The sequence below is a fragment of the Eurosta solidaginis genome, chromosome 4 (assembly GCF_040869045.1).
Source record: "Eurosta solidaginis isolate ZX-2024a chromosome 4, ASM4086904v1, whole genome shotgun sequence".
Lineage (NCBI taxonomy): Eukaryota > Metazoa > Arthropoda > Insecta > Diptera > Tephritidae > Eurosta > Eurosta solidaginis.
Window position 1 is genome coordinate 200,163,385 of NC_090322.1, and position 72,089 is coordinate 200,235,473.

General features: G+C 36.5%; 1 protein-coding gene across 1 annotated transcript; it reads left to right on the plus strand.

Annotated features, from left to right (window-relative positions):
* The first annotated feature begins 246 nt into the window (after positions 1-246).
* LOC137247768 (chondroadherin) lies at positions 247-24,230 on the plus strand. The gene is made up of 2 exons (XM_067778721.1): positions 247-585; positions 23,067-24,230. The coding sequence occupies exons 1-2, from the start codon at positions 376-378 to the stop codon at positions 24,228-24,230; spliced, it is 1,374 nt and encodes a 457-aa protein (XP_067634822.1). The 5' UTR covers positions 247-375.
* Positions 24,231-72,089: the final 47,859 nt, after the last annotated feature.

The following is a 72,089-nucleotide window of genomic DNA, read 5'->3' on the forward strand; positions in this document are numbered from 1 at the left end:
AAATTGGGGACCATTCGTATAACAGAAGCAAACAAAAAAAAAACAAAAATTAGAGAAGAAAGATTTTTCTTGCGAATTCGTTTATTATTTAATCTAGTATTTTCCTCGAATGTACTGATTTTATATTTCTTATAGGATTTTGCCGCAACGTTTCTTAAAAATTTGTTTCTTTTCTTCTTTAAATTACATTGCAGGATTTCAACGTTCCATTAGAGCAACGCATAAACGCATACAAAAAAGAGAAGAAAGTGAAATTGAAATTGAAGCTGGTCGTCTGGTAACAAACACTTAAATTTTAGCTGCACCTCACTTGAAGCTATAAGTAGCTCTTTGGAGAAGTTGGCGTGCTTGATATCTGCGCTTGTGTGTGTGCGTATGTACAAGAATAAATTTTCATCGTTGGTACTAGTTCTTATATGTTGTTGTGCAGCACGTGCCGGCGCAATTCCGTGCTCAATACAACGTGAAATGTGCAGTTCTTGGCTTCTCCTAATTGCGATTGCACTGGAATGCTTATGGAATTCGCAGCTGTCCGAAACATCGAAATCATGTCCAACCGAATGCATTTGCTTATCACAAACACAAGTAAGTAAAAATATCTAGCAGAAAATTTTCTTAACCTATTATAAGAAGCACAAAATATAGCGTATAAAGTATGGATGCCTGCTCCAATGCTCGACAAATCACATAAAAAAGAAATTACCATCCATCTATCTTGTAATAACAACACAGTATAATAGAAACTCTGCTAGAAAATCACTATGGTATTTTTCTGAAATTTGGCATTGTACAGATACACTTATTTTACCCATAAAGGTTGGATTGGTCACAAAGTGTTCTTCTTCAATGTGTACAGAAACCTGAAAACTTTAGGTTGCGGTGCCTAAGAAATAAACCGATCCCTTTAAAATGTATAACATTTCGTACCTCTCTTTTTCCTTCCACCAATTTCTTAAAAGTTTTTCGAATGCAGAAATGGGTTGCTGCGTGCGAGCGCAACACACAGAAAAAAACATTTCCGCAAAATTAGGAAAACATTTCACAAAAAAAAAAAATTTTACATTGAGAAAAATTTCAAGGTAGTTAACAATAATTTCGAATTTTTATGTAAGACTTTTAATTGATTTTAGGGAAAATTTTTCCTAACATTTTTCGATCGAGAATACTTGTTTGAATATATCTCTCAATGTTTACATGTATAGCTCAGTGGTTAGAGAAGTGAGCTGTGAAGATGAGGAACTCGAATCGAAATTCACTATCAAAATGTATCAATTTTTGTGAAATTTTTTCTTTATTCAAAAAAAAAAAACAAAACAAAAGAAAAAAGAAAATTTTAAATTCAGAAACAATTGAAGTTCAGAATTTTCAATTTAAGTTCAGAAAATTACGATTCAGTTTAAGTTCAGAAAATTTAAACTGAATTTCAAAATTTCTATTTGTAATTCAGAAAATGATTGAATATTTCTCTCAATGTTTACATGTAAGTATAAGTTAGATCAGAGGTTAGAGCAACCGACTGTGAAGTTGAGAAACTCAAATCGAAATTAATTGCCATGACTACTGCACATTTAAGTCTATTTATGCTCAGTTGAGCAGAGCTCACAGATTATATTAACTATGATTGGATAACGGTTGGTTGTACAGGTATAAAGTAATCGAGATAGATATAGACTTCCATATATCAAAATCATCAGTATCGAAAAAAAATTCGATTGAGCCATGTCCGTCCGTCCGTCCGTCCGACCGTCTGTCCTTTAACACGATAACTTGAGTAAATTTTGAGGTATCTTGATGAAATTTGGTATGTAGGTTCCTGGGCACTCATCTCAGATCGCTATTTAAAATGAACGATATCGGACAATAACCACGCCCACTTTTTCGATATCGAAAATTTCGAAAAATCGAAAAAGTGCGATAATTCATTACCAAATACGGATTAAGCAATGAAACTAGGTACATAAGTTGAACTTATGACGCAGAATAGAAAGCTAGTAAAATTTTGGACAATGGGCGTGGCACCGCCCACTTTTAAAAGAAGGTAATTTAGAAGTTTTGCAATCTGTAATTTGGCAGTCGTTGAAGATATCATGATGGAGTTTGGCAGGGAAGTTACTCTTATTACTATATGTCTGCCTAATAAAAATTAGCAAAATCGGAGAACGACCACGCCGACTTTTTAAAAAAAAATGTTTTCTAAAATTCAAATTTTAAAAGAAAAGTTAATATCTTTACAGTATATAAGTAAATTATGTCAACATTCAACCCCAGTAATTATATGTTGCAACAAAATACAAAAGTAAAAGAAAATTTTAAAATGGGCGTGGCTCCGGATACTTTTAATGCCATAAGTTGAACAAAAATTTACCAATCCTTGTGAAATTTGGTAGAGGCTTAGATTCTGGGACGATAACTATTTTCTGTGAAAAAGGGCGAAATCGGTTGAAGCCACGCCCAGTTTTTATACACAGTTGGCCGTCTGTCCTTCCGCTCGGCCGTTAACACGATAACTTAAGCAAAAATCGATATATCTTTACTAAACTCAGTTCACGTACTTATCTGAGCTCACTTTGTATTGGTGTAAAAAATGGCCGAAATCTTATGATAACCACGCCCACTTTTCCGATATCGAAAATTACGAAAAATGAAAAAAATGCCATAATTATATACCAAATACGAAAAAAGGGATGAAACATGATAATTGTATTGGTCTATTGACGCAGAATATAACTTTAGAAAAAAACTTGGTAAAATGGGTGTGACACCTACCATATTAAGTAGAAGAAAATGAAAAAGTGTTGCAGGGCGAAATCAAAAGCCCTTAGAATCTTGGAAGGAATACTGTTCGTGGTATTACATATATAAATAAATTAGCGGTACCCGACAGATGACGTTCTGGGTCACCTTAGTTCACATTTTGGTCGATATCTCGAAAACGCCTTCACATATACAACTACCACCACTCCCTTTTAAAACCCTCATTAGTACCTTTAATTTGATACTCATATCGTACAAACATATTCTAGAGTCACTCCTGGTCCACCTTTATAGCGATATCCCGATTACTCTCATTAACACCTTTCATTTGATACCCATATGATCAAACACATTCCAGGGTTGTTGTGGTAGTTGGTGGTAGTTGTATATGTGAAGGCGTTTTCCATTATCGACCAAAATATGGGCCAGGGTGACCCAGAACGTCATCTGTCGGGTACCGCTAATTTACTTATATATGTAATACCACGAACAGTAATCCTGCCAAGATCCCAAGGGCTTTTTATTTCGCCCTGCAGAACTTTTTCATTTTCTTCTACTTAATATGGTAGGTATCACACCCATTTTACAAAGTTTTTTTCTAAAGTAATATTTTGCGTCAATAAACCAATCCAATTACCATGTTTCATTGCTTTTTTCGTATTTGGTATAGAATTATGGCATTTTTTTTTTTTCATTTTTTGTAATTTTCGATATCGAAAAAGTGGGCGTGGTTATCGTCGGATTTCGGCCATTTTTTATACCAATACAAAGTGATTTCATATAAGTACGTGAACTGAGTTTAGTAAAGATATATCGATTTTTGCTCAAGTTATCTTGTTAACGGCCGAGCGGAAGGACATACGGTCGACTGTGTATAAAAACTGGGCGTGGCTTCAACCGATTTCGCCCTTTTTCACAGAAATAAGTTATCGTCCTAGAATCTAAGCCTCTACCAAATTTCACAAGGATTGGTAAATTTTTATTCGACTTATGGCATTAAAAGTATCCTAGACAAATTAAATCAAAAAGGGCGCAGCCACGCCCATTTTGAAATTTTCTTTTATTTTTGTATTTTGTTGCACCATGTCATTACTGGAGTTGAATGTTGACATAATTTACTTATATACTGTAAAGATATTAACTTTTTTCTTAAAATTTGACTTTAAACAATTTTTTTAAAAGTGGGCGTGGTCGTTCACCGATTTTGCAAATTTTTATTAAACATACATATAGTAATAGGAGTAAGGTTCCTGCCAAATTTAATCATCATTTCTTCAACGCCTGCCAAATTACAGCTTGCAAAACTTTTAAATTACCTTCTTCTAAAAGTGGGCGGTGCCACGCCCATTGTCCAAAATTTTACTAATTTTCTATTCTGCATCATAAGTTAAACTCACCTACCAAGTTTTATTGCTTTATCCATCTTTGGTAAAGAATTATCCCACTTTTTTGGTTTTTCGAAATTTTCGATATCGAAAAAGTGGGCGTGGTTATGATCCGATTTCGTTTATTTTAAACAGCGGTCTGAGATGAGTGCCCGGAAACCTACGTACCAAATTTCATCAAGATACCTCAAAATTTACTCAAGTTATCGTGTTAACGGACAGACGGACGGACGGATGGACGGACATGGCTCAATCAAATTTTTTTTCGATACTGATGATTTTGATATATGGAAGTCTATATCTATCTCGATTCCTTTATACCTGTACAACCAACCGTTATCCAATCAAAGTTAATATACTCTGTGAGCTCTGCTCAACTGAGTATAAAAACAGTTTAAATGTATACTTTAAGTGCGAACTAGTAACACTCCTACATGGAGCCTCCAAGCCAACGTAATGAAGACTTCATTGCATTTTTAAAATTCGTCATTGGAAATTTCGATAGATATATTCAAGTGGAAGGTAAATGCATTAAAATGTCAATTTTTTCAAAATATGTAAATGTTATGTTTTGATGTGAACCTCCACAATTGTAATCTTTTGATCTTCAATTGCATCTTTCTGAAATAAAACTGAAAAAGGTGTAGATTTAGTGACGGACTTCTAAAACGCGAAAGCAATCTAATTGCTAATCTAATGATAAGTAAATTCAGCGAAAATTATTTGTATGAAGTTCGATTTCTGTCACCATGCCTACTCTCCTGCAAGGAAGGGCGGAACGAAACCTACAAGCTTATGCCAACTTAGAGCGGCTTTCATTCACTTTCATGGCAGGTATGTACTCGGAGTGTTTGCCAAACCCCGCTTTGAAAAACTTGTTTCCAATTGAAAAAACTTGTTTCAAAATTTTTGATGTTGCTTTGCCCGGAGTTTGAGCGGAACACGCTACCACCACACCACGGCGGCCGTCACTTATACATATCAGCATTAAATTTGAGAAAGTTATAATATATGATTTTTGTTCGTCGAGAGAGAACTTTAGTTTTGATCTGCCTTTTCCGGTTGATATGGCTTTCGCTGTAACTTCTGGTTCTACATAGATGAAATCCTTCATTTTTATGGCTTTATATATTGATTCTTATTATTATGGCAGAATGTAAGTCATCGTGCTTTCGCAAAAATTTCTTTTCCGCCTCCCTTACCAGAGAAAGTGAAACACATTGTGCGTGTGGATAGGGTTAACTGGATTTGAAACCGCTCTACTAACTTCCGTTCACTCGTCGAAGTTGATCTCCATTTTTCAGCTTCACCTTGGTTGTATATTGTGCAGATCCTCCTACGATCATACTGCATACGATTTGCTATCTGCTCTTTGTCCACTATTTATCGCAATTTCTTAGTTGGCTTTATTTTTTTAGCCATGCTATTGTAATTCTCACTTTGACTTAGTATTAACTTACCTACCATCATTAGCCTATACCATGTCACGTTCATAAAAGACATAAAATGGAGACGACAGAATAAGCGACTACAAGTATTGGTTCTAGCTATTGCCTACTTTTAATACATTTACAACTCCAACAAAATGTATCCTCATACATATGCAGATATTTAGCGCAACTCAGCATCACACTTTGGCTATTCTGGGGGGAGTTTACAATAGAAAAAAGCAACACAAAGGACTTAATACAAAATGGAAGGGACTTCTTAAATGAACAATCATCCACAGACTGAGTGCGTTGGATGATCCGAATTCTGTGATATAAAAAATCTGCAATAATGATTTTGCTTCAATTTTCCAATTTTCAAGCAATTCGCAAGTGCGCATATTGAGATCCCTTAAGAGGGAATTGTAATAGACAATAAGTGGTAATGTAAAATGCATTATATACAACTACTTAGAAGTTCTGTATCTAATATATATATATATTTCAGTATATACTTATGCATACTTTTTGTAAAACTCGTGCTGTTTGTGTGTATGTTGGTCTGATTACAGACAACAATGAATAGCCAAGGAGTTGCCAACGGGGACGCGTAATAATTGTATTTCTCTACGGGAGAGATTAATGCAAGGAAAGAGTCATAATAGATAATAAAATATAAACCCACAAGGAAGGTAAATAGAAATCAAGGGTGTATTGAAATCACAGTCATAAGTATTTTTCTGCTGCGTTGTGTTTGAGACTTAGATGTGCAGCGTTGAAAGGAGATAATTTTTTTGGTTTTCTCAAGATAATGCAAGTAGTCAAAGAAGATGATATAATTTTCAATTCGATTCAGTTGAATGTACTTATAACAGTTATTGAGTAGTTTGCGAGCAACCTCAAAAGGCAAACTGTATAAAAACATTCAGCATAGGAATAATTTTTGTTTATTTAACTTACTAATGGATCCTTATTGCAGAAATTTGTAGATTGAAGAATTGAAAATCCCTAAGAGAACGCCACCGTAGAGGATCCGGAGGAATCTAAAAAATATTTCGTTAAAGGCGCTGGCAGCAGCTCACAGGAGACCTTGTTCTCTTAGAAGATTCAAGGGAAAAGTAAAGTCACCATGGCAGAATGAGGAGCTGAGTCTTCTTAAATGGCAGATGCAAGAAATTTTTAAGCTAGAAAAAGTTGCGGAAGGGGAACGGTGCCAAGTTGGGTAACGATAACTTTAGAGAAGCTATTAACTTGAAATTAATAGGGTGGAGAGGGTTTCCGTGCGGATATATAATATTCCAGCTCTGAGATGAGGCTGAGAAATGTGCCATCGAAGTTAGATACTGTCCATGAAATGATAAAAACGATAGCGGAAACTTAACACACACTTCCCGTCGGGATATGATGTAGAAGTGTTATGTAATAACGTCAACACTCCAATTACGGAGCGAATAATGCTAGAATTTGGGGCGAATACAGACGTTGAAAGAGTGCTCATAATATTTAGTTACTTACCAACTAATTTAATGCTTTGCAGTTAGAACGGTTATGACAAAATGCACCAGTCGTTTTTTTCATTGGGTTAACTGGCACCTATGGGATCCATACGCGGGTCCCAATAAGAATGTTTGCAATGTTAAAATCGCCGGAAATAGAAGGGAGTATAGTATGGTTTGAACATTGTTTAAGGGTTGAATATAACTGAACAACGTCCAGCACTTTTGGTAAACGGCTGGAGTGGTCTTCATACCGAAAGCGAGAAGAAACAAATATATGCATCCGAAAGACTATACGCCTATTAGTTTGTTGTATTTTGTACTCTAAGATCTAGAGGATTAAGGATGTCTACATAAAGTTGAAATTGAGACTGCAAAGGAGTTCATTTACCTGGAAAACAGCATTAACAATGGAAAAATGTTTAGCTTAACAATGTAACGGAGAATAACCCTTTCCAAGAGCTGCTTCTTTAGACTGAGTAGGCAAGACTGAGTAGCATAGTCGAAATTAATAAAGGTATTGAAATAATTCCTTATGCTGCCGAAATAAGCGTAAATAACCAAACCGAAGCGTTTGAATTCACAGACATAGTGCTAGATGATATAATAAATATCACTAAGAAATCTAGAAACAAAAATGGCGGAAAAAATCTTTTGTTGGAAAGTGTATTTATAGATGCCATGGTATATACTGCTCACTTTTACAAAGTCATAAACGATTCATTAAATAACAGAATTGTTCCTAATTTCTGGAAAATATCTACAATAGTACCTCTGGAAAATGTTAAAAATACAGTGAAGCCGGAGGAGCTACATCCAATTAATACGTTACCTGCAGATGAAAAAATAATGGAAACAGTGGTAAAATGTAAACTAGTAGCATATTTAGAAAAAACTCGATGTAAGTATACCTGAGCAATCTGGGTTTAGGAAAAGTCATTCTTGTGAAACAACGCTGAATATGGTAATTGCAGAATGGAAAGAGGATATAAATGACAAAAAAGTTTTGTTATCGGTCTTCCTAGACTTAAAACGAGCTTTCGAAACTATTGATAGCGATATTCTGTTGGATGTTATGTTTAAAATCGGTATAAGGGGAAAAGAGTTGGAATGGTTCCGAAGTTACTTGAACAACAGGAAGCAAAGAACGATAATTGGAAATTCAATATCATCAGTTGTTCATGTAAACACTGGCCTACTGCAAGGCTCAGTATTGGCAACAATATCATTTACAATATACAGTAACGATATTAAATTATGCTTAAAACATTGCAAAGTTCGTCTATTTGCGGATGATGCATTGATTACCATCAGTGAAAGAAATACGGACTGTGCTATGTCAAAGACGCAAGAGGATTCGGAAACCTTATATATAAATGTGGATAAAACCTAGTTTATGGTATTTTCGAAAAACCTAAGTACGACTATTATCAATTATCCAAGCAATGTTAACTTGAAAATAAGGAACAGTGAAATTCATAGAGTCGACAAAATGAAGTATTTAGGAGTATTGATTGACATGAACTTGAATTTGAAAGAAAATAGGTTTCGTATACCGAACATGTAAATATATTATTCAACGTCATAAAATATTAGTATACAGATCCATCATTGAACCACGCTTTACATACTGTCCTACAATTCTACTATTAGCAAATGATACACAGATAAAAAAACTTCAAATACAGCAAAACAAGGCAATGCGCTTAATTTTAGAATGTTCGAATAGAACACCTAGAAGTACAATGTTAAATATGTTAAATTGGCTTAGTATAAAACAGTCCATAAGTTATTTTACATTGAAATTTATTCATCATGTGAAATTAGGAATACTTCCGAAGTATCTGGGCAACAAAATATATTTTAATCATGAAACTCACAGACTGCCTAGGGTAAGAACTGAGTATGCTAAAAAGACTTTAGAATATATAGGTTATAAAATGTATAATGAATTACCAAATGAGATAAAAGGCTGTGAAAATATTAATAAGTTTAAAGAAAAACAAGTAAGGACGGGACTGTCTTCGGCACAGCTGAACAGGGTCTCGAGATGTAGGCTAAAACATGGACCCGGATACCCCTAGAATGTGTGTGTATTATGGATATGAAATGAAAACTGTTGCTGAGAGCTTTAAAGTAATTTTCATTGTGATATTCGATTTAGGCGCATCAACCTGGCAAAACTGATAAATATGCATGCGAAGCCGAAATAAAGACATGAATTAATAATACCCACATACTTATTTACATACGTCCTATTCGATTTGCCTGAAGTTTGGTATATAAATTTGCCTATATTAGTATTTACGATACTTTTTCCGCGAAGTAGACCAGAGGCGGATTGGGACTGTGATTAGGACTAGGACTGGGACTGAGACTGAGACTGAGACTCGGAGTATAAAATGTATAAAATGACTGACTGACCGGACTGAGACTCGGAATGAGACACTGGGACTGGCAATAAGATATGTATAAGAATGAGAAAAACTTGAGAGAAGAGAAAAGAGATAAGGAGAAGGAGACTGAGGAAGAGATAGAATGAGGCGAAGATGGAGATAGATGAAGCGAAAAATACGGAGGGAGGAGTGAATACAAATATTAAGAAAAAGTGTGGAGGGGCGAGGGCAGCGTTAGACCGAAAAAGCTTATTAAATGTATGCAGATAGACCAATTTAGACCAACGTCTGCCGGGTCTGCTAGTATAAAATAAAAAATTACAAAAAACCCCCTTATCTGAACGATCGGTTGTATGGGATATATATTATATATAGCTCCGAACGAATTGATTTTTACAGGAGATCTTCTATGATATATTAAAATAAATATCACCAAGTTTAACGTTTTTATATTGGAAATTAAAGGCGAAATGGCTAAAAATCCTTCCATCTTAACGATCGGTTGTATGGGATATAACTATATATAGCTCCGATCAAAGTGATTTTTTTAAGATATCTGCTATGATATATTAGAATATATATCACCGAGTTTCACGTTTATACTTTCTAAATTGCAGCAGGAATGACCAAAATCGTCTTGTCTGAACGATCGGTTGTATGGGAGATATATGTTATAGTGGTCCGATCCTACCGTATCCGACAAGTGTCTAACATACTACAAAAATACACCATTGTGCCAAATTTCATTGAGATACCTCAAAATTTGAGGGACTAGTTTGCTTTCAAACAGACAGACGGACGGACGGACAGGCGGACATGGCTATATCAACTCAGTTCGTCGCCCTGATCAATTCGGTATACTTAATGGTGAGTCTATCTTCTATATTTCTCAACGTTACAAACATCGGACCAAAGTTAATATACCATTTAAAGTTCATGAAAGGTATAATTATTTGTATACTGTAAATCATTAAATTTGTAATGAGCTTTTTCTTTTCTAATTTAAACTAGGTCTTAAAGACCGTGAATAAATACAAAAAAAAATAAAAAAAATTGGAAAAGCAAAGTCCCTTTTCGACGAACAATAATAACGCTTTACAATTCACGCACCGTATATGTTCTGATGGATGGCTCGGAGTCATGGACGGTATCGGGAGAAGATGAGATGGCGCCTGGAGTCTACGAGAGAAATTTTCTCCGGAAAATGAAAGGTCCTGTACGTGATGCCCATGGGCTTCGTTTGCTAGGTAATTTTGTGCCAAGAGAGGTAGGCGCTACGACCCGGAAATTATTTCAATCGACAACGTAGTATGAAAGCAGAGGAAAGGGGGGACCTCCACTGAGTTGGAAGATAATGGTGAAGGAAGGCTTGAAATTCCTTGGTGCTCCTAATTGGCGTCAGTACATCGCGACAGTATCACAACCGAAAAATGGGCGATAATACGTCGATACCACACCAATTAAGTACTAATAGCAAGCCGATTACAATTCAAGGATAGTTGCTATCGATAGCAAAATCGATTACCCTTCGGCAAAAAGTCGACAACTTAAAGCTCGCCAATACTGCTTGTTACCGATATTAAGCCTACCACGCTCTTCTCGAATAGCCTCGAAATTATGTGGAAGCAGCCCAAAGATAGTGTCGTAAGACTTCCAAAAAAGGTCATTATATCGTTCTGAAATTTTACCGAATAATTACGAACTGTTCCCGAGGTAGAGCCCAGTTGACCATGTACATATTTGATAACTGATCCCCAAGTAGTACCAACATCATAAGGAAGAGGTCCCAAATTTTTCACAGAATGGTACCAAAAATATTTTCAAAAAGACCACAATAAAGTTCCAAAACAGTACAAAATTATACCAAAGAAGTCTTCAACTTGTCTTTAAACGATGCAACCATCATTTTGAAAAGATACTCAACGAATCTCGAAAGAAATCCACAAAAAGTTCCGACATATCTTTTTAAAAATTACGATGAAATGTTGAAAAAGTCGATCGAATACGTTCTGTGCTCGTTGCCACGCTAAGACAACAACTATAAGGTGCGATACAGCTGTCAGATCTAGAAGCAGCCAATGGCATAGGTCCTTGAAAGCTGTTGGTATCTGCCAGAAGTACAGAGTTATTTTATAACATAGGTCCTAGTTTTTGATAGGGCTTTTCAATAAGATCGATAAACAAACATCTGGTAATACTACGCACTTATTCAGTCTATGTGAGGTCCGTACGGAGCGACCTAACATAAACTTGACAAATTCGTAAAGTTTTGCGTAGGTCTGGTCAAACGCACTGACCACTTTTTTGCTTTGCATGCCAATGTTACTATTTTGCTACAAACCAACCAATTACACATAAACATATTCGTAACATATGAAAAGACAGCTACCAGTTCTTTACATTTATTGGGTATAAAAATTGAGAGTTACATATATACAAAAATACAAGTGAAGCTTATATAACAGTAACTGCTCGGATGCATGTAAATACGTATAAAAGCATGTAACTTCAATAAAACGCACTTAGGCAAAAAATTACATAATTTTCAAAATAGTTATAAAAAAAGTCATCAAAAAGTTGAAAGAATAACATTTTTTAAAGAATTTGGTAATTTACCTCACACTTTTAAAATACAAATTTATCTCAATCACAAATAAGTGCAAATGAAATTACGCAATAAAAGTCAGCTTAATATTCATTCAAAGCCAGTAATGCGAAAAGTTGACTACATCAATTGTCGCCCTCTTCTATGTTGGCCAGACGCTAGCGCAGACATGCGTGTCTAATTTAATTCAATTTATTTGAATAAGTTAAAAAGGAAATCAGTCAAAAATCACGCGCATTTAATGGCGCTCATGATTTTGCACTTCTTACAGCAATAAAAATTGCAGCTCCCCTTCACGCCAATGTTGTAAGCTACAATACAGTTGAACATCTTCTATTGCAAAGCGTCCCCATGCGAAATATATATTATACATACAAACAAGTTCGCATATATCCATGTATATAAGTTAACGTGTCAGAGCTGGGAGATATGCATACATTTTCCTTATTCACTACAATGGAGAATGTTAAAACACTGCCTTACTTAATTGGCGCTTAACCGTTTAAATGGTTATGGCCGTCCAACAAGGCGGGCCAGTCGCTCTTTCTTTTCTCTGCCAATCGGCGCCAATTGCTCACACCAAGGGATTTTAAATCGCTTTCCACCTGGTACTTCCAGCGACCCCCCCCCCCCCCCCCCCACCCCTCCCTCTACCTCTGCTTCCATAGGCGGCTTCCGATAGAAACACTTTTTGGGCCGGAGCGTCATCTTTCATTCACATAACATATCCTAGCCAGCGCAGCCGCTGCGTTTTGATTCACTGGACTATGTTTATGTTTGCGTAGAACTCGTACAGCTCATCGTTAAATCTTTTTCTGTACTCAACATCGCCAAGGCGTAGAGGTCCATAAATCTTCCGAAGGACTGTTAAAACAAGTGCTCCATTAAACATGTCTACCAAAGAATTTATTATGATGCTAGAGTACCCCACAGACTTTAGCCTCAGCGGGTTAGGGGGCTTAGAATATACCCGCGGTAGATATGCCTATCATAAGAGGTGCCTAAAATACCAAATTGATTTAAGGGGTTATGTAGTGCAACCCTCTCAAGGGATAGCCAGCGTAATATATAGCTTCTCCAACTCAATTTTCAACCTCACCTATCCGTGGTGAATCCTGTTTCATCAACAGCCGAGGCTCTGGCGACCCCGAACTCCTTGTGGATGTAGGGGGTGGGAGAGCGTGACGACCTAGAAGGTGGTCATACCAAATCGTTCCCGAGATGGTCGGGTTACTACCATTATGCTGCCTGTTACCGGCAAGGGACCATTAACATCGATAACATTCCCCAAGGCCTTCGGGGAGTGTCCTTGTCGCTCCAACAACAACAACAGACTTTCTTCTGCCAGAAAATTGGGTTGCCTACATTTAAAAATTGAGCGTCGCTTTTCCTTTTCACTAGTTATCCCATTCTCTTCTACTCCATCTTCCATTTTTATACTCAGCTGAGCAGAGCTCACAGAGTATATTAATTTTGTTCGCATAATGGTACCCCGTAATGGCATAAACTAATCGAGATAGATATAGGATAGGATAGGATAGGTTAGGTGGTAGCTTCCCTGATAAGGATAGCTCACTTGGACAACACGAAGGTCCGTTGTGATACCACATACACCAAAAATAACGGTGACCTAGATCCAGCTACTTAGAGAATCGTTGGGTAGCAACGATAAAGCTCCGAATGATACCGATCTCAACTTTGGATATATCCTCGGGAGATCCAAGTGAGTCGCGACCGAAGTACTTTCGCCTAATTCTGGCAAAAGCTGGACAATCAAGCATAAAGTGATTTGGTGATTCCACCTCATCATCCTCCATACAGCTGCAGCAGGATGGAGTTTCCAGTATATTGAGACGTACCGCATGGATACCCATGGGACAGTGCCCTGTCAAAACCCCAATGACCATTGATAGGTGAGCCTTAGTGAACCCAATTATTTCAGCAGACCTCCTGCCATCCACTTTCGGCCAGAAAGATCTTGCTACCCTGCAAGACGTGGTATCCGCCCAACGTTTGCTGAGCTGATTCGAGGCCCAGCTATGGAGGAGCAATCCACAGGTGGCCAGCGGGATCCCGAAGTCCCTACAGCCATCTTCATCCGGTTCAGTTGTACCGATGCGGGCTAAGAGATCCGCTTGACAGTTACCCGGGATATCACTATGGCCCGGGACCCAGATAATCTTAATTGTAAAATAATTCGATGCAATCGCAAGCGAGGTCAGGCACTCCCAGACCACCCTCGATCGCACTGTAGTTGAGCTCAAGGCCTTGATAGCCGATTGGCTATCAGAGTAGATGTTAAATTCCCTAACCGTGGTAGCACTGGATAGCATTCCATCCACCGCATCCTTAATCGCAGCAATTTCCGCTTGGAATACACTGCAGTGATCAGCCAACTTAAACTTGCGGCTTAAATTTAGCTCTTGACAAAAGACCCCCCCCACCAACCTTTCCATCCAGCTTTGACCCATCCGTGAACAAGTTAACCGGTCCCATGCCCCAGATAATTCCTCTTCCCCAATCCTCTCTCTCTGGAATAACTGGGGTGAAGGTTGTATAGGGAGCTGTTATCGGCATACAGTAGTCCGTTCTGTCCGGGATGAAGTCGAAACTGGTAAGAAGGCTAGAGTGTCCGCGGTCAGAAAGTCTATATCCCATATCACGAAGCCTGACCAACGACCTTGCCGCGGCCGCCTTTCCCGCAATATCTACTGGGTATATGTTCAGCATGACGTTCAGTGCCAAGGTAGGCGTTGTTCTGAGAGCGCCACTGATACCGATCAGCGCCGTCCGTTGCACTGACACTAACATTTTGGAGGTGCTCGCCGTGTCCAGTGCTTTCCACCAGACCAGCACCCCATATAGCAGAATCGGTTTGACCACCATCTCATAAAGCCAGTGTACTATTCTTGGCGAGAGTCCCCATCTCTTTCCGATAGCTCCTCTGCAGCAGTACAAGGCAATGGCGGCCTTCCTGGCCCGATCTTCCGCATTGGGTCTCCAGGACAGTTTCTTGTCCAAAACAATCCCCAAAAATACATAGATATAGACTTCTATATATCAAATTGATCTGACGTAAAAAGAAATTCATTTAGCCATGTACGTCCATCCGTCCTTCCGTCTGTCCATAAACACGATAACTCGGTAATTTTTGAGGTATCTTGATGAAATTTGGTATTTAAGTTCCTGGGCCCTCATACCAAATCGCTATTTAAAATGAACGAAATCACATTTTAACTACGCCCACTTTTTCGATATCGACAATTTCGAAAAATCGAAAAAAGTGCAATAATTCATTACCAAAGAGGGATAAAGCGATTAAGCTTGGTAGGTGGGTTCACCTTATGACGCAGAATAGAAAATTAATAACATTTTGGACAATGGGCTTGGCACCACCCACTTTTAAAAGAAGGTAATTTAAAAGTTTTGCAAGCTGTAATTTGGCAGCTGAATATGTATTCTTCGGTTATACACGAACTTAGCCTTCCTTACTTTTCTTATAATTCTTGTTCATCTTTTATTCCAATTGTATGCCTCCACTTCTTCTACCACTCTCCAATCACAGCTCCACACCCAATCCCACTCCCATTCCCACATCTACTTCTACTTTCGCTAAACTTCACATTCCCATTCCCATTCCCAAATCCTATCCTTGTCCTACTCTCACTACAACTCGCATTCCCATTCCCTCTACCTCTCTCACCCCAACATATTCATATTTGGAATTTCTATACCAAATATCAAATACCTGCTTCGCCTAGCCAACCGATTTCAAAATATTTGTTTGTATAAAAATTTGCATATTTGAAGCTAAAAGATTTCATTTTATAAAAAAATATATAGAAAGAAAATTGAACCCTACTCCTGCCCGCTAATATTAAAAAATAAATAAATGTAAGGCGCGATAACCTCCGAAGAGATTTTGGGCCGAGCTTCTCTTCCAATTTGCGTCGTACTTCTTTTTAAATTTTCCTACAAATTGGCGGGACGGGACCTACTTGTTTTATGCCGACTCCGAACGGCATCTGCGAATAGGATGGGTATTCACTGAGAGCTTTTCATGGCAGAAATACACTCGGAGTGCTTGCCAAACACTGCCGAGGGGCGACCCGGCTTAGAAAAATTTTCTTCTAATTGAAAAACCTTATTTCTAAAATGTTGATGTTGCTTTGCCCGGGGTGTGAACCCAGGGCATTCGGTGTGGTAGGCAGAGCACACTACCATCACATCACTGCGGGCGACAGGTAATATTCCTCCCTGCAATATTATTACTCCAGAAGTAAACAGAGGCATTTTTCATATTGTAGCTTCTGCAAAGAAAAATTGAACCTCTCGCCTCTCCCTCCTTCTCTTCATAGTTGATCCCTGTCTCCCTTCTCCATTATTTATTCTCGACATTTAACTTTTCTACTTCCACTTTCCTTTCTCTCTATGAACCTTCCCCTATTCTTCTTCGTCTCATTTCCATCTTCGCCTCGCATAGGTCGGCAATTGCTAGGTCTACTTCCCGGAATGAATAGTTTCTCAGATATTAAAAGAGGTAACCATGTAAAGAATTCCAAGCAAATTGCGCAATAAATACAAGTATTTGGAATAGGTCGGCCCCTGGTCCACTTCTCGACCCAATATTGTAAATGAAAAGTATCGTCAAACGCTCTTGAATACACACACAAAATTTCGTCAAAATTGGTCCGGTCATTTAGGAGGAGTTCAGAACTTCACACTTGCTGATGTCCGCGGCGGTGTGTTGGTAGAATGCTCCGCCTACCACACCGAAGATCCTGAGTTTATGGCACGGGCAAAGCAACATCAAAATTTTAGAAACAATTTTTTTCAATTGGAAGAAAATTTTTCAAAACGGGGTCGCCCCTGTGTGCAGTATTTGGCAAGCACTCTGAGTGTACTTCTGCCATGAAAAGCTTCTCAGTGAAAACTCATCTCCCTGCAGATGCCGTTTGGAGTCGAAATTAAACAAGTAGGTAGGTTCGTCCCGCCAATTTGTAGGAAAAAACTATAAGGAGCACGACGCAAATTAGAAGAGAAGCTCCACCTAAAATCTCTTCGGAGGTTGTCGCGCCTTACATTTATTTATCTATTTATTCGCTACAAGTATTGTCTGGTATATGTATTTTTTTTTTTCAATATTTTCGAAATTTTTCTTAAATTGTTAACTTTATTTTAATCTGGCCTTTGGCACAATGCAATCAGATCAAGATACAATTCCACAATCAAAGAGAGCTATTAAAGGATATGCACAATCTTTTCTGGAAACAGACAAAATAATCTAAACTTTTATTAGCCGTTATCACAATTAAAGAATTTGATCACACGCAGCTCTAACTGTCGGAACTGCATTCTCCGTTCGCTTCCAGTCCATAAAATTTCCCCACTACTACCCACATCACATGCTTCCAATTTTATCTTCAGTTTAGCATAGCCCAAAGTAGTTTTATACATCTCAAAAGGAAGAGTGAGCATCCATGGCAACTCTTAAATCAAACTCTTACATCTATTACACTGGTCAACAACATTTTTGTACATGGGTCGTGCGTATATTTTTTTTATTGCTTTTGCACCCAGAAATAAGAATACGAACATAAAAAAGTTTTTGATTTGGTTTTGTTCGAAAAAAATTAGAAAATCGAAAAACATGAAAATTCATCAAAATTTGACATAGATTTGATTTATTCTAATATAGTAAAAATCAATTTAAGATTTATTCTTATAAATTTAGTTTTAGAATACAGTTTAAATGTTTAAAAATGCTTTTATGCAAATATAGTCGGCCATCATGCTTTCCGTATACTGGCCTTGGTAGCGTTTCTCAAACTCCATTATATCTTGACGAAATCACTCCCCGTGTTCTTCTGAATAAGCTCCCACATTACCTTTGAATTTATCCAGATGTGAATGTAACATGTGCGTCTTTAGCGACATTCTACATCCGATGGCGGAAAAATTCGAAAGCATGCCAGTTATTAGCTCATCATAATTTTCATCCCTATGATTTCCAAGAAAGCCATGAACTACTGCCTTAAAACTGGTCCACGCTAGTTTCCCCTCATTGCTAAGTAGGTCCGGAAAAATATCGCAGTTCACAATTTTTTTTTATTTGAGGGCCAACAAAGACTCCAGCCTTAATTTTCGCCTCTGACAGCTTTGGAAAAAAAGTCTGCAAATATTTGAAAGCTTTAAACTCAATATTAAGAGCCTTCGCAAATTGTTTAATAATACCAATTGCTTCAAATAAACCTTTCACCTCATAGCAAAAACAGAGAAACAAGAAAATTCTTCATGACGCTTTCTTTGCCGAGATATTCGAACATCAGAAGTAAGGAAACTTCATTGTTTAAGCCGCGATGCTAATAACTCTGCTTTGTCTCTTGATAGATTTAAGTCTCTTATTAAGTCACTGATATCTTCAGAGTTGATGAGATGTGGTATTCCTGGTTCACATTGAGAAACAAATTCGGAATGTACGGATGCAGATGAACTCGGTGTTTGAAAGCTGCCTTGAGGGAATAGTTGCTTTTCCAACACAGGTGGATCAGGTACAGGATTTTGTTCCGAATGTGGTACTGGATCGGATGGCGATGGTAGTTCGGATATATTGTTTTCCTTAAACGTTTCCCTTTCAATGGTTTCACTACACAAAAATAGCAATCAGTGTCATGATTACTCGGTTCCTTCCAAATCCTCGGCACTGCGAACTTCATGGCTCTTTTCTCACCCTGGTACCAAACTAAAATAAAACGTAAATCATTTCATAACAATTTCAGTTATTATGCAATTATATATATGTAGATATATGTATATATATGAAACAGTTAGTACAATAAAAAAGAAAAATAAACTTACGCTCCAGAATGCTTCTGCAAGAGTTACGTGAAACATGTGGAGCCCATTTTTTGGCCTGGTTTTTAACAGGTAGACCGAAGTAGGCTAGGTAGGTCTCGCAAATCCTTGTGTTTTTAGTTAAATCAAACTTTTTTTTTGTCTTCTTTTAATACATTCGACACATATATAGCAAAATGAATTAGCCGCTCGCTTACAACTTCTCGAAGACATCATTCCTCTGTGATATGCAAAAACATAGTTTCGCCCAAAACAAGTGACCCAAGAAACTACAGCTTCTTAAAAACAATATTACTTACAAAATCGCTATCAGGTAGCTGGCATGTTCTATTGCTAGGCCTGCCAATCCGTCAGTAAAAGTTTCGAAGAGTTTCTTAATATGTATTTAACGAATTGCCAAATCTACCTAAAATCATGTGTATCTGGGCCCTTTTATCTCCTTTTTACTATTTCTCAGCCACATTTTTTTTTTTTGTTTTTTTTTTTAAGATGAGTATGTTGTGCTTTAAGCAGATCTTTTTTCGATTCATCGCTGCATCAGGTAGCTACCCACCGCCCTCTATCGACCGAAATACCGTGAAAGGACTTACATTAGCCTGGTGCAAAAATTCAAAATATTCAAATCGCTATAACTTCTACAAAACCAAATATGTTTGATTCGTAATTGCATTTTTTTTAATAGAATTGAACATAGAATCCGAATGTATAGGGCAAAACCCATGTACAAAAAAAATTTTTTTTTTTTGTTGACCTGTGTTATCAACTAACAAAGACGTTCGCTCGTTTTGTGCTCATGCCCTGTACTTGCCAGGCTAAGACTCCGGCTGTTAGGAGTGATAAAGCTGTTAGGAGTGATAAAGCTGTCAGATCTAGAAGACTAAGTGGCATAGGTATTAGAAAGCTTCTAGTATTTATCAAGAGTACGGAGTTATTTTATAACATTGGTTCTGGGTTTTGATAAGGTTTTTCAGTTTGATAATTAAACACACTTCTGGTAACACAACGGATTCATTCAATCCATGTGACGTCCTCATGGACCGACCAGTTCAACCTAACCTAATATAGACATCCAATTCATTATTTTTCCATCGTTTCTTGTTACTTGTTTAACATGTTTAAGGGATGTGCACAAAATTTTATTGACCTTCAAAGAAAACTAAGTTTATTTTATAGAATAGCTTAGAAGTAAGCATCGAGACTACATCTCCTGAGTATGAAAACTTCAGAGGATATCTTTTTTGATCGAAATAGAAAGCGAATTTTCTTCGCATATGACGCAATCAAAGCCACCGCGAAACTCCCTAAAAGGGCCTTGTATACACATGTATGCAGATTACTCTCATCGGCCATAGTGGGTAGTGCAAGAGGTATATGCGTCAGAGCTTATTATCTGTGAGTATTGCACCTTACTCCGCATTGGATCTTACTCCAGCAACCCCGCAGCGGGTATGTTATGAAATCCTAGCCTGCAGGTTACGTATTTTTTGGATGTGGTCGTCAAGCCAGGTTTTGTTAAATCTACTTTTTCAAGTAGCAAATTTATAATAATGGCGTCCAGTTTACGGCTTTCTAAACATTTCAATTTTCTTCCATTAAATGTCCACGCCCAATTTCCATAATAAATAGGCAATCGTCACCATAGAAAATACTCTGTTTTATTTATTACCAAATTCTCCAGAATTAAAAAAAAATTTAAAACTACCTATTCAATGCGGTTTTCTCCAATTCAAGCTCCTTTTTTCCCAGCTCTGGTACATACATAAATATGTATATACATATATATACGCATTCACAACAACAGTTAAGCTTAGCAAATACAGGGTGGGCGTAGAAAGTGGGATGGGTGAATTACTTTGTGTTTTGATTGCAAAGTAAAATAGTGTGGAGAAAATGACTCTGAGTAGATTTAATTTAATTTGTAGCAATAATGACGCATATTCAATTCACCCACGAAGTCATTTGATGCCATAAAGCGGCACTAAAATATGCAATGAAATACAATACAAAGTGAAAACAAAAGCACGAAAGTGCTGAATAAAAACAAAAACATAACCATAAGCACAAACAATGAAATATATGTAAGCAAATATATACAAATACAGGGTACCAAATAAAGTTAAAAGGGAAATTGAACAATTATCTGTTGTGAAATTTTCGCTATTCAAAATCCTATCAGGGAACATAGGCAGCAGAAAAGGAGGATGCAGTAACCAAACCATTTTCAACCCTATACAGTAGGCCGGGTCGATTTGTGGGGAGGCAAAAAAATTGCCCATTGCTCTGTGAAAATCATATTCTAGGGATCAAAATAAGAAACTTTGCCGAAGGAACCATACCTCTAAAACGAATTCTGATGTCCCCTCCTTTGGGTCGTAGGGGCAAATTTTGAAAAATCCCGCTTGGAAATGCCTATGTTTTTTCTTTTTGGAGTTTATTTTTCTCTTTAGAAATTTATTTAGTCAGAACATATATAAATGAAAAAATTAATTTAACTTAGTAATAGAAAAGAAATTAAAAAAATTATTAGAAATTAGCGTTTTTACAACCCCCTTTTAAAACCAAGGCATCACTGTGATGCATTTGCATGTCGTAAACATAGTTTTGTGGGTTTTCTATTCAACGGTTTTAAAAAATGTAGGTATCACTGTGACACAATTGCAGATCGTAAAATGTCTTGTGTTGTTTTTTTAAGCCACCACAAGACACAGCAGGTAGAATTGAAATTGTCCCTACCCAAAAATTCGACCCAAAGGGGGCGGGGGGGGGGGGGGGGAGAGAGGGGGCATGATGATTCGTTTTAGAGGTATGTTTTCTTCGGCAAAGTTTCTTATTTTGATCCCTAGAATACAATTTTCACAGAGCAATGAGCGATTTTTTTATCGACCCGCCCTACTATACAGTGTTAAAGCCTATACCCAACAAACGCAGTGAGAGTTTCATAAAAACGTCGAATAATACTTCAGACAGTGGCGTCTTAATAGGTCAAGCAATTTCTTCGACTTTCCAGTGTTTCTTATCAGAGGGCTTTAATCTCTGCTTGAATGCTACAAAAAACCACTAAGTAAGATTCACAGATATTATTATCGAGTAGCCTCCTTTGTGGCTGCTTATTCTGCCTGAAAGTTGATTCAACAGCCCGGGCGCGCTGTACATAGGAAGATCGAACGATCTTCCGAGTATGTACCATTCTCACTAAGTTCAGAGCCATCCATAAGGATGTTCGGGGATGCGAGTTCTTGAATAAAGTTGCTGTCGTATTCGTTTTTCTTTCAAGGGTAAGAAGTTTAAAACACTTGACTTTTAATTAACACAGGCAGGATGCTAACATGGCCTCTCAACAAAACGGGTATCGCGACCCAAGTGCAAAAAAGCATACGAGCGAAACTTCTATAACTAAAATTTTAATTTAAAACAGTTTAGCACAAACTAAGCAATAGCATGCCTTATATATGTGCCGCAGTATTTACTTCAACATCGAAGACTAAGTTGTAAACAGGCTTACAAATTTAATAACTCATAGCTTGTATTAAAAAAATCTAAGAGATTCCTGAACCTGTTGTTACTGGCGAGGCGTAGTTTATAAGCGTATCACATATAAGGAGGAAATGTTCAGTTAGTATGTCAATCGTGAGCCTTGAATCTCTCCGTAGAGATATGAGCAACTTTGTAAGTCTTATATCATAAGATTTGAACATGATCTTATCTCATATACGCATCAATATAATACAACCACGAAACACACTGGCGTAAAAATAGGAAACTTGTTATTGATGAAATAGACAGATAAGCCATATGCCACACCTTGTATATAATTCGTAGATAAACAGACGCTTTAAGCGCTTTTGTGGCCAAAAGGATGATACGCAAAAAATATCCACAATCCGCTGTAGCCACTCGAATGTAAGTGCTACAGTGTCGATTCTTGCCACCTTGACGTGTCAAAACAAAGAATAAAATACAAAGCAAATGAAATAAAAACAAAAAATATGCTACTCCCAAGAGTATACGCAATAGCATATGCTTTTGTGTGTTTTTCATTTCTCTTTTGTTATTCTATCTGTATGCTTCATCACTTTAATTTAAACACTTTAATATGCGTTAACATTTAATTTTTTTTTTTTTGTCTTCTCTTTTATTTACTCCCTCAGGTGCTATGTAACACTGGCGGTTTGCAACAGATTCCGTTACGGCAATTACCCGCTACTGTGGAAAATCTGGCGCTAACGAAAAACAATTTCCCCGTCATAAAACCAGATTCATTTGCTGGTTTACGCGCGCTCAAGAAGCTCTCATTGGATGGCAATAATATAACGCGTATCAAACAATTTGCGTTTCGTGGCTTACCGCGTCTCAAAGAACTCTCCATACAATATACGCCACTACAGACGGTAGCACAATTCGCATTTGCGGGTTTACAAAATCTCTCGACTATATTGCTGAGTCACAATCAAATTGCCACCATCGAAAGTAATGCCTTTGCGGGTACATCGAATGTTAAATTGATTTTACTCTCAAATAATCCACTCATACGCATTGATAGCTCAGCGTTTTCGAGTCTCACGAATGTTGGCCATCTCATATTGCCCTCAGGTATACGCACAATTGAGCCGGATGCATTTTTCGGTATGGATACAGTGGGTTTGCTAAAGTTGGCTTATATGGATTTAAAAGAACTCTCGCCATACACATTTCGTGGTCTAACGAATGTGCTGCTGCTGACGTTGCAGGAATCCGATTTGGGTATTGTGTGCGCGGATGCTTTTACCGGTTTATCGCAAGTGGATAAATTACAAATACTTAATAATAAAATTGATGTGATTGAAGAGTTAAATTTCACATATACAGCGGATATTAAATTGCTTAAGTTTCATGGTAATCACGTGCTGGAAACGCCTGATCCCAATTCGATTATTATCGATGGTGTCGCTCAACTGGATTTGGTGAATAATCATTTTCCCTGCGGCTGTCACATACACACCCTACTCGATGGTCCGCTTGTCGAGGGTGCGCATAATTTAAGCGAATTTTTACAAAAAAATTATTGCATATCACCGTTAGATGTTAACGGACGTGCGATGTCCGAATTGGATATCGATTCGATTGGTCGTTGCCAAGATCAGCTGACGAAGGGTAATCTTGGCTCATCGGCATCATCGATGGCGCTAAGCGTTAATGTGACGTTACTCATTGCTGCAGCTACAATTGAACTGCGCATCTTGCGTACGATTTCGGAACAATTACTGCTGCTGTGGCAATATCGCGCGCGTGGCACACGTGGACGGCGACGTCGTTGGCATTTAAACGGTAGATGAATTTATGGTAATATTAGAGAACGTAATAGTAGTTATAAATTTAGTGATATACAAAGCTATATTTAACTATTTAATGCAAAATTTTATTGAATGTCAATTTGCTAAGAGTTGATGGCATACCTTCCATATATGTATGTATGTATGTATGTAAGTACTGAAAAATAATATTTAAGTAGTGGCGCGCATTAAGCGTCTAGCATGGAATAAATAAATAATTGCTTAAGTTTCGAGAATCTCTAGGTACTAAGGACCGATGTTTCAGTGCGAGTTTATATTAATTAGAGTTTAACCTGGCCACTTAGCGCGCCGAAGAGACGAGACGAGAAGTAAAATCTAATGTAGCTAGCCAAAATGTTAAATCCTAATTTAGCCAAAATTTAACCGCAGCTTAGGCCCGCACTGGACTTTAAAATAATTAATGTAACAAGTTTTAAGATTTCTCGATTACACTTCTATTATCAGTTCGATTTACTGAAATATCAAATAAATAAACTCTAATATTCCGCATATCAAAATGTTCTTTATTCAACACTACTGTGGTAGTAGAACTTTAAAATTTGATTCACGTATTGGCGTACTTCATTTATACCGTGCTTAAATCTAACTGATTTCTCATCTCTTGGACTACACCACTTATATACCAGTTAGTTGCCTTGCCATTATTTCCCCCAGGGTCTCGACTTTGTTTTTGAGAACAGTCTGCCCGAATACTTGCTCTTTTACCTATTGTTCCTTTTTATTTCATCTTTGCTATGACTATTTGCATAAAGCTCGTAGAACTCGTTGTTGCTGGGTACTGGTATGGCAGTATGTACTTCGTCGAAGTGTGTGCGGCTTTTTGCTTCGCTTTTGCACAACAACAGCAATGTTGCTCAGCATTAATTTACCAGCGGCATAGTGATGTGGCTAGCTATCGGCTTGTTGTCACCGAGTCATCGGTTATAGGTTTCTTATCGGCCTATTAAAGGAAGGGCTAAAGATGTGTCATCGGTTTTAAACTAAAGTTTTATCTGTTTAATAACGATAGAATGCGTCGTTGATAAAAAAATAAGCAAATAATAAATCGGTAATACTCCGATAATAAATACATAGCTAGCTTTTCGAAATCGAATACGATAATTTTTATAACAAATCGATAACTTTTCGATAAAAAATCGGTAACTTTTCGATAAAAAATCTAACACTTTGCGATATTATATTGAAAACTTTTCGGTAGCAAATCGATAACTATTCAATAAAAGGTCGATTACATTTTCATAACATATCGATAACCTCTCAGTAAATAATTGTTAAATTTTCGATAATAAATCTATATTTTTTCCATAACTCATTGCTGAAAACTGGTAACTTATTTATAATCTTTGCTATCGGCAACATATTTATAATACATCGATAACAAATCAGTAACTTATCTATGCTTACGCTGATATTCTATAATCTCTAATACAGCATACTAATTTAACACACTACACATTCTCTCTTCCCTCTTTACACATCACATGCAGCAACTTAACTTGCCTTTAAAAGTCACGGAGGCGAGAACGGTTTCAGTTTCAGGATAGTACGAAGAGCATTTTTAGACAAATGTACCCGCCCTATCAAATACATACGTCAGTGTGGTAAATGTTGTCTAGCCGTAAATTTTGCATCATGGTTACAAGGTACGATTATTAAGACGTTTACTTATATTAGTCGGTTGGACCCTATTCGGAATCACTTTTCCCCATGGTAGTATCGCAACACGCAGAGTTTTATGGGACTCTTTCGGAAGTAGGGTCAGCTATGGGTCATTGCTGTATTCTTTGAGGTAACCTGTATCTGGGGTCAATCTTAGAAGCTAGGAATCGAGGATCTTAGACATCTGGGATCATTTCAGGGCAACTTATTTAAGTGATCACTTATGGATCACATTAAGATCATTCTTGGAATCAATATAGGATGATTGAGGAATCTTTTTCTGATGCTTGATCGCGATATTCCTCCCACCGTACGATTCTTTAAAAACCTCTATTAATGCGCTTTCTAGCGGAAATTTATTTGATAGCAGTGAAATCCTTTTGGCCTCTGAAATAAGTGTGCCACCTGGCGGACATTTTTCCTGCACATTATCTGGTACATCACATTATCAGTTATTTCACATTTAAAAATAGCTTAGTGAAACACTTTCAATATAGATTTTATCATTTTAAATTTGCATGAATTGTATGAATTGACAAAAAAACACTTCATTATTCAGATCAATTCAATTTCAATTTTGACAATAAATATGTAATCGATTATCTATTGGGGGTTTTCCTCTTATCTAGAGTAATCAAGTAGAAAATTGCATTCATGTATGCAAATCATTCAACATTTACCACATTTAGCAAAACGTATGTAAGTAAGTATAAATGAATGAAATATATGTATGTAGATATGTACATAAATTCCAAATAAAAGGATATGTGCAAAAAATATCACTCATACGCACCGTACCGTACTCTCCATTCGTAGAACAGACAAAGCAGTGAAAAATATGTATGTCGATGTATTTGATTTGTTCAATCAAAAATTTTTATCAATCAGCTCATCACTCAGGAAAAATTCACAAGGTTGCCACCTATTTTACTTTCTCTAATTGAATTAGAAAAGCCAACACTGCCATCAATCTGGTATAACACTTTTACCGTCCTCAAATGCGTGTTCCAAATGAGTAATTTTAAAGCTTTGAGATTGGCCGCATTCGCAATACGCTCCTCTGAAAGACTCGACTGTTAGAACACCAATCCATCGAAAGAAAATGCACTGATGGAATTGATTGAAGAATAGTATGATAAAAAAAAAAAAAAATATCAAAAAAGCAAAGCAGTTGATATTGTCAGTGTGGCTTTAAAATAGTAGTGGAAACTGCTATTTATAACTGTGGTACTAAGTTTATGATACCCCGTTTGAATACTGTGTTCTTACTGGCGTGGTGATCGATCAAATGCGATCAAACAAGTCATATGGGAAATGCGCCGTAATTTGAATTTTGTACTCAAAATTACGCTTTTGGAGCAGTGTTAATGTGACACAACGTCGCGCTTAAAAAAATTACGCTGTAGAGAAAATATCTAGTTTAAAACTGGTGCACTTATAGTGCATTCGAATCCACAACTTGTTCAATCTCTTTTTCTTTAACATGCTTTTAACATGGCAATATCTTCGACGGTTTAAATTGTTCCCATTGCATTACCTAAATTTCTCCTAAATAACCAGTTGGGATTTTGCCGCTTTTTCGATACTTCCGAACTAGTGTGAACATTTTCAGTACCAGTTCAGGATCAGTATTCTACATGTTGCTTCGAGTAAGATGTCATCCCTTTTTGAAGTTATACGTCTTTATTTAAAAAAAATCGGAATAGCGCCTCAATTATTGGTATGTTTGTATGTATGTACACATATGCAAGGTTTGTGCACTAATGAAATTTAATCTATCTTATATATAATTTTTCTGTAAGTGTGTTTGTCTCTGAACTTCTCCTAAACGGCTACAACGACTTTGATTATATTTTGTGTGGGTGTTCAAAGGACGTTGGAAGATGCTTTAGATCCACAATTTGATGCGAGAAGTAAATCAAGGCCGACATATTCCAAATTATCTTATTTATGGTTCGATTAACTTTAAAGTCGATACAGGGGTATTTCTTTGATAAATATTATATTTGAGAAATTTTTCATTCCGGGAAGTGGATCAGGGGCCGACCTATTCGAAATAAAATATTGTATGGTGGGAATTGCTTAAAATTTAGTATAGAGATATTTCCGTGACTGGCACATTATTTGAGAAAGCTTTCTTTCCGGGCAGTCAACCAAGGCCGACCTATTCCAAATAATTTTCTTTATAATGCAATTCGCTTGAAATTAGGTATACGGGTACTTTTTTTCTTTTCGGAAAGTGGACCAGGGTCTAATCGATTGTAATAAATCCGGGAAGTAGAGCAACGACCGATCTTTCGACCAAATTATATTCAGTGTTTTTGTTGTTTGTGTAGCTATAACGATACTTCCCGAAAGCCTTGCGAGTGTTATCGACATTCACGGTCCACTGCCAGGTGCACATCTGGTACGTTGCGGTAACAAGCACCACTAAGGTACTAGCCCGACCACCTTGGGAACGACTAAGTATGACCACATGAAACCTTCAACGCCATACCGCTTTCCCACCCCCTAGATCCATGATGTAGACAATTGGTTTAGAGAATTTATATATAAAACCCCTTGAATCAATTTGGTATTTTGGTCGCCTCATACGACAGGCATACCTGCCGCGTGTATAGTCTACGCCCCCTAGCCCTCTGGGAGGAATTATTTTCTATTCACTTTTCGATTTTCCTAAAATTTGGTATATATGTAGCCTTTTCTATCATAAGCCACTTATAACTAAAGTTCCATATCTGTCATTACCGGAAGATGCTATGGCAATGGACAAAATTAAAAAACATAATAATTAATATAATTCGATTAGCTCGCGAGCTTTATGTTACACTTAATGTAAGAAAATAAATATTAATTTATTTATTTGTTGGTAATAGGCTTTATTGATCAATCGGTTTTTAATTTCAAATAAAAATATTTATTTCAATTTTTCCACCTAACGTTTCGCTAGACTTCCTAGCATCTTCTGTAGAAGCAAGGAAACAAATACAAGCAGGATAGTCTTGTGGTTAAGACAACTGCAGTTTCATCATGTGATTCGCGGTTCGAATCTCGGTGAAACCTTTGACAACATTACGAAATTGCCTGATGATGAATTCGTGGCGGTTTCCGAAATGTTACCATCGCAATATGTCAGTAAATATTTCTCTCTTTTCAGTTTCTCTTAGAAAAACATAATAATTGAATTATAATTTTTGGCGACCCTTTTCTTCAACTAATTATCCTGTTTTGCTGGCTCGAGGTCCGTGTTTTATAAATTAAACACAATTGTTTCTTGAATATTCAATTATTATAAGCCGGTGTTAAGCTCATGAATTCTTAATATTTTTAATTAATAAACAATTGATTAAAAAACCTATTACAAACAAAAATCTACAAAAATAAATTGACCGGAAAAATCATAAAATTTATTTATTTATGTTATTCTTCAAACTTAAACTAAATTTTATTGACTTTGTTGAATATTTTTTCCATACCTTTTACTATTTTCATTGTAATTAATTAATTTGCATGCAACTAAAAACTATTTTTTAATGATGACAAAGAAGTATAATTTCTCTCGCGCTTGCGAAAGTTTCCGCACCTATTTTGGCGATAGCTCCGAACCAGTGGAAAAGTCGTCAAGGAAAGTGTAGGGGGAAAATGGCAAATTATTTCGATAGTTTCGAAGCTCCTTAAAGCTCGTAGTGTTATTGTTTTGTAAGCTAACTATTTGCCAATTATACATATATGCGCTATTTAACTGAAAAACACAAACTCTCAATTTTTTGACTTGAGAAAATCTAATTTCTATCGAGCTAGTGTTTTGGGTCTAGTTCTGAACAAGAAATTTATATTACAAGTTGCCGACTTCTTTTCAGGGTATTTTTACAAGGTTGCCACCTCACAACAATTATATACCGATAAACGCTTTGTAAATCTACTGTCTTTAAAACAGCTTACACCGCAGGATTTATAGAGGTGGCGCTTAAATCTTTAAGTAAAGATAACCGGTAAGCTTAGCCGATTAACTATTGTTTATTATATAGTTTTTGCCTCGTGTACTTCACGCATATCAAACTTTATGTAACTGACTTTCAAGCCCTTTTTTAAGTATCGACATCAATTCATCTCCTTGCAAGAATTTTTTGTTGTTGTCATTATTATTACGGATTTTATTGCGGTCTGAAAAAATGTATTCTTGATCAATTTCTAACTTTCTTTTTTACTATATTCATTTAAATTTGCTTTCAAAGGTTTTTATTACTGTAAATTTTAATTGTTTACAATGGTTTTTACTTTCGAGTTTCATTCACTTTATACAACATTAAATAACTGTAAAATTGTTTGTATTTGTGCATTTGTATAATTCATGAATGTTCGAATAGACAGAGCTTAAATGAGATGAGAATAAAGTTGTTCATATTAAGTACGAAAGTTTAGGTGCGAGCGAAACCGAATTTTATATACCCAGCTGTTTGCTGTCGCATATTCATTAAGCATAAATTTAGAGAGAATTGTGACGAAAATTTAAATGAAACTGGGTATCTTGTTGTTGTAGCAGTGCTTCTCCCCACCTAGTAGCTGCGACCGATCACAAATTGTCATCAATATCCTCTAACGGGAGTCCAAGGAAACTTGCTGTTTCAACAGGGGTGGACCATCACGAAAGGGGTGCTAGAGGCGTTGGTTGCACATTACAATTAAAGAGATGGTTGGTGTCATGTGGGGACACATTGCAAGCGGGGCATACATTTTGTATGTCGGGGTTGATTCTAGATAGGTAAGAGTTTAGCCTGTTACAGTATCCAGAACGAAGTTGAGCTAGAGTGACTCGCGTTTCCCTGGGGAGTATGCGTTCCTCTTCAGCAAATTTTGGGTACTGTTCTTTGAGTACTGGATTCAAACTAGGTATAACAAGTAAGGGTGTCTAAGTTCGGATATATTCGAGCATTATAGCGTGTGGTTCAACTGTACAGTTCATTTCAGATAAATTACTTTTCTACATTACACGTGGCACCATCCATTTAAAATAAAAAAATTTCACCCCATTTCATCTTACCATAAAACTTGGTAAATGAAATATCATTGATACAAAACCGCTAATCGCTAAGATATAGCTTATTATTCTAGTCTACGACCCTTTTTAACATCCTTTATATAAAAGTGGCAGACGACGCACTGTGGCCGTGGTCTTTAAGAGATCTCGTCCATTTTTACTAGAAATATTTTCTGCTATAAGCAAAATATTTTTACCCAATCTTATTACGATCCCGTAAGTTCCCTTCAAGTTATGGCTCCCGAAACATAGAAAATTGCTTAGTTATAAAAGGGGCGGTGCCACGCCCATTTTCAAAAATTTTATTTTTTCTTTTTGTTATAATTCCACTTGGGAAAAGGAAAAGGATTTATATAAAGCTTTATTTTGCAAAGATATAGCTTATTTTATTCGTACACGACCACTTTAAAAATCCTATATATAAAAGTGGGCGTGGTTCTAAACCAATTTCCTTAATTATTATTATTTTTTTTTTTTTCAAATAATTTCTTATAGCAAAGGCAATTTTGTATGATGGTATAACAGTTATTGATTTATGATTAATAATATTTGCAAAATTGAATATATCACAAGTGGGCCTTATACCTGTACAACCAACCATTGTGTTACTAAAGTTAATATACTCTGTGTGGAATGCACACTGAGTATAAAAATCATTTAAAGCGTAAAAGCAACAATAAAATATTTTTCCACATCATTTTCTTACGTACGTGAATCTTATAAATTCTTTTACATTAAATATAACATACGTGTCAGTTCACAATTGTCTTCTGTCTGTCAGCAATCTACAATAGGACTTTATTTTTCCACTGTTCATTGTACATCACATCAATTATCTCAGTACTTCCCTTAAAGCGTGACCATTCTTTGTTCAAGGAAAAAGAGGCACGAATAAACTTTAGCACATTTCAACTGACACAATTAAATTAACAACGTGCGGTTTGTAAACGCAAGTATTAAGCGAGCAGTGAAAAATCGTGTAAGCGAAGAGCTGAACTGCATAGTGAAAATTTTGTGGTACACAGCGAGTTCATTGTAGCAGACGACGCATTTTTGTCTATATGCTGACGACATATTGACCACGGAAAAATTTGCAAAACGGAAAAAAAACATAAATTGAATTGAAATGTTAAAACCCAGATGACAGCGAAATGCACCACAACACAGTGATAGCGTAATGTGCAGACAATTCTTTAATATAGAGGAGTAGCTGAAGTAACGGAGACCGGAAGGAAAACTTTAAATTCGACGTGCATTTTTCGGTATAAAATTGTTTCTATTCGTGTGGTTTTTAAGATGAGAAAAACTCAAGGAGTATATAGAAACAGTCTGTAAAAAAGGAATAATTGCAAAAGCTCTAGTCGAAAACTGTATTTTACAAGCACCATGAAAGTTAGGTTTTGGCGCCATAGTTAAATTACAATCCATATCAGTTCTTATTTCTTCAATAAACCAAAGGAGGACAAAAAATGCGCAAGGAATCCATTCATCCTTTTCCATTTTCTTCTGAAAATCTCATAAAAGGCTTTAAGATTCGAAATTATTTTACTGTCACAGGGTCAAACCCCATTTTACTACAATTGCGTTTCATGAAATTATCCACAAGATGAAGGCATCCCCCTTAAATGTTTCTTCAACAAAGGGTGAAAGCGGGCGATAAAAGGATCGATTAGCGGTTTAGGGGGATTAGAATATAACAGCGGTAGGTATGTTTGTAGTAATAGGCGACAATAATACCAAATTGATTCAAGAGGTTGTGTAGCGCAACCCTCTCAAGGGTTTGCCAGCGCACTATTTAGCTTCTCCAACCCAATCGTTAACCTCATCTACCCGTGGCGAATCTTGTTTCATTAACAGCCGAGGCTTTGGCGACCACAAGTTCCTCATGGAACTAGAGGGTGGGGAGTGCGGGATGGCCTAGAAGGTTTAATGTGGTCATATAAATCGTTCTCCAGATGGTCGGTGCTTGCGACCGGAACGTACCGGATCTGCATCCGGCAAAGGCCCATCAACATCGATAACACTCCTTCGAGGAGTGTCTTTATCGTTAATATAACAACAACAACAATATTTATGTTTTTCCTATAATTGAGCTGAACCAATCAGATCTTTTAGCCGTAATCATAGATTCAGAGCTAAAAACTAATAACAACAAAAGTAAAAAAACTAACCTAAATCACGATAACCTCAGAAGAGATATTAGGCCGAGATTCTCTTTAATTTGCGTCGTGCTCCTTTTTAATTTTTCCTATAAATTGGCGGGACGGGACCTACTTATTTTATGCCGACTCCGAACGGCATATACAAGGCAGATGAGTTTTCACTGAAAGTTTTTCATGGCAGAAGTACACTCGGAGTGCTTGCAAAACACTGCCGAGGGGCGACCCCGCTAGACAAATTTTCTTCTAATTGAAACTTTTTTCTAAAATTTTTATGTTTCTTTGCCCGGGGCGTGAACCCAGATCTTCGGTTTGGCAGGCGGATCACGCTACCATCACACCACGGCAGCCCCAACATTAAAAGCAGTTATGTTAATAATCTGCGTAATTTTTGAAACTTCTGGCAGTTCACGTGTATTCCCGACTCTTTGTGGTAGCCATAGTAAGTGATGCGTCTTTATTTTTTCATATGTCAGCTAAAGGGCAGGTTAAATTTGATTCATCAAAATCATTCAATCACGGACACGAAATGATACAGGAATACATGGCAGGAGAACAATTAAATGATGTCCAAACTTATCATCTGGAACAGACTATATAACGGTAACTGTAGATTTCCAGGAAGACAATTTAAGGTGTCATTGGAGCGATGTTGTGGAGGAGGGGCAATGATAGGAGCATATCATACTGTGAAGCCCAAAAATATAAAAAGGAACTGGGAATAGACTTATCCTTCTCATACTATTCATTTTGCATCCTTAGGATACTGCACCAACCATTTTGGGAACAATTTCATATGACCGCTTTGAAACGTCTAGGCAAATAAGGAGAATTACGCTACACAGACCTCTGAATTACTTGGGTCTGAGCTCTCTACCCTTGAATTATATTCCAAGCGAAAGCTTGTTCCAAAAAAAGTGCATCTATAATTCTTCCCGATATAGTCTCAAAAACATAAAGAAAATTGAGGAATAAACTGTGGTCCAACCGGTATTATTGTGAGGTCATAGAGTCCTTGTGACCAGTTTTGCATAAGCCGGAAACAAGCCTGCCCCTCAAACGAAATTGCATTGAGACCACTGACGCACATCATGTCCAATCACTGCGATATTTCACAGATGCTTCGTATGTGGCTTCTCAAATCCACATACCTAGAAAGTTTGAAGTATCCATATCAAATCCGGAGCGTGCCGGATCATATCTGGCAAGCAACCATCATCATTGATAATAATGCACTCTTTAACAGATTTCTGAGCACACGATTTTTCGACGTTCTGGTAGAGGTAGAGTACCGGATTATTTTGATTCACTTAGGTTGATAAGAGAAAGCAAGTAGTTTATTGAGGATTAATTAGGAATAATCTGGTTGGAATATAAGACTTCCACCCAGCACTTACCGAGTGCATTTACAATTGACAAAATGTCTCGAGTCATGTGAAGATTTCCCATATTATACTGACTGTTCTCATTTCATACTGGCTGGTCTCCATAACAAACAAAATTTTTTTCGAATTTTCCTTTAATGGTATCTTATTTATAATTGACTATTCCCATATCGAAGTGAGGTTTTCCCATTAGCAATTGAGAGTTCTCATTTCCATATGTCGCTTTCCAATACTCAATTGACTTTTCTCAATTACAACTGACGATTTTGGGTTTTCGTTTGATGCTTTCGAAGTGACGCTTTGGCATTTCGTTAAGACGACTTCCGCCGTCCAATTTTTGGAAAACGCTTTGAAGGAAAGTTATAATTACTCCAAAAACTTTTGTAGTCGACCTGGATGATCAACTTACTAAAAACCAAAGGTCTACTCACGGTTATAACGATCAACCAATAGCTAAGAAGTAGCTGTTCGGGGGAAGCGTTCAACTTCCGCTTCTCCCAGAAATGTAGCGGATAGGTTATACCAGACTTCTGTTGCCGTTCATTCAGTTCCTGTTAATTTTCAACTTAGTAGCAAAAGATATTAGGCCAAACGTAGATATATTCCAGTTGAATGGAACAAATGGTATTTCTAACAATTCTGCATCACATACCTACGCAGCACACATACATACAGCCCTATATACAATATATACATTTACAATCTGTAATATTATTACAGTCATAAATATTCAAAACCTACATGCCTACCTAGACAATATTTATGAGGGCCACTAACGCCAGTTTTACGACTGAATAGCTAAGACTAATACGTTATAACTACACTTACCAAATACATATACATAAATAGTTACACACATACAATCACTTAGAGATCGATCCCAAATGGCAATAAAACTGGCACAAAAGCATTAATTCGTCTACCCCTTAACGATAATGTCTACTTAAAAGTCTATTTATATACAAAATCAACAAAATCCTTAAATATATTTTCATGCATAATTAAAATATCGACGAACTTGACTTATGTAACTCGAGCCAACTAAGCAAACATAAAAATCGCATCAACTAGGTCAACGTCGAGCCGTAAAGGGCAATAAAGCGTATAAAATATCATTTGAATATGCTTAAGTTTTTCATAGTATGAATGTAAATGAATGTATCTATGTATGTGTATTATTGCGACCTCCCCGTTTTTGCAGGAAATAGAGTTTACCCTTTTGTTTGGTGATCCCTATGGGTTTAAGTCACTAGTAGACCGCACATTTATATATGAATTAACAAATAGATATGTATGGATATATTTGCATGCATAACAAACCCAAAATAACTGAATGCCGAATATGGGTCATTCCATAACAAATCGATCGTTTCCAACATACCTGAATTTTTTTAAAACTTATCGGCCTGGTCGGTCAATTAAGCTCTTACACTAAATGTGTTCAACGTGTTACCATAATTTTTTTGACGATCAAACGGAAGAACCCCAATTAGGTCTGAGGACTTATGTTATAGAATAACTCCACCCTCTTAGCAAAAACTTGAAGTTTTTTAGAACCTAGCTCAATAGCTGCTTCGAGATCTGACAACCCTGCCGCCCCTAATAACTTGAACCTTGATCTAGCGAACGCAGAACACGAACACAGAACGTGCTCCTTCCTGCAGCTCACACTTCCTACACCTGTTGTTACTGACGAAATCTAACTTATAAGATTTTAACGCCAGAAGATAGTGCCCAGTTAGAATACCCATTCTGCGTCTTTATAGCTGGGTAGTTACAGCGAACAATTAAAATTCTAATATATAAGCATCCTTAGATTGTATGATCCATTAGAATTAATTAAACCAAAGGTATGCATCTTAGCAATTTACTGAAAATCTGACTTTACTCCTTAAACTACCATGCCCGAAGACGTTAATGTGACCATAACCGTAACCTTCACCATATTTATAACTGTTAACGTAATTTTACCTATACGCAAAAGCGCAACCAATACCATAACGGTATCGGTAATCGTAATCGTCACCATAACCATAACCATAAATGTAAACGATATTAGAGAAAAATTGTAAGTTTACAAACGGCGATGGTTACTAGGACATGTTTCTGAATTTCACTTCTTCATCAGCTAGCTTTTCGGGAGCTGAGCGTTGAACTCGAGTCTCCAACATTCATATCAGTGCAAGCCTTTTTTGTAAACTTACAATTTTTCTATAATATCAATTACAAAAACCATTGTATAAAGCAATATGAGCAAAGCTCGCTAATTAAATACATATGATCATAAATGAAAACTCTACCGTAACCGTAACAGCCACCATACCCATGACTGTAAGCACAATCATAACGATACCCGAGATCGCCACCATTACGATAGCCGTTACGGTAATCGTAAGCCTAACTGTAAGTGTAACCATTTGCATACGCGTAAACATAACCGTATCCAAAAGCGGAACTGTAACTGTAACCGTAACCATAGGCCCTACCATAAACATAATTTAACTCGCAGGACTTTCTATGCCGTGATTAAAGATATTCACACATTACCTTCATTGGAAAACGACGAAAAGCTTTTTATGTTTTTCTCATGTTGGTATGTCTAAAAAAATTAGCTTAAATTCAAATAGGTGGTAGCTTTGTGGAAGTTTTCTGACTGTGAGCAATCAAATATGTACACGTGCAAAATTCTATCCGAATCGTCTTGGCTGTTTTCGCGATACTATATCCGACAAAGAACATCTATAATATGACTTATAGCTAATAATAGGTGGCAACGCTTCTTAGAATTTTTTTTAAAGAGGTAAAATATCTTTAAGGTACTTCTTATATTGGCTTACTACTTTTTATACCTTTCATGAAAATGAAATGGTATATTAATTTCGTTACGAATCCTAAAATTGTAAGTCCTAGAAGGAAAATAAGTATACCGAAATAATCAGGATGAAGAGCTGAGTTGATTGAGCCATGTCCGTCTGTCTGTTTGTATGCAAACTTGTCCCTCAATTTTTGAAATATATTGATAAAATTTGGCGAGCGGGTGTAGATAGGTGTCCGATTAGACATTTGTCCGAACCGGCGGGATGGGACCAATATAGTATATATCCTCCATACATCCGATTTTTCCAAAAAAGGATTTTTGTCATATCTTCCTCAATTTATCAGATTGAAGCTTCAAACTTCACCATATGCTTTCGTATATTGCACATATTGTTGACCGAAAAAATGGATGAGATCGGTCGGATATATAGTATATATCCCCCACAACCGATTGTTCACATAAGAAACTTTTCGTAATTACAGCCCCAATTTAAGATATTGAGGCTTCAAATTTCAACGAATTTATACGTATATGACATATCTTGTTGTCTGAAAAAAATCATAGAGTTCGGTGGTATATATAGTACATATAAGGTGGTATATATAGTATATATATATGTTTTTTATTCGAAATTTTGGCCCCATTTCAACAGCTAGAAGCTTAAAATTTAACCAATTACTTACGTATATAGCATATATTGTTGTGTGAAAAAATCATAGAAATCGGTGGTATATATATTATATACCCCATATAAACTGTCATTTTTGCCCCTTTTTTACGGCTAGAAGCTTCAGATATCATCAAATACTTACGTTTACGTCATATAATGTTGAATGTCGTCTATCAGGAATATCTAATTTAAATTGCTCTATTATCACAAATATGTGGCAGTCTTTTGAAATTTGCCTGAGGGGCAACACCAAGCTAATACAGCTAGGAACGTAGTAAAGTTGTACAGAAGTACACAATTTCATACAAATCTAAATACCCGGTCGTGAGGCCGTATTGAATTTAAAAAGATATAAATGTAACTAGGATATAATTTAGGTTTGGTGACAACCTTTGACTTTTTATCTTACCTCTTCTTTTCCGCTTTACTCGGGTAGATTCTGCATACCGTAAGCAAAGATGTTCACCCCCCAACAACCCGAACAAATGTTTCCACTTAATTTCTGTAGTAGAACTAACATTTTCACCAAAACCTCCCAATTTAGCTCCCTCATATCTCGACGAGGTACCAGAAATACCAAAAACGTAAAATTAAAAAACTTTGAAGTTTTGAACGTCGCATAGCTTAGAGAAAAGCTTTCTTTTGATTTACACGTCACTCAACATTGAACGACAAGACTTGGAATAACCCCTTCATATGCGGGCAAGAACTCTTATTTTTGTTGGTCTATCACTGTCGCCGATATACTCACATGAGTAGCAGGGGCATCAGCAATAGTAAACACGCTTGAGTGATATGAATGACTATGCCGACAAAGCATGATAGCAAGAATTCTGATGGCAGACGATAGTCGATGTCGAATGGCGAATAGCAATGGCTTACATAGAAGCAGCATATATCGCTAGATGATATGGCAATGTTTGAAAAGGAATGGTATTAGTGAAGTGGCAATTGAAGTGACGAATATGGGACATGGACAATTACACACACACATAGATGAATGACGGAACTTAAAGAACCCAAACGCATACACATGCACATTCATGCATCATAAACTTCACGCACATGCGTATGTGTTTATATTCCAAAATTTATCTGTCTGTCGTGCTGGTGATTATGGCATTGAAGAAGCTTCAGAGATAGCAATTGTGTTGTTGTTGTTATTCAAAAGATATAAATAAGAATGTATATTTATGTATGGTAAGTGAAGTGCAAGGCATCATGCATAGATAAAAATTGAAATGTCTTTTTGGTTTAATCGCATCACTTCAAACTTAGTCTCACTTCAAATTTATTACAAATCTTTTTTGGTGTTGTTGTATTAAATGTGGTCATAACTATGCTGCAGTGTAACATTAAACTATTACGTCGGAAAGAATAGTAGTTTTTTAAAATGGATTTACTGACTGGTCTTAAAGTAGTTCGAAAAAATGAATAAGGACAAAAAAGATTCCAAGTTTTGCCTGGGTATGGAATGTACAAAAAGTCAAGGGAGATTTTCGTATATTCATTTTGATCTTTCCTTCCGAAGATCGAACTTTTCTGTCCCATATAAAACGAGCTCCGACATTTGTCATAATTTAACTAGAATTTTTTCGGTATAATTTTAATTTACTAATGATATATATTTCCATTCCATGTCTGATAATAGTGGCCGAATAAATTTAAAAACAGCCCAGACCTAGAAGTAGTCTAGCGATTTTACAAAAGTCTTGGGTCTACGAAATCTGAATAACGAATCAGATTGTTCATATTTATTCTCGTTTTGAGATATTTCTACACAAAGTTACGAAGATCACTTTTTTTTGTAACATTCATTACTTGGTTGTCCACAAAAACCAATTTTCCTTTAAAATGTACATAGACCGTTAGAAAGCGCAATCATTTCGCTCGCCAACATTTTACTTGTGATACACTCTCTACGTCCTTGATTGCTGCTAACAAAAGCGTTATATGTAGCATACTTTCAGGCAGGCTTTCGTATAATGGGTTTTGGAGTTGTGTAGCAGATGTAATAGTCCATATAGTTTCTTTTTCCGCAAAAGTTTGGCTTATTAGTTTAATATAATTATATTTCGAGTATAGATAGTTTGCTGAGCCCTCCTTTATGCAGTTCTTAATTGACTAACGTGCCTAAACTTCAAATTTGTGAAAAAATTGTCTGTAGAAAATATCCTAAAGCTAATGCAGTTTAAGGAGCAATAACTGAGCTTCCAAAGGGAGCCTTCTAGAAAAGAAGACTACATTTTCAAGTACGAGAATCTCGAAAACTGGAACCAATTCAAAAATTCTGACGTCGGATTCAGACTCATAAACAAACGGCACTTACAAAGGTATTGACTCATTTCTGGGCATATATGTAATACTCCTATATTGCTACAAAAGGCCAGGTATATTCCCAAACATCAGAGTGCCGATATATTGCTGTTTAGACGTTTTTGTTTTTGTATTCAATAATCGAATGTACCTAAATTTAAATTTTTTCTTTTCACTCTTATACTGCTACAGTTACAAAAATTTTATAGGCTGTCTTGTTTTGATTTCGAATTCAAAACACATTGCGAGTATGTTTCTGGGTTTGTGTAATTGAATTTCATTGGACGTCTAAATCTTAATTGTACCAGTTGTTTTTTTTTTTTTAAAGGACAGTTAGATATCAAGCTGATTTGGAGCTCGGCTAGTTGTGGGATAGTAAACAGCTAAGTGGTTTTACAGCAGGCCAAGATTGCGCGATTGAACTGCTTCCAATGAGGGTTATTTATATATACTTCAATTGGTGCAGATTAAAGCAAAAGCGATATTATTGCACTTTTTTTTTTTCAACTTGCTTAAGATTGCAGACTATTATGAGTTTATTAAGGAAATTTGACACAGCCACGGGCTCGACCAAAGGCAGGAGCCAAGGTATGTGCTTGTTTGCTAAACAGGTACTTAAGTGAACTCACAGTTATGCAATCACAGGCACGTGAGAAGCTTTTACGAAAGCCTCTTAGTAATTTCTACCTTTCTAAAAGGGTAAGTCAACCCCCCTTTCTCAGAGAGAAACTAAGCAAGAACTTCCTAGCAATCCTCAAAGCCGACAGAATTTAGCCCTAGTTTCGTTTGAGTCGTGACAAATAAGCAAATATTCCGCTTGTAGCAAGTCTAATAACTAAGCCGACTTTCTTGTACCGATTAGTCTTATTACCCTGCTAATATGTTCCCCAAAAGGGAGGGAGCGGACATAACCCCAAATATAGGTGGGTAAGAAACTGCTTGAGTATTTGGCATGTAAGAGTAGTCGGTTTGTAAAAAAAAAAAATTCCTATTTTGATGGCGTATTCAATGCCGTAATTGGGCATCAGTAATGAGCCCGCTTTGAGCTGTATGTTTTAACGTTGTTTATGATAACAAACCGATAACGCACCAATAACACCTCAATAACAAACCGACAACACGCCGATAACTTGATGAGATATTTGTACATGAAATGTACAACATTCTCAGCTCTCTTGCCTATGGGCTGCCATTTAAAAAATAGCAAGTAGTTGCCACCTATTTTAAAAACAAACCCTAATAGAATGTATTAATATGCCAAGGAAAGGCTATTCACGTCGTTGATGTTATTATACCTTTCATGAACATGAAATGGTATATTAACTTTGGTCCGATGTTTGTAACTTTGAGAAATATAGAAGACAGACTCACTATTAAGTATACCGAATTGATCAGCGCGACGAACTGAGTTGATATAGCCATGTCCGTCTGTCATTCCGTCCGTCTGTCTGTTTGAACGCAAACTAGTCTCTCAAATTTTGAGATATCTCAATGAAATTTGGCACAAGGATGTAATTTTGTATTATATTAGACATTTGTCGGATCCGGTAGGATCGGACCACTATAACATATATCTCCCATACAACCGATCGTTCAGATAAGATCGATTTTGATCATTCCTGCCGCAATTTAGAAAGTATATACGTGAAACTCGGTGATATATATTCTAATATATCATAGAAAATATCCTGAAAAAATTACTTTCATCGGAGCTATATATAGTTATATCCCATACAACCGATGGTTCAGATAGAAAGATTTTTGGCCATTTCTCCCTTAGTTTCCAATATAAAAACGTGAAACTTAGTGATATATATTCTAATATATCATAGAAGATTTCCTGTAAAAATCATTTCGATCGGAGCTATATATAATATATACCCCACCGTTCAGATAAGGGAGTTTTTCGCCATTTTTTTATATTTATCTTAAAATCGTTTAGATATGTACATCTGTTCACTATATATTTGTTATCTTATACAGCGCATTATTTGGAGATTACGAATGGGATAAGATTATTGTTCAGCCCCATTCATGAAAGGTATGAAGTTTTCGGCACAGCCGAAGACAGTCCTGTCCTTACTGGTTTTTTAATGTTATTGTTTTATTTTGATAACATTTTGGTTTGCCTAAAACCTCACTCTTTTGATTAGTGCTACGGTTATAGTTAAGCCCAAGCTTTCGATTATAGTCATGGTAACAGTTCCGGTGATTGAACCGCTGACTCTTAGGGGTGTGGTTATTGCAAGGGTAATATTTACTCTTTTATATAGCCTATAAAAATATGACTTTGGTTTTAAAAAAGCAAACCCTTAAACACACTCGTTTCGCACTAATAAAATACAATTGGTACCGACGGCAGTACATCCCACATTTAGTGGGTTCTATTCCAAATATACCTTCCAACAAGGTTTCCAAATATACTGCTCCATTTGTAATCCCTATAAGCAAAAATCCATCCTGAACAGGCCAATCGAAAAGAGTCATGTAAGAAGTAAACTGTGAGTTGTTTATGGACATAATAGTCGAGTTCCTATTATTGTTCACATTATATATGAAATAAGGCTCCCATTAGATGATTGTTGTAAGAAACTCGTAAGGAAAGTAAGCGATCCGATTAAGGTATCTTTTATGATACTTTTTTGACTCCGAGTGTTTGCTGGGAACCAACTCCAAGCTTTTAGGATTATATAGCCGCACTGAAATTTGCTGCCTTATAAGAATTTTATAGTCAACCCTTCCGTCGTGGTCGAAGTCATAAAAGAGGGAGATGCGAGCTCATTTAGGACTCCAAAATGAGTGCCGCGTTTCCCTGCTTGCGATGGTAGTCCGATATGAGCCAAATTTCATATATTGTATGAGGCTAAATATGAGTCATATTTGACACATAGTACCGTCTTACTTACTTACTTAATTGGCGCTTAACCGTCTAAACGGTTATGGCCGTCCAACAAGGCGCGCCAGTCGCTCCTTCGCTCCGCCAACCGGCGCCAATTGGTCACACCAAGGGAGTTTAAATCGTTTTCCACCTGGTCCTTCCAACGGAGTGGGGGCCGCCCTCTACCTCTGCTTCCATAGGCGGGTTCCGATAGAAACACTTTCTTGGCCGGAGCATCATCTTTCATTCGCATAACATGGCCTAGCCAGCGCAGCCGCTGCGTTTTAATTCGCTGGACTATGTTGATGTCTGCGTATAGCTCGTACAGCTCATCATTAAATCTTCTTCGGTACTCGCCATCGCCAACGCGTAGAGGTCCATAAATCTTTCGAAGAACTTTTCTCTCGAACACTCCCAAAGCTGCTTCATCTGCTGTTGTCATGGTCCATGCTTCTGCCCCATATAGCAGGACGGGTACGATAAGTGACTTGTAGAGTATGATTTTCGTTCGCCGAGAGAGGACTTTACTTTTCAATTGCCTACCTAGTCCAAAGTAGGATTTATTGGCAAGATTGATTCTTCGCTGGATTTCAGTGCTGATGCTGTTGCTAATGTTGATGCTGGTTCCCAAATAAACGAAGTATTTTACTATTTCGAAATTATGGCTGCCAACAGTAGCGTGGTTGCCAAGGCGCATATGCGCTGACTCTTTGCTCGATGACAGCAGGTACTTCGTTTTGTCCTCATTCACCATCAAACCCATCTTTACCGCTTCTTTTTCCAGCTTGGAGTAAGCAGAACTAACAGCGCGGGTGTTTAGGCCGATGATATCAATGTCATCAGCATATGCCAGTAATTGCACGCTTTTATAGTATATTGTTCCAGTGCGGTTAAGTTCTGCAGCTAGTATAATTTTCTCCAGCATCAAATTAAAGAAATCGCACGATAGGGGGTCACCCTGTCTGAAACCTCGTTTAGTTTCGAACGGCTCGGAGAGGTCCTTCCCAATTCTGACTGAGCTGATGGTGTTGCTCAACGTCATTTTGCACAGCCGTATAAGTTTTGCGGGGAAACCAAATTCAGACATAGCGGCATATAGGCAGTACCGTCTAAGTTGCTTTTTAAATCAACACTCTACGTTTACGACTCATAGTTTTCGTAATGTAGGCGTCAATAAAGACCCCAGTATTTTTTTTTAATATTTTGGACTCATGTGGTCTCCAAAAATGTTTAAGGGGAATAAATATTAGCATTTAAAATTTACTTATTAAATAAATAAACACGTATTTGAAATTCACATTGAACTTTCTAAAAAAAAATTCATCTTTCTCGCATTAAATTTTTTAACTTTACTCCCTTGTTTTCATTACATACAGTTATGTATGTAAGAATGAAATCAAAAAATTATTAAATTCCTATTTCACGCAAATCCACTTGCATGACATTTTTTTTACGCTCGTTTCTTTTCGCTACTCTCCAGTTTACCTTTAAATGCTTTGCTTAATAGGGGGACTCTACTTTCATATTTGCAAAGCAAAATAAATATTAGCATAATTTAATTTGTATTGCAAGAATAAGCACAAACGAAATGAAATTCACTTTTTTTCACCGATTCATGGTTTTCTAATAAGATTGCCTATTTCATGTCACCCTTTCTGATGTTTTTCCATTTTTTTCGCATAATTTGGTTTTCCATGAATGGAGGCGGCAAATGTTAATACATGTAAGAAAACATGTACACATATGTACATACGTTATATAATTCTATTTTTATTAGTGCGACTCAAACGGAAATTAATTTTACAGCACTGAAAACCAAGAAATAATGAGAAGATTTACAACTCTGAAAACGAGTCGCACCCTTCTGTCAAAATATATCCTAAATGGTTTAGTTATGTAACCGACCTTACTGTTTTTACCTCCTTGCTAAAACCTACGCTTTGAATGCTATCTAACATAGACATACCTGCAATAGATCACGTCGGAGTTTATTTCCAAAGAGGTAGTCCCGCGAAACTCGAGAGCTTATGCCATATCCAGCGCTCACATCCTCGGCCTCCCATGGTCTATCAATCTCCATTGTTCCTTTACAATGCATTGCTATATACGGAAATGTTTTGGTGAACAGTGAGCAATATGAGTCGGTCAAAATACTTTTTGGGGATTAAACACAAATCCGTGAAAAACTTATGCAACTATATTCACAAAACTATGTTGGAGGTAAAATTAAGCTGAACTATGATTTATCAAAATTTTTATTGTGACTTAAATTTTTTTACAAATATACTATAATCATTACCAGCTATACTTGTGCATAAGGTATTAGAACCTTAATCACATAATGGTAAGCTATGATTATATAAAGGAATCGGCATAGTTGTAGATATATATTAGGGTAGGCCGAAACATTACGATTTTTTTTTCCCCCGGAAATATCAGAGAATATGTCCGCACAACAGTTGTGTCAAAGGCGGAGCTCTTAATTTAAATTTTGAGAGTTCCTCCACGGATCTTGAAGTTATATAATTTAAATAACACGTGAAATAAGGATTTTAACATTATTTTGCCTCGCAAAGTTTGAAGAAATTTTGTTGACATAATGACACTTGGATTATATTCAGCACAAAATTCTTGAAACAACAATTTGTCGGGAAAAATTCTAATCGGCGTTATTGAAGTTTCCACAGATATTCAAAACTGAAAATTTTCTAATTTCATGTTTTTTTTTTTTTTTTTTTTTTGTGTTTCCAATTAAAATATTGAAGATCGAAAAAAGTTAAATTGCAATTTTGTTGTTTTTCTGATAGCCGGCAATAAAGTTTTGTACATATTCTTCGTTGCGTCACAAACAAAAATGTTATATGCTTAAAAACACCATTTTTATGAATTTTTCTTCTAATCATAGATCTGTAGAAACTTTAATATTGACGATGAAAATTTGGATATACATATTTTTTTGTTTAGAATCAATGTTATTTATATGGCAAACCTTCAAGTACCGTGTAGGATCTCTTAAAGTTTATATTAAGAACTCCGTCTCTGCGAAAATGGACATATTCTCTGATATTTTCGGCAGAGAGGAAAAAAATACAGTCATTTTTTGGCACACCATAATATATATATCTATGTATAGAAGTTATTAGTGTATAAGTGTAGAACAAATTTCGCTTGAGCAATGTTCGTCTGTCTGTCCATCAGCAAACAACTGAAACGTGCAAGTCCTCCAAGCGTAGAACTGGAACGTGCTAGTTTTCGCCCGCGAACAACGGAAACGTGGAAAGTTTCCAAGCGAACAACTGAGGGGTATTAATCTTCCAAGGCCCTACTTTCTTCCAAGGCTCGCATCTTCTTCAGGGAGTTTTTATTTCGTAATTTTGGAAATAGACTAAGGTTATAAATTTAAAATATAAATTTAAACACAAATATTTCTAAAGCAGGTTTCTCTTTTCTTAATGCACCAAATAGTTTGTATGGAAAATTTAGGTTTGAAGTTAAGGTCGAAAACTGAAAAAAATGCATACGATTTGTGCCGTACCAACCGTGGATTGCTCCCATAAATGATGATGATTGGCTTATATAATAATATTTCGTAATATTTTGGAAAAACGGCTTTAAATCGCCTATATTTCTACAAATACGAAAATGAGCTTGGAGATATTAATACGAAATTTGGCAGATATGTCGGCCCTGCTGTGAGCTTAGAACTGCGCAAAGAATAACAAAATCGATTCACTTTCCCATACTTTTTTTATTAACTTTTTTTATTGAGGTCAATCCGTAAGAAAATTATCAAATCTTTGTGATATGAAATAATCTACTCTTGCTGAGTGCAACAAAAAAATAGCCAGCTTCTTTCTAGTAGAAAAAAATTTTTTCAAACGAGGTCACCCATAGGCAGTGATTTGCCAAGCACTTTTCATCGCAAATTCATCAGCTTGATGATGCCGTTCAGATTCAGTATAAAGTATAAAACATAAACGTAACACGACGCAAATCGGAAGAGAAGTGTAGCCTTAATCTCCTTGGAGGTATATATATAGATTGGCTTGTATTTTTGTTTAGATTACTTAAGTTTTTTTTTTTTTTTTTTTTTTTTTTTGAAAATGTACAGCTGGGTATATATTCCTTGTGCCTAACCGAACTGAAATTTGTCTGCCAATACACCATCTCCATCCCCAATCCCCTTATGTCTTTCGTATTCCCTTTCTTTTTTTCTCATTCAATTCTTGGGAAATGGTGTCGCCTATTTTATTTAATTTTTGAAATCTGCGGGATTTGAGTTAATAACTTTTGGAATTTCGATTTATTCACACGTTTCATTATTTTCAAAATTCATGTTTTCTAAATTTTGCTAACCGCATTTAGCTCCTTCTACTTTACATACTTGTTTATACATGTGCAAATAGCAACACAATTTTGCACTTCAATAACCACAAATTTAAACCACAAACACACAAACGAAATTATGTATGTGGTAATATTTGTGTATAACCAACAATCAAAAGCCAAAGTTGTTAGCAAACATTCTAGTTCACAGACTAGGATTTTTTGAGGTTATTCAAACTAGCTATTATTTGAATAGTTCATTGACAAGAATTTTTCCTGTCGGACTCGATGAAATGCGCGAATGCTTCCTGCCCGCAATTTGCAATGCATACTACAGTTAACAAAGTAACGGGAAAATGTTCTGCTTCCCTTATTTAAACGCATATATTCGACCATCAGTGTGTGGCTTCCGCAAATTTTCTGGTGTTGAAAAGTGTCGGTTCAACTTAAAAATGAAACAGGGGCGACGCAGAGTGGTGTCCTACCACCCGGTTCTTTTTATATTATATATATTACAACTCCTGTCACCACCTGAATGCGCTAGCAACATTTGCTATGCCGACAACTGCAAGATAGTTGCAGCAGACCCAGTGCTCAATTTTAAGGTGCATAATGGAACTCCGAACAGAAAGTTTTTGCTGCAGCGGGGTATCCCAGCAAACAACCGTTTGATCTAGCTCCGCTTCCCCAGAAGGATAAGGAAACTTCTCCGTAAATACTACGATGAGAGAGCTATTGAATGCCGTAATAGCTGAGTCGGTTGATATAGATAAACATGAGGAGGCCCTAAAGAGGTGAACGCTGTTATCAATATACTTTTGCATGAACTATCTAGTATGTCAATTGTTATGATATTGATGTATATTACAACTAGTATGCCAAGAGGTATAAAACTGGCGCAAAAGCTGACGAAGGAGTGTGTTAATTGGTAAATCCCTGAAGCATACGCTGACTAGTATGGCATCTGGTGCGATTCTGGTGTATATAATGACTAGTTTTCAAATAGACATAATGCTAATGCAGAGACTGGAAAATAATATTTCTTAGAACAATGTCGTGTTAAAAATCCCAGTTCCTAATGTGAAAAAAATACAAGACTCTAACTCGTTGGGCTTTTGGCAAATTAGTATTTTTCTAGTATAAAACAAGTTGGTTTGACTGCAGGGTGGTTATTTATGTACGTATGTGTATATGCACGTTAATTCATTCTTATAGCTAAGCACTTCAATACATGCACACCCATTTGCGCTTGTGTGAGTTGATTGTATAAAAATTAAATGAAGCGTAATCGATTTCCACCGCATGTTCATGAAACACATTTGGTTTGAGGTCGGTTTGCTATTCAATTTATGATACTTAACATATCCATTGAGTATTTAGCTACATACATAAAATCATATGCAAAAAGCGTTTAGAAAATTGGGTTGCAACATAAGTGCGATATATGGCAAAGCTCTGTAAAATATTCTTTACAAAATTTGTTTAGTTTTTTCAGCTACTTAATGTAGATATGAACAGTCGAAATTAGCTTATGCAAAAAATTACTTGGCTCCAAATTTTGAGACATATTTTTTCCTGCAGGGAACTGTTATGTTTACATTTGCAAATATTTGATTTATAATAGTGCATGTATTTATATTTTATTTGATGTTGAAAATCATTACTGAGCAATATGAGCAATCAATGAATTTCACGAATACTGCTTATACCCTCTTAAAATTACTTTAGTCCAAGGTGTCTAGAGTTTCTGTGTTAATGCAAAATACACACTCTGGTGCACAAAATATTGTAAAAACTGACTGTGAAGTACAAATTCCACTTTCTCTATCGATAGGGGTAGTACAGAATGAAATCGCAATGTAGGAATACACCGTATTGTAATGGGGGCAATTCAAGTGGTATAGTTGCTATTTGGTTTCATACCAAGGCAAGGCAAAGCAAGTCAATGAAATGAGAAATGAAAGCCGAAGCTAGAACCGGAACTTAAAATGGGCGGTGTATTATCAATTTGGTATCGATGAGTTATCGATGTTAAATCGATGGCTGTACTACTTACAACGAGTTAATAGTTTTTAAGGTCAGTTATCAAATTGTGGTAGATGTTTTATAAATTTACTATCGACAACAAGGGTTATTGACTAGTTTTGAGTTTTTAATCGAAAATTCATCGACCTATTATTCAAAAATGTTCGATTATTTGCCGACAAATTATCAAAAATATATAAATTTATTTTCAAAAAAATTAAAATTTCTTATCAAAGTGTAATCATTTCGATGACGGCTTGCTGTCGTATTGTTGTCGAGAATCGTTCGATTAAATATCGATATACTATCTAAATGTTATCGATTTATTATATAAAACATATGGATTTAATATCGATTTGTTATCGAAAAATAATCGGTATCAGTTTGTTATCACAGTGTTACCAATTTTTTATGGGCGTGATTTGTTATCGAAAAGTTATCAATTTATTATTTTAATACTATATTTTTCTATCTTAGGCTACTCATTACTTCTTTATGAAACAGGTACCGATAAAACCTTAATATAAAATCGATGACATATCTGTACCGCATAGATAACAAGCCGATAAATAACCCATAAGAAGCCGATAAGTAACCAATATTAAGTCTTACCAAAGAGTAATCAGCATCTTATTGGTTACTTATTGGTTTGTTATCAACGCGTTAACTCGACGATAAAAATTTACTACCAATAATAAGCCGACTGTAAAACAGAAACTGGTCGGCATCAGTTGTCACCGAGAGGACGTGGCAGCTATCAAACAACCTCTTTTGAAGTTTAATCTCAGCCAAATGTCAGAATTTATATCGTTCTTTACTAAGTCCACAAGAAAGGAGATACTGCAAACTGCGCCAAATATCGCGGAATCAGCCTACTTAGTCTCTCGTATAAGGTCCTGTGAATCGGCTGATTGGACCTTATCAGTGCGGCTTCAGGCCTAGTAAATCTAACATCGATGAGATTTTTACAATGCGTCAAATCTTGGAAAAATCCCACAAAAAAAAAGAATCGACAAACATAACCTCTTTGTCAATTTTAAAGCCGCCTTCGATAGCACTGAAAGGAGCTGCCTATATACCGCCATGTCTGAATTTGGTTTCACCGTCAAACTTATACGGCTGCGCAAAATTACGTTGAGCAACACCATCTGCGCAGTCATAATTTGGAAGGACCTCTCCCAAACTAAACAAGGTTTCAGATATGGTGACCCCCATCGTGCGATTTCTTTAATTTGATGCTGGAGAAAATTATACTAGCTGCAGAACTTGATCGCTCTGGGACAATATTCTATAGTGGCATGTAATAACTGGCATATGCTAATGACACTGACATAATCAGCCTGAGCACCGGCGCCGTAAGTTTTGCTTACTCTAAGCAGGAAGAAGAATCGGTAAAGTTGGGTTAGATGGTGAATGAGGACAAAACGAAGTGCCTGCTGTCATCGAGCAGTGAGTCAGCGCATATGCGCCTTGGCAACCACGCTACTGTTGGCAGCCATAATTTCGAAATATTAAAAGACCTCGTTTATTTGGGAACCAGCATCGATACCAGCAACAACATCAGCTCTGAAATCCAGCGAAGAAGTACTCTTGCCAATAAATGCTACTGTGGACTAGGTTGGCAATTGTAAAGTCATCTCTCGGTAAACAAAAATCATGCTCTACAAGTCACCTATCGTACCCGCCATACTATTGATGCAGAAGCATGGCCCGTGACAACATCAGATGAAGCGGCTCTCGGAGTATTCGAGAGAAAAGTTTCTCGAAAGACTTATGGACCTCTACGCATTGGCGATGGCGAGTACCGAAGAAGATTCAGTTATGAGCTGTACGTGCTTTACGCAGACATCAACATAGTCCAGCGAATTAAAACGCAGCGGCTACGCTGGCTGGGCGATGTTATATTAAAGTGTTGACTTTAGCATAGTTATGCGAATAGAAAATGACGTTCCTGCTAAAAAAGCATTGCAGCATCCCGCCTATGGATGCAGAAGAAGAGGGCGGCCTCCACCCCTCTGGAAGGGCCAGGTGGAAAACGATTTAAACTCCCTTGATGTGACCAACTGGCGCTAGTTGGCAGAGCGGCGAAACGACTGGCGTGCCTTTTTGGATGGCCACGACCGTTTAAATGGTTAAGCGCCAATTAATTAAGCAAGTAAGCCTCAGTGAAATATGATCTTATCTCAGCTGCCAATTCTCAAACACTCTGCCGCAAATTGAATTGTCGAATAATGCACAAACCCAGAGATTGAATCAAAAACTTTCTATCTCAAAATAAGTCTTAAAATTGCTGTGAGCTTTTTTTATTAGCATCCCAACATAGATCAAAATACTTTACATTTATGTTGGGTTAGAGAACTTTTCAAATCAATTCTTAGATACAGGGTTGTTCTACCAAATTCCGATGTAAGGCGTTTCCAACACGCGTGGCTGGGATAGTTACATATTACACTCCTTGTTCGATATGTGAAACCATTTCGTCCTCAATATACTTCACAGCATCCAGTGTTTCCTGAACTCTATAAAACATCGAGACCTATTCTTTAGCCGAAGTGATGCGATTGTAGAAGTTTGATAAGCAGCCAAGTCCAAGGTCAACAATGGCTCTTTTGCATATATTACGGGATACAAGGATCTAATTTCACACTCTTCACATGCACTATGCAGAATCAATTCCAGGTATTTGTAATTGGCTGTTAAACGTAAATTTGCGCATTATTTCATAACGCGCCGCAACCCTTGTTTAAACAGACCAAAGCAAGCAGAAGAGTAAGAACATGACAAAAAACATATAAACAATCATTTGAGAATAAAAAGCACATACACATAAATTTACATATTTCTATGTATAGCTATGTCTACTTTAGCAATGAAAAAAATGTTCCTACTACCATAGAATTGCTCTACATATGAGATGTGTTATTTATTACTACACGGCGTATGAGTAACTTCCCGTCGAGATAAAGCAATACCATAAATTCACACAAGTAACTGAATTCAATGGATATGAACTACACAGCAAGCCTACGTCTATGTACACTCAAAACATACAAATTTTGATTAATTTTGTGTCATAGAAATTTCTTCCTCCATTTAATACCATTATTTCCAAATATTGGGAAGAAAATATCCATGTATTTTGTAAAGATGTCCATGTTTCTTGTTTTGCGCAAGATCATTCCCATTTTGAATACAAGTTTTTTGAGTGGAGTACTCCAACTCGTATAAAAATAAACATTTATTCAACTGCTTAATTTGCATTCCTCATACCCGCGAACAAAAGCTTTACTGCTTCCATTTAGAATGTTTATATTTGTGTTGTTGTTGACTTCGATTTCTGCTTCATGAATTTCTTAAAAATCATTGAAAAGTGAATAAGTCGAAAGTTAAGGGGAAAATATGCATACGCGACAAAACAAACAAAAAACCGAAGGTGCAGGGTTGAGGTAGATTGGGGGCATGCAGGAAAATCAATTGAATAAAGCAAACAAAGCAAAGCAAAAGAAATTTCGCCAAAGCAATGAAGGGAAGAAAGGGCGACATAACCATGTTTTAAATTTTTCGGCGACAGTTAGCCGTAACATACTCTTACAAAAAAACATGTATGGATTATTTCAAACTTCCTACAAATACAATATATTCACGTATTTTGAATACTCACTCATCCGCACACAAAGAAAAGTTGTAACATTTATTTTATCAAAAGGCGGATTTCATGTTCTTATTTTATTTGAGGCAAAATTCTAAAATTAAAATTCTGAAGTCAAAATTCCGGAATCAAAATTCTGGGTCGACAAAAATTCTGGAAGTCAAAATTCCGGAATCATGGTATGGCGTAGCTGGTGTTGGATCGGCTAAGGGTTATTTTTTTAAAGTGCGGCCGAAGGCCGCCTACGCAATAGGACATCACCGTGGCGGTAGCCACGGTTATACCATACACCCGGAATTTACATGGCGTAGCCCAGGGTTATTTTTTATAAGCGCGGCCGAAGGCCGCCTATGCAGAAAGCTGTTCTAAGCAGAATTACTGCGCAAGGCGGAGCCGGTGTTGGATCGGATTTTTCCAGAATATTGACTTCCATAATATTGATTTCCGGTGTTTCGACTTCCGGAATTATGAATGCAGAATTTCCTAAAAAGCAGAATTTTGAACCCAACCCGAGGCAAATATATGTTAACATCTTTATCGAAAATCACTTTCCTATGTCCTTCTTCGTGGGTTCATCAGGGAAAGCAAATGGTTCGTTGAGGACCACTAGGAGGTAATGAGCCACCACCCTGCACTTACTGAAGGCACTCATAAGTGACCAAAATGTCTCCAAGTGGAAGTGTGGGTAATACCCACGCACGCTCTCTTAACCTAACCTACCCTAACCTTACACGAACATAGACCTATCAATAGGAAAGCCAAAATAATCAGAACGGTTGAAAGGGCAATTCTAAACATTTTTTTTTTTTAGTAAAAATATTTTTTCTGAAATCTAAATTTTTTCAAATTAATTTAGCAGAATAAAAAAGAATTAAAAGTTAGCCCAGATTTCATAAACTAGATATCTTAAATCGTGTTTCTTTTTCGAAACTCGAAAATAATTGAACCATTTTTATTGGAACAACTTTCCGTCATTCCTTGTCAAAATTGTTTTGGAGACAAATGCCATCATCAGTGTTATTTTTCGTCCTGACACTGTTGATGGCGTAACGCCAAAAACGGTTACTCTCCAAACTAAATTTAACAAGGTATGACGAAAAATCCTTCAAATATTCATCAGTTATCCAGAAAATCTATAAAACAAAGGGAATCACTTGATATATCCTCCACTCAAAAAATGTTATCTTTTAGAGCCAAAATTTAGAAATTTCTTGGGATGATTGCGAAAATTTGTAAGAAAAAATCCCAACAACGAGCTAACAGGTTAATGTAATGTATATCGCACATAATGCATATTCCACTGACCTTATGACCCCATCAATCTTTTAGCTAAATTATTTCCAAAAATTCGATATGATTATAGTTCAGTTACATTAATAAAGGCTATAAGACCTTCCGCCCAACTCAGACAATCTCGTCCTTACTATCTATCTTCCCGCTTAAGAAACACACATACATACAAATATAGTACTTATGCTTAGATCACATAGCTTTATACTTCCCATAAGCCCATTAATGCATAAGTCAAACAGAAAATTTTGAGGCAAATTACCTTATGTATAAACTTTCCGCAGCTTAGTTTGTGATATCAAATAAATATAAAGAAATAATGACGTTTTCTTTACATTTGGGTGTTACGGCGATTTGACACATATATTTGGCGCCCTAGCAGCAACAAGCACTGAAAACCAAAAACCGCTGTGTACTGCTAATAAGTTTTCAAATAATATATAAAAAAAGTAAAAAAAAAGATTTCTATGTGAAAGATATTGAAGAATTGTCCAAACGGGCGATGTATATAAAAACTACTTTTTACATACAAATATTTAGTTTTCCACTATTCTTTTTGGATAGCAATAATGGATTCAAGTACATTAACAATGTTTTAATTCTATGCAAACTCTTCGCAGCTGGTTCCTGCTCTGGCGCCAGTTAAAGAACCAAATTTTATTTGTATTGAAAATAAGCTATGACAAATATTCACTCCTTTTCCCTTTTGCGGCAGTTAATGTGGCAATAAAGTAACTTCCCGAAGGTCTTAGGGTGGGTTATCGATGTTGTTGCGGTCCTTGGCCAGATATAGATCTGCACCCAAATAATTCAAGGGATTATATAGCTAGTGGTTACAGCGCAATTCATAGCTTATCCAACCTGATTGTCAACCTCACCTACCCGTGGCGAATCCTGTTTCTTAACACCGCAGCTCTAGAGAACCCAAGTCCCTCATGAAACTAGGGGAACGTACCGGATGTAAATCCGGCAAACGACCATCAGCATCGATAACACTACTCAAAATCCACGGGGATAGTCTTCATCGCTATACCAACAACAACATGTTCCCACATGAAAGGCAAAATTATTCAGGGCCGTCAAAGAGTAATGGAACATAGTTTTCAGATTTTAAGCGTCGGAGTGTGTAACTTTTACGTCATAAATCTTGGCAGATATAAAAAATTGTTATACGCTGCAAAATTTACAATGGCAATGAACTATTACGTTTTAAAGTTTTTTTTTTACGGTTCTAACATTACTCGCCTTAGCCCTTCATATATTCGAAAAGCATTCAAGCATTTACAAAATGTATAAAAATACAGAAACTCAAAAATGTTGAAGAATAAAGGCCAAAATTTAGTAAGTATTATATCGAATTTAGCAAATAAGAATTTTGTACATATCAATAGTATACTTATCTTAGTTACGACATACATATGTATATGATGCTTTTATGTTAACATGAGTTATATATACACGTTGCCAGTAAAGCTAAAAAAAAAATCAAAGCTTTCAATAGCGCAGAAAAGAGGATATGTCTTTTGCCAACTAGTAACAAATAAACTGCAAAAATAGCGCAAAATTCAATGAACGTTACGCAGTCAAGTGTATAAGAGATAAGAAATTTCACCCAAACCATTGTACATCATACCGCTAATTAAATCAATTCTGTCAAAGCATTTTGTACAAGAAAGTAAGAATTGAGAGCTTGCCCAAAAAAAAGTTCATAGAGAATAAAAAGAAATTCATAAATATGTATATAAAAAATTAAACATATAAGTAAACGATTAAATTAATCTATGGCCTCAATAAAAATTATTACTTAATTATTTTCACCAAAATTTTGTAGCACAAAAAACCGCATTCCAATAAAAAATAAAAAAAATTAACAAAATAAGAAAAAAGCATAACCCGGATTTGGTATGAATAATGTATATATACATATGTGTACAATGCTACAAAACATTGTACAGAACAATAAGAGCAATTATTATACAAATACAAATGCATAAACGAAAATCACAAACAAAATTAAATACTAAATAAATCCAATGTAAAATTTTATAAAGTTGCTTTAAGCGCATAAAATAATCAACACAGATGATAGCTATATACATATATGCAAATATTGTGCATTTAATTGCAAAAAAAAAAAAAACAACAAATATATAAACTATTCAATTTAATTCACTACTAACTGCCAACAAATGTTCTGTTAATGCAAAAAAAAAGTTAGAGTGCAAAACGCTAACGACTTTCATGGATGTGCACGTGAGTAAAAATGAATTAGTGCATACACGAGTAAAATTTTTAGCCTTAAACTGAAACTTTTTTCTACGACATATATGATCAAGTCAAATGTGTTTACTTTAGATTGTACCGGTTTTCAAAAATGTATATTTTTATACCTTTCATCAAAATTCAATGGTCTGTTAAGTTTGTAACGAGTGTCAAGTCCTTAAAGTATAAGACTTAGACCAACAAATAAATATAGAGAAATAATCAGGATGACGGGCTGAGTTGATTTAGCCATATCAATGTCTCTTTGAAACTAGTCCATCAGTTTTTGAAAAATATTCCTTAAATTTTGTGAGTGGGTACATATTTTGGTGTCCGATTAGACATTTGTCGGAAACGACCGAATCGGACCACCACTATAGCATATATTCCCCATACAACCGATTTTTCTAATATCTTACCCAATTTTTCAGATTGAAGCTTCAAATTTCCCCATATGCTTTCGTATACAGCCGATATTGTAGTCACATATATCCTATAGAACCGACTGTTTAGGCGAGACATTTTTCGCAATTTCCACACTCTTATAACAGCCAGAAGCTTCAAATTTCATAAAATACTTACATAAACGTCATATATGTGGGATTGGGTCTTAAGACTAGAAGTGTTCAAGAATACTAATTAGCCATTTACATAAACAAACCCTAAACATACCAATCAGGCCAAATTATACAACTAAAATATAACCTTGCAGGCGTATCGCTCTGTTATAGCAAACCCTGCCAAAATGCCAATTTTGAAATAAAATAGCAGAAACATAAGTTGAAAAGCTGACGCCGAGTTGAATAGTCGTTGCACCGTGACCATTCGTGAAATTTTATAAAACTATTAACTGTACTTAAAATTAAAATCTAATTGAACTGTAATTCAACTAAACCAACTTTATTATTCATTATTAATGTTCAAATTAAATAAAACTTTTTGTGAAACAACCACATATATAGTTAAGGTAAGTGATTCATGGTGATAGCTTCTCATGCAGATAACAAGATACGTGAAATTTAGTGTAAAAATAGCCGATCTATTTTTTAATTTATTGAAAATATCGCTTACATATGTTCATCTTTTCTCTATATATGGGATGAGATTATTTCTCAGCTCCATTCATATACCTTTCGGTTGTGCTGAAGACAGCCCCGTCCATACTTGTTTACTTTGGTATTGCTGCTTGGAGCATTGTGGCTGCAACACAACGTTCATTTGATTTATAAGGACAACCCTAGCTTATATACTAAAATTCGTAAATAACGGTTTGATAATTTCGAACAAAAACTAAAGAACTTTTTACGTTTGTGTATAATTTTGAAGGTTCGTTTATAAAAGTGTCTAGGTACTAATACCCACAAACAAAAGCACGCACAACTCTACATATTCATACATAATTTCCTACTCAAATGTAAATAAAATGCAACAAAATTAAAACATCTCCATAGATACTCTGCGTCAATCCCTATAAGCCAATTATTGTATTTATATACCTAATAATACGAATTATTTACTTAGTATTCAAACGACTTAAATAAAAATATTGAAAGTTGGTTAATGCAGTAATTTAAAAATAAATAAAATGTAATTAAAAATATTTGTGAATGTATAAGTCTACGATATATTAGAATTTTCCAAATAAAATATGAATAGATACAAAGTTAGTATAACTTTACTTAACATTTGTAAATTGTATGAAAAAAATATACAACGCTGACATATAATATTAATAAATATTAATAAATTAATTAATACAAATAATGAAAAGTATGGAAATTAAATTACTAATTGATTTTTATTTATAGCAATGGTTTAACCCTTTCGAACCTGTTGGTACACCGCATGTACCACTAAATGTCAGGGCATTTTTTAAGTAATACGAACGTGGCCAAATGGCCACGTAGTAGAGCGCCGTGGCCACGTAGTAATCATAATCTGGCCACAACTAAATTTCGAAAATGCGTGAACAACACCTAACTGAATTAATGTCAGAAATTTTCTGGACACACATGATTTCCCCAAAATGTCAAAAAATATATAACTTGCTAATTCTAATGAAGTTTTTGGTGCTAATCGAGGAAATTTATCAACGAATGAATGATAATTTATCAAATATACTGTCAATGAGGATTTATATGGAAAAGAACATAGGTACTCAGGTAGGAGAACTGTCTCCATCGTCGTTATTCGCTTTTGTAGCTTTTTTGAAATCGTCCTAAACACATACGAAAACAAACGATTAGCTTTATCGGTGAATTACAGGTGTCGAAAAAATGTATCAGTGAAATATGTACTTACTCTCTTCAGGTCATTATTTCCTTTGTTTTGATCTTGATTCGTCGAGGTCTTTAAATCAACTTTTTTAACCACTTATTAAGAGTCGACATCTCATTCCAGTTTCTCAATTTCTTTGCACGTAGCAAGTAATTGAATGACGAAAATTTAACAAACGAGAGTCAACAATAAAAAAACGTCAGTAAACAGAATTGACACAACGAACCATATAAACAGCTGACTGCAACACAATACGATACAATACCCTGCTAGACACGTGCCAGTCAATTGATTAATTAACTGACTGGCATGGTTGCTTTTTACATCATGATTTACTATCATGTTCTTAATGGCAATATTCAAAAGCTGACCGATATGTTCAGTCATGTCTAGCAGGGTACAGTAGTTGGCAGCACATGTCATATGTTGAAAAGGCGCGTTGATTCAGATATCAAATAAAATACGCGCATTCTCAAAATCGACGTTACGAAAAAAAAATTCGTTTGCATTAAATGCATAAAATTGCTACACTTACACTACATGTAGAATAAGTGCTTTAATTTGCTCCAAACCGAGGAGATATTTTTCTTTTGGCCACCTAGTTAAAAATCCTTAAAAAATGTGTATATTGGACTAAATCCTCAAAATCACACTCAAAATGAATAAAAACCTACCAAAGCAGGTTTTTTAGTTTGCTTAAGGGTACATATAAAAATGAAGTCATTTTCTCCTGTACAGACGCTCAGTTTTGAGTTAAATAGTGAAAGCTTCCGACACGTGTTTGGTTTAATCTTAAAAAAAAAAATTGTAACTGCCAAACAAATTATATTTATGGAAGATATTTATTTTATTTACAAGCTTTAGCATATTAAGTGAAACATTTGTATAGATTTGCTTGAGTTTGTGAAGTTTCTGTGAGCTGGTAATTATATGTACCAGTAGTATTTTATACTGGTACATATAAGTACCAACAGTGCCTCTCTTCAAAAAAGAAGTATTATCTTGTCTTTCTTTTATAAAGAAATACCATATCGAAAAAACTGAGCTCAGACAAAATTACCGAACTGCTGATTGATGAAATGCTTGATTCAGATGACGATGATACAGGCACTGATTTTTTAAACGGAAATGACGATAATTATTTGCCAAAATTGGGTGCGCACCACAAAGAATCTGGTTCCCTTTCATCGTCCAATAGTGAGCTGTCAAATGTTGAAAGCATTATAGAGCATCGAACGAATTTGTGGGATCCAATTTATTACAAGACGATAATGAGAATTACATCTCATCAGACTTTAGGTTGTGGTCTTCTTTGAGAAAATTTCATACCTATACAAATTATAAGTGATTACCGTGGGCGTAATATAAGTCCGGAAATTCCTCTCAATTCTTTACCCTTTCAAAATTTTTCAAAAGATGTTTCCTCGAAGTCTGTACATGTATATCGCACAATGTACAAATGACCCCATTTCCGAGTTTCAAACCGCAAAAAAAGGTCAAATATAATAAAGACCGATACAAATTATGCTAGGCTCTATGGTCGTTATGTCTTATAACAAGCTTCCGACTTTAAAACATTATTGGTCAAAACCTCTTGCAATAAGTAATGCTATTATCAAGACTGCAATATCTCGTGACCGCTATACATTTTTGGCATCATAATTATATTTTGCATTTTCTCAGAAACCAATTGATTGCAGTAAAACCTATTACATCGACGATGTTGTGGAGTATTTGAAAAGTACATTTCAAAAATACCGGCAGGATAAGGTTAGGCAGAGAAGAGATGAATCAATTTCAAAGTTTAAAGGAAGATCATGCTTTAAACAATATATGCCACTCAAATCGGTAAAACGTGGAATAAAAATGTGACTGCGATATGACTCTGAGACGAGATACATATATGATTTCAATATACACAACGGAAGAGAACAAAAATCAATACGATGGAACTTTAGGCGATCGTGTGGTTAAAGCTTTAGTTAGTACAATTAAAGAAAAAAAAGAAAAAATTTACCACCAACAAACGAAAATGGGAAAGAAATAATTCCTCAGGGTCAGCACATCTGGTCATTAATATCAGGTATTAAAACTGCAGCCGTAGGCAAATCAGAATCACCAAGCCGTTTATCTCAACGAACAAAGGGAGCTGGGCAACGTATCCTTACAATTACCAATTCTTATTGAGACTCGAAGACGTTGCGCAAAGTGTGCGCAGGGCAAAACCAAACCAGAACAAAACAAATTTGACAGCAATGTGATATATTACTTTGCAAGATGTGCTTCGCAAAATATCATACTCAAAAAAAAATTAGATTCATACATAATTTTCGAAATTTAATAATTGTGTGTTTACTTTTTAAACATTTTTCTTGGAACTAATATACTTTTTTGTAAATCTTTTATTTTTTCCAATAAATGATTATCCGTCAATATGAAAATTTTTTTTTATTATTTGTACGTTGAGAACTGCTGGTACAAATGTTGTACCACGCAATAGTACTGGTGGTACAATGTTTTATAAGTCGCCCCCCCTCCCCCCCCCCCCCCAGGCCATCATCATAAAAATTTGATTTGGCCTAACTATGAATCCCCTCGTGATATCGACTAAAAGGATTAAAGTGGTACTTGAATACATTGAAGGTCTCTACAGCTACTGCCTGAAAGGGCAAGCACAATAGATCTAAATAAAAGTAGCAGAGAATGGAGGCTTTATAATAATAATTTTAGCCAGATAAAACGGAACTTGTGGCTTGCTTATTAGGACTAATGTTACTAAAAGCACAATCTTTTCCAGTAGTTCTATGCTCTTTTCCTAGATTTCAACTTTGTGGTTTAAAGCTGGTGCTAGAATTATCTTTTACAAAGTAAAGTGGGACATTCCTAGCAAGAAGAACTCTACCGGAAACATACTCTCATATGCTACCTCCATGACTCGAAATACCAGAGGGCATCGGAACGGGGAACATAAGGCTCAGAACTAAGATATCCATACCACTCGGAGATTTTATCATTTATTTTTTTGCTTTAAGCCGGTGGGCGCAGATAAACCTACAACGAGGCTACAAAAATGAGGGAATTGCGACAGCGAATATGAGACGACAGAACTCATTGAATCGCTGAAATTGAAATATAAGTATAAACACTCTCTAAAGTTGAGCACCATCCTGGATTTCTTCAGGGATCAGGAATTGGATGAGGTGGTTTTATGAGAATGAGGGCACAATAGACCTATAGGTCGCAGTGCATTACCTCACAACAATCTATGTCCCTATCTGATACATATATATATATATATATATATATCTATATATATATATATACATATATATAGCACATCACCATGGCCGGCGAGAGGGGGCCCGCGATTTGAGGTACTAAGACATTTTTTTTAATTCAGGAGAGTCTTTAGTTGTTCCATGTGCAATTTTTAAACCGAATTTCAGAAGCAGCGAATATCTGCATGTCGTTTTAATATTATAGTGAAGTGTGAAAAATAAAAATCTATATATATTAAAAGAAAGGCTAAAATGTGTGTTAGTTGGTCGCCGGTGTTTGAAGAGATGTGTCGGTCGATTTTGTTCAAATATACCTATTTATATACGTCCCATTCGATTTGCCTGAAATTTGGTATATAATATAGTGATGAAGAAAATGAGAAGAACTTGAGAGAAGAGAAAAGAGAGAAGAAGACTGAGAAAGAGATAGAATGAGACGAAGATGGAGATAGCTAAAAAGACGGAGGGGGAAGTGAATAAAAGGATTAGGAAAAAGTGAAGAGGGCGGGAGGGCAGAGTTAGACGTTAAAAACTGATTAAAATGTATGCAGATAGGCCAAATTTAGGGCAGAACAACGTCTGCCGGGTCTTCTAGTTCTTTTTATAAATAATAATTAGGTACAAAATATCTGGAAAGACGGGTACCGGTGCGTATACCTAACATTTAATTTTGATTATTCGGCATACATAGGTGATATTATAACTATTATTAACCAATTTTTATAAGCGGGGCCACCCCTCGGAAGCCGGTAAGTAAGTAATCATTCTGTGTATTTCTGCCATGAAAATCTTTTCAGTGAAAATTCATTTGCCTTCGCAGTCGACATGAAACACGTAGGTCCCGGCCCGCCAATTTGTAGGAAAACTTAAAAAGTAGTACAACTCAAATTGCAAGCTCGGCCTAAATCTCTTCGGAAGTTTGTAGCACCTTATATATCTTCGTATTTACATGTATATATATATACTGATGCTCGTTTTCGTGTTCCAATGGAAGGCATTTTTATGTAGCTAAGCCTAGTGCAGAACCCAGGAACTCGATTTGAATTTTCGTCCTCTTTTACAATAGGCATCCCCTTTCGTGGGATATATTCCACCCTATGCTGAAGAATATAGTTCTCGCTGCAGGTCTAAATTGTATAAAGATTAAAAAATGTGATACTGTTTTAAATTAGGGCAAGACAAAGTACTTACTCTCATCTAAGAAATAATCGGCGTATTCGCGCTTTGACAACGACATCACTGTTGACGGAAATAAACTCGAGCTGTGAAGGACTTCCTCTATCTCAGAACCAGTATGAACAGTGCAAACAGTATCAGCCTATAAAGCAAAAGAAGGATAACTCTTGCCAAAAAGTAAGAGTTTAGATTGAGGCAATGGAAAAGAAAAAGTAAAGTCCTCTCTATGGATTTAAAAGTCGCTTATTATACCAGTCTTGAAGTGTGGCTCGGAATCATGGAAGAGTTTGATTGATTGACCGATATTGGTTGCTCAATTGCAACCACATTTGAAACAGAAAAGCGGATGGAGAAAAACTTTATAACGATGGGTGCTCCCAATTGGCGTCTGTTAGCGCGAAACTGAGATAGCTGGCGTAACTAGCTACGAGTGTATTGCTGCCATGAAAATCTTCTCAGTAAAAACTCATCTGCCTTGCAGATACCGTTCGGAGTCGGCATAAAACAAGAAGGTCCCGTCCCGTCAATTTGTAGGCAAAACTAAAAGAAGCATGACGCAAATCCTTAAGTCTCTTTGCGCCTTACATTTATTTTTTATTTTTTTTAAATTATTATATTTAAGTCCTGGCTTATTCAATTTATTATTATCAATTATACACTATTTAGCGTCGCTTGGTTATTTCATTTAACTGCAAAAATCTGTGCATAAACAATAATAAAAAATGGAAAAAGACAAAGTAAATATTATAAGTAATTACATTGCCAACAATTACTCATTTGCCATTACACAATCCATTTTGTTAGCAGTAAAAGAAATTAATTAACATTTACATGACGATAACATGAACAGCAAATTGTCTTAGTTGATAGACGCTGGGAGTCACTTGAATGGCAACGCAAATTTAATGTTTATACTTAGAAAAGACCATGATGTGAAAGCCCTCAATACAGCTTCTTAGGCTTTTAAATTATCGGCTAGCAGCCACTGATAGAAGCACTTGCCACAGCAAGAGCCATCTTCGGTCATAATTTCAATGAGAATAACGACTAAAACAAGCTGTTGTTGTTGTTTCTGTAGCGATAAGGACACTCCCCGAAGGTCTTGGGGAGTGTTATGGATGTTGATGGCCCTTCGCCGGATGCAGATCCGGTACGTTCGGGTACCAAGCCCGACCATCTCGGGAAAGATTTGTTATGACCACATGCGACCTTCTGGGCCATACCGCCCTCCCACCGCATAGATCCATAAGGAGTTCGGGGTCGCCAGAGCCTTGGTTTTTAATGTAACAGGATTCGCCACGGATAGGTGCGGTTGACAATTGGGTTTGGAGAAGTTATATATTGCGCCGGTAACCTGAAAAGATTGCGCCACACAACCGCTTGAATACCGCGGGTATATTCATCACCCCCTAAACCCGCTAGGGGTACTAAAACAAGCAGTTGTTCAATCGACCTAGACACCTAGAGAGTACTAGTATCCTTCAACGACATTTAAGTCATGTGACAATTCTGACCTCGCATACCCGAAGAAGAACCTTCGAGTCTCTGACAAACCTAAGAGTACTTGGGACTGAACTTCGTTCTGTATTCTGTTACAAATATAACTTTATTTCTTTAGGTTGAACGACAAATATCTTGCTATTATAGAGACGAAACATGATACGAATCGAATAGAGATATGAACTCAAATGAAATCTGTTACCCGATTTCAGAATGTCTCAACAAGTTTCGGGTACCCTATTGTAAACACTCAAAACTCAAAAGCCGAAGCGAAGATCGAATTCCGTCAATAAATTGATTAGACAGTACAAGAGCTTGGTCCTAAAACAGTTTTTCAGGAACCTTGCAAATTATTTTTGTTCTGAGGGAACACTTCGTTTCTAAATTTAGCTCAATACATCACAGTTCTGTCGCCAAGCTAGCTGCTGCTAATAAATTATAGTAATACCCCGTTTGCGACCTCCTGGCCAGTCCAAAAAAGTCGCCCGTTACTAGAGTTTTGAAATCCGCGGCATACAACCTTGAGAATAAAGGGAAAATAATATAATTAGTTCTTGAAGTGGTACTGGAATTTCTCTACTGTTCATACCATTGATTATGGGTCTCCAAAAATTGTAAGAGATTGCGCTTTCACAAAGAGAATGAGAGGAAAATTGTGCTAGGGAATACGGACCCCTGCTTTAAAGATATTCTTGTGTAAATATCTACTTGATCGTTCAGGTTAATTATCACAAGGCACTACCTGTCATATGCAGTCTTCAAAACAAAGGGCATATAGGTGTGACTCTCTGATGGGGGTGCAAAATATTAACGAAACGCGGAAACGGAAGAAATCGAATTTCATTTTTTACGTTATACTGTTATACTGTTGTGGTTATTTCTGCAGTAGCGAAGAGTACAATCCGCGAACAGTTTGAATGTGTTTGCGATATTGACGGTATTTGGACGGTTTTTGTTCTGTACACTACAGTGGTGGCATTTCCAGGTACTAGTTTCATGATAGACTTGGCATTTTTTTTTTTTTTTTTTTTTTTTTTTGCGGGGAGGCTGAAAAATGCCTAATGCACCATAATTGCTGCCGTCGCAGCAACCGTGTGTCCGTAGACTAAAAAACAGCCCCGTTCTGGAACCGTCGCCCACCCGGCACCACTTTCGCATTACTTCAGGGTGGCGTTCCATATTTCTCATTTTTTAAGAGCCTACTGTTGTCCCTGCGTCTAGGTTCCCGCTAATTGCTCTGAGTGTCCATTTAATCGCTACTGCTTCGCATGCGCATTTCTCTGCGCTCCCTCTCAGCATCCATCAGGCGTGTCATTACTATAAATGCCATTTTGCTCACTGCAGTCCAGCATTCTTTCCTGCTGCACATATGTGAAACTAAATTTCTCGTGGTAGGTTCCTCCCCAAAGACTCCATGCAAGGTGAGCCTTTCTTCGTGGAAACGGGGGCAGTAGAACATGACGTGTTCTGCGTTTTCTAACTCTGTGGTACACATTGGGCAATGAGGATCTTCCTCTATCCTACGCTTCCATAAATACTCTTTGAAACCGCCATGTCCACTCATTATCTGCGTGAGATGGTAGTTCAGTTCGCCGTGCTTCCGCTCATTCCATTGAGCTACGTTCCAAACTAGTGTGAAAGTCCAACGCCCTTTACTCGAGGCCTCCCACCGTTCTTGCCACTTAGCTATTGTTTGTGTCCTTGCTCTTTTCTTGTCTTCTTCAGATGGTCGCTCGATATTAGTGTTATACAGATCGGCCATTTCGCTTGCCAGTAAGTCCACTGGGATTTTCCGGGTTAGAACCAGGATCGCGTCGTCGGACGCCGTCCGATAAGCACTTGCTATTCTTAAAGAAGCAAGTTGGTGCGCTGCTAATATATATTTTTGATGGGTCTGTTTAGATCCATACCACACTGGTGCTGCGTATAGTATTATTGAGCTGGTTACTGTGGACAATAGCTGACGTATAGCTTCGCTCGGACCACCAATGTTAGGCATTATTCGCATAAGTGATCCATTAACTTTGGTAATTTTCTCCCCCACCGCTCTGAAGTGCTCTTTGAAAGTTAACTTACGAGTCAATGTGCACTCCTAAGTATTTTAAGGAATCCTTTGAGGTGATTTGATGATCCCCGACAGTTAAGACTAACTCGTTCGCCGACGGTTTGGAGCTTACTAATACCACTTCCGTCTTTTGGCTAGCCAACTCCAGTCCTGTATTGGTCAGCCATTCCTTTATTCTTGCTACGGCGTCATTACATAATGCTTGAAGCAGGTCCAGTTTCTTGGCCACTACTACCACTGCAATATCATCAGCATATCCCACAATTTGCGTGTTTTCTGGTAGATCAATCTTTAGCACCCCGTCATACATTACATTCCAAAGCGTTGGACCGAGAACAGATCCCTGTGGGACGCCTCCTGTGATTTTGTACTCTTTAGCTCCTTGATCCGTGTCAAAAAGAAGTACTCTGTCTTTAAGATAGCTACCTATAATTCTGCGTAAGTAAGCTGGAGTGCCGAAGCTTTGCAGCGCTGCCACTATCTGCATCCAGTTCGCAGTGTTAAAAGCATTCTTGATGTCCAACATAATCAGTGCACAGAACTTCCTTTTATTTTGGCCTCCAGAGATAGCTTCTCTAGCCATATTGACGACTGTTTGTATTGCATCTACGGTGGATCTTGATTTGCGAAATCAATATTGACTATTCGATAAGCCACCTGGTCTTTCTAGAGTCAGCTGTAGGCGCTCACTAATTATACGCTCGAAAATCTTCCCTAGGGAATCCAGCATACAAAGTGGCCTATATGAGAATGGTTGGTCCGGCTGTTTACCACGTTTCAGCAATAGGACAAGTCTTTGTCGTTTCCACGGGCGAGGGAACACGCCTTCTTGCATACAGGCATTAAAAAGATCAGTAAATAATGTAGCCCTAGTTGTAATCGCGGCTTTAAGGGCTATGTATGGTACTTCGTCGGGTCCTGGGGATTTGTTATCAGCAACTCTTTTTGCAGCGTCCAGCACCTCTTGCTCTGTAATTTAGACTTGGCATAACTGCTTTTAAATTTCTAGGAGATACTACACCTTCTTTTCATAAGAAGCGTACCAATGGACACCATATCTGATTTTGGTATGGCACGAACTTTTCGCCCATTAAACAGATGTGTCCATTTAAGTAACGCTTAGCGTACTTATATATATATATATTGGTAACCGCTAAATGAAAGTGGCAACTGCGAACTTAGTGCTAGCAAAGTTGCATAGGAAATTATTAAAAATTTACCACATCTATGTTGCGCCAGCTTTGACAGTTTTTCTACAAAAATCCTTAGTTTAATTGTTGTTGCTGTTTTCTCGTTGATCTTCTGCCATTGGCTTAAACCCTTTTTTCTTCTTCTTTGTATATCGCTGACACTGAAGTTCGAGTTCAACTGGATAAATTAACTTGCAGGTCATGTACAACAACATGAAAAAAAATGCTATTAACTGGCGATGGCAGCCAGTAAAAAGGCAGTAAAGAGTTGCTGTCGATGGCCCGCTATGGCGTTGCATGTTTTGTACATAAGTAGGGTGCGAAAAAAGAAAAAAGAAAGTTAAGCGAATGCGGTTGACAGAAAGTGAATGTGTATGCTATGCTAATAAACTCTTGTAGAGCTAGTGAGGACACAAACAGTAAGCGGAGAGTTTCTCTGAGTAAAAACAAAGCACTGCTAATTATTTTGGGTCACAGTCAGGACAATTAAGGTTGACTGCAGCGGATAAAGTCAACAGCGAAAGTAAAGTAAAAAGTGATCAAAGAAAATTTTGGGAAATCAAATGGCCAAGTTTAAAAATATCCAGTCACGTTTTTACGCTCGCTTTGATTTTGTCATATGGTGTTCTTCAATTGAGTGAACAAAAAAAAAACACATTGAGTTGCATTGCATGAGATAATACCAGTGCAGCCATAACGAAAAATATATAAAAAGTTCTCCAACTTACTGACGCTGGCTCTCAGCTAAGTAAAGTCAATGCAATAAATGTTTGAATTTGAATTATGAATGAATGAAAAATATTTCTCGTGACCTGCAGCTCAGCGTGCAGAACGCGACTAAATGTCGGTGCATAATTTAGCCTAGCCATGCGCTAAAACTAAATTTGGTGACTGTAAAAGTGCAATAGCAAACTCACTGACCCAGTGCGTTCTGGCAGTGTAACCCCAAATTCCAGGCATTTAGTCACCAACTACACTTTCATGGCAGACTAAGAATGTTGGACATGAGAAAAAAAGACAAAAACAAATGCGAAATAGCTGTAGAGAAGTGTTCTTGGGCGCTATAGAAATATTATATAGCCAATATTCAGACGTTCATACATATAACGTAAAACCCGTTTTCATGCTCAATAAAGCAAATTTATATTTTTAGTAGTAATGTATATTTTAACCCTAAACGAAGCCTTAACTTAAGCCGGAGCAGAACCGGAAATGGAATTGTAACCGTAGCAACGGTAACCTTTAATGTAACCGTAACCATTACCAAAAGCGTCACAATAACCATATCAGCAACCATAACCATAACCGTAGCCGTTATGGTAACGGTAGCTGCAGCCACAATCTTAATATTAAGCTAAAACTGTAAAAGCGTAACTTGAAGCGCAACAGTAAGTAATAGAGTCAGCGTAAAGATTACAGCAACGAACTTAAACAGGAATCGCAACCGTTTAACTGTCAGGATAAGAAAAACGGTAAAATTCAGGATTCTTGTAATCATAACGGTCAATGCTACACAAGGCGTACAGTAACCGTAACTATGGCCGTAATAATAATTGTAGCCTAAGGCAGATGCTATAGTATTCAAAATAAATGTAAGCGAAGCCGTAACCATACCATCGACCGTCGCCCCAAAAGCGCTTGTTACGGTACCATAATACCGTGAAAAACTGTTACTTACCATAACCTTCAGTATAAGAACAACCAGAAACTCGGTATTCCTGTAATCATAATGTGACCAAGAAGCGCATCATAACCGTAACTGTAGCCGTAAGAACAATCGTAACCTTAACAATAAATTTAACGGTAGATATTATCGTATAAAAAATAAATGTCAGCGGAGCAGCAACCATAACATCGACCGACGCACCAAAAGCGCTTGACTTGGTGTCACAACTGTTAACGATAACCCTTACCCATTGACGAAAATTATTTGATGGGGCGAAGCACTGCTACAACAACAGCAACATAAACATTACCCTCTAGCCGTAAGTAACTGTTACTTTAATCCTAAATGTAACCCTTACCATAAACGCAGCCGAAAATGTGGCGATATAGAGACTGGCTTTGTCATTCCCGACTTCATCTTCCACATCATTTCGCCACGGTCTTCGCATATTCATTATCACCGCCATCATTTGCATGCATGCTTACTGTATAGAGGCTGTACAGAATGTAAGCGATAGGTAAGTGTAAGCGCTCGCATAGTCTTTGGAAATGGTATGGTATATGGAGAAATGTAGATTCTAAGCAGAAATGGGAACAATGTACGTGGTAGAGGAAATGACAGGTTGTTGTTGTGCTAACAATTTCTCATCGACTGGTTGTCGACGAGGTATAGGTTAGCTTTGGTGTATTATCGACAAGGTATAAACGGATAATCAGTTTCTTACCAAGGTGTTTAAATTCGCTATCGGTAACTAAGGCTTTCGATGAGTTCTCGACATTTTAATGACGAGTCGAAAAGTGATATATTTTATCGAAATTTTATAAAAAAAAATTATAGATTTGCTATCGAAAAGCTATCGATTTGTTATCAAAAATATTTCTATTACTTATCAAAAATGTATCTGTATGTCATCGAAGAGTAATCGATTTATTAGCAAACATTTTTTTAATATGTCTTCGAAATATTATCTTTGTATGTATTATCAAAAAGTTAACAGTTTTGTATCAAAAAGTTATCGATTTTCCACAAAATAATTACCGATATGTTATCGAAAATTTGTCGATATGGTATCGAAAACGTATCGGTTCTGTATCGATAAGCTATCGATTATTTTAAAAAAATTAAAAGAGTCTTATCGGAGTCCTACCACGGATACCGATAAAAATTCAACATAATATCAGTTGCACATATGTAATCAGTGGAAGGTAATCCGATAAGAAAGTAATACGAAACCTATGACTCGGTGATAACTTACACGTCAAACTTTATGAAAATTTGATACAGCAAAATATGTTATAATTTGTGCTTGCATAATCAAATTTGACTAGAATCAGCGTATATGTTCACCATTGGAGAAATTACAGCTTTGAAAATGAGCAGAAAATCTGTTCAAAATCAAGAGACCCAACATCGGTTATTTGATATCTCGAAGTGTAATCTTATTTTTTAAGCTATTGCATAGATTTTATTGCGGGCTTGGTGACTAAATCAATAAAAACCGTAACGGATATTTGTCAAAAAAGGTTCGAAAAGATTCGAAAAGGTTCGAAAAATGTCGGGGTTAGCAACAGGCTGATTACATAAAATTGGATCTATTTATGCGAATATTGTTTGTTGTCTTTGGTGTACATTTATCTTCACTACTGCGCTGCAGATGGCACTGGTAACCGCCAGATGCCAGATGACCTGCACGCTAGATTTATTCAATAAAAGTAAAAAATTTGTTTTCTTATCAGTCACCACGCTTAAAAAGTGTAACTTGAATTAATATCAAAGACAAAACTTGAATTAATATCAAAGAAAACAAAATGTTGCATAAATATTATAATTGCATAAGTTGATAATATGCAATAGCTTTATCGTGGCAGTCCCCGAGTGCTACACGTCCTTTTTTTGTCCTATTCTTCCGCGTGTGTGCTTAACACAACTGAGTATAAAATAATCACAGCTTTGTATGCAAACAAGTGCGCTATCTATTTTCCCTAACTTAGTTGGTACGTTGTCAGATTCCTGTAACATGGTTACATTAACCGCAGCGACAACACGGCAACAGCGCTAGTAGCAATAACAAACAATTTTCACAAACCATATGAACTTACCAATAGACCTACACAAACATACATACTCATACAACAAATATGACTTATCCAAAACTGCTGCTCATATTACATGTATTTTATTTCATTTTCGTTATAAATTTAATTTTATATTTTG

Bases quoted from the DNA above. Each gene is read 5' to 3' on its own strand.
- LOC137247768 (XM_067778721.1), top strand. From the start codon at position 376: ATGTACAAGAATAAATTTTCATCGTTGGTACTAGTTCTTATATGTTGT. The intron at 586-23,066 runs GTAAGTAAAAAT...TTACTCCCTCAG, and splicing joins TTTGCTTATCACAAACACAA to GTGCTATGTAACACTGGCGG.